The 69,580-nt window shown below is 54.3% G+C and overlaps 1 protein-coding gene across 5 annotated transcripts; it reads left to right on the forward strand.

Annotated features, from left to right (window-relative positions):
• Positions 1-395: 395 nt before the first annotated feature.
• On the forward strand, positions 396-51,195 carry LOC118672716 (vesicle transport protein SFT2B). 5 transcript variants are annotated; one of them, XM_036342377.1, is made up of 14 exons: positions 527-589; positions 5,763-5,849; positions 6,071-6,156; positions 9,246-9,327; positions 10,672-10,707; positions 10,793-10,851; positions 13,389-13,418; positions 37,532-37,796; positions 39,054-39,188; positions 41,636-41,697; positions 43,266-43,327; positions 44,646-44,834; positions 46,847-46,982; positions 49,865-51,195. In XM_036342377.1, exons 1-14 carry the CDS (start codon positions 527-529, stop codon positions 50,148-50,150), a joined length of 1,578 nt encoding a protein of 525 aa, XP_036198270.1. In that variant the 3' UTR covers positions 50,151-51,195. The 5 variants fall into 5 exon arrangements, with proteins under 5 accessions (XP_036198273.1, XP_036198272.1, XP_036198270.1 ...); XM_036342378.1 differs by lacking the exons at positions 527-589; positions 5,763-5,849 and adding an exon at positions 8,991-9,120 and having other exon boundaries at positions 6,072-6,156; positions 49,865-50,150; XM_036342379.1 differs by lacking the exons at positions 5,763-5,849; positions 6,071-6,156 and having other exon boundaries at positions 467-589; positions 49,865-50,150.
• The last annotated feature ends 18,385 nt before the right edge of the window (positions 51,196-69,580 follow it).

Below are 69,580 nucleotides of genomic sequence, written 5' to 3' on the forward strand. Positions count from 1 at the left end.
GGATTTTGAACAGATTGTAGGTGCAATCAGAACGTGGACTGGGCACAGCATGGTCACCAGTCCGAACCCACCGGCTTGGGAACGTGCGCAGGGGCCGGCTCGCCTGTGGGGTCCCGCAGCCCCGCCCCGGGGGCACTCGGCGTCTGCTCGCTGAACCCGCGAGGCGGGGAGGGCGGCGGGAAGGCGGGGACGGGGATTGACGTGTAGCAGGCTCGGTGGCCCTCGATTCCCACTCTCCCAGCCCCTCCCGACGCCCTGGACCAAAACACGCTCGTAACAGCGGGCGGGGCGCCGGCGGGCGGCGGACGGCGGACGGCGGGCGGCGGGCGGCGGGCGGCGGGCGGCGGGCGGCGGGCGGCGGGCGGCGGGCGGCGGGCGGCTGGAGGTGGGCGGTGGGCTCGCCGGGCGCCTGCGCCGGTGGCGGCCAGGTGGGCGGGCACCTGGGCGGGGCGCGCACCCGGAAGAGCCGAGGACCGAGCAGCGCAACAGGCGGCGGCCGAGGGGCTGCGGCGCGGAGCGGCCCGGGATGGACAAGCTGAAGAAGGTGCTGAGCGGGCAGGACGCCGAGGACCGGGGCGGCCTGGCCGAGGTGAGTGTGCCCCCGCCCGGCCGTGGCGCAGGCTCGCGGGCGCCTGGGGTGGGGGGCCGAGCGGGGGGGGCGGGCTGCTGGCGGTGGGAAGGAGCAGGACTTCCAGGATGTCCTGGAAAGCTGCTCTGCCCGTCCTCCCCCTCTCCGTGCAGACCCTGCGCCCCACTCCGCGCGCCCCAAGGCTGGCCCGGGCGCTGGGCTCTAGCCGCCCGCGTCTGTTTACTTGGGTCCTGCGCCCCCCAGGCCCCCGCCCCGCGCAGAGGGCGGCGCTGAGCTGAACCCAGAATCGTCTGCGGATGGAGGCGGCCTCTCGGGGATGGGTTTGCCCCAGCCCTGGAGACCCGGCCTGGGGCCATTGGGGTGCTGCTGGGCCGGGCACCTGCGGGGCGGGGCTCCCTGCTCCGCGCGGCGGGGCGGTGGCCGCACCTGGGGGCTCCTGGCCGCCTTCCTGCCCGGCTGAGGTTGTGGATGTGACACTCCCACCCGGCCCTGTGCACCTCCGCGTGTTGTGTAACTGCCTCCAGCGCGAAACCCGGGACTCCCGCGGGCCGGGACCAGCTAGCGTCTCTGCCCACGCAGTCTGCGCGCGGACCGCGGGCCCCTCGGGAGAGCTGAGCTGCGCACGAAGGCCCCGGCGCTAGAGCCTCACAGACTGTGTATTTCCTCTCTCGGGTGTTTCTGCTTTTGTTGTTTTCCTTTCTGGGTAACAGAATATCATGCCTTTACTTTTCGGCGTGTGTTGCATGGGCCTCAGTTTTCCCATCTCCTTCCAACGCCAAACGTGTATTCGCTGTCACTTTAATCGGCGTCTCCCGTGGTTTCCTCCCACGCTTCCTCCACCTGCTGATGGCACTGCGTTGTGTGCGATGCCAGTACCTCCGGCCTCCGTGAAATCTCAGGACTGCACACTTCACCTTGGAGTAACACCATAGGCATCGGGCGTTGTAGGAATTGAGATTTACCTCCCCCGCCCCCCTCATTTCAAAACAGCTCCCTCTTTCTTTTCAAGTTGTTGCCTTTATTAATTGGCCAAGGCTCAGGGGTAATTTCCTGAGTTCTTTGTTCCGGGTTTCTCTCTCCCGGAAACCTCAGAAGGGACAGGGCAGAAGAAAACTTCGTTGGCCGACAGTCCTGCTTATCCAGCTCTGTGCCCTGCGGACTGTCAACAGCTTTTGTGAGCAGTGGGCTTCTCCAGGGTGACCTTTGCTCTCCCGGAAGACTCTGGGGGAGGGAGTGTTGACAGTGGGATGATGCCAGTGTTATATATTTAGAAAGTCATCATGAAGCAATGGACGGACCCTCGAGAGTGAGTGATTGAAAACTAAATGCTGAATTTTACCTAAAATGGTGACTGCATGTTGGACACAGTGAAGGGTTTTAAGTTGGAAGCTCAGGCCTGTGTTAAATCTCGTTTAAAAAAGAGTAAGTGCTTCTCTCTTGTTCCAAAATACTGCTGTCGGTTTCCTCTTTTGGAACGAAGATTCCGGTTTATATCATTGAATGCCCCCGCCACCGTCCGAACTCCTGGGAAACGTTTCAGAACCGGCCGGATCATTTTCGGAGTTATTGTTGGCTCTATTTTTTTTTTTAAAATATATTTTATTGATTTTTTTACAGAGAGGAAGGGAGAGGGATAGAGAGTTAGAAACATCGATGGGAGAGGAACATCTATCAGCTGCCTCCTGCACACCCCCTACTGGGGATGTGCCCACAACCAAGGTACATGCCCTTGACCGGAATCAAACCTGGGACCCTTCAGGCCGCAGTCCGACGCTCTATCCACTGAGCCAAACGGGTTAGGGCAGGCTCTATTCTTTCTTGTTCGGTAAGGGTCTCCTTTAAAATGTCGCTCTCACATTTCCCAGGGCTCTAAGGCTCCACGGCTGCAGGGTTTTCTGTGGTGGAATGTCTGTCTTATGTGGTAAGTTGGACAGGTGGCCTTACAGTCTCTGCCAAGTCAGCATATAAGCTGTCAGAAGTCACCAGAAGCAAGTGCTTTTATTTTTAAAAATACGTTTTTATTGTTTTTAAAGAGAGATGAAGGGAGAGGGAGAGAAACATCCATGGGCTGCCTCTTGCACGCCCCCTACTGGGGATTCAACTGGCAACCCAGGCATGTGCCCTTGACCAGGAACACAACAAGCGACCTCTCGGTGCATGGGTCCATGCTCAATTAACTGAGCCACACTGGCTTCTAAAAACTTTTCTTCTTTTAATGCAGACCACAGAAGGATGACGAGTTCTGTTCTCCTAGGTAGGAAACTAGGGTTTTAAAAATTGCTTGGCCATGTCTCAACACAAGTGGTCTCACGATGAGTTTTCTGACGCTGCGTCATCCTAACTACACCTTCAGCGTTTCCTGTCAGTGGACTTATTTTAAAAGTATAGGTTTTATGTCCCTGCAAAGGATTCCAGGGACAAGGAAGGTCTGAATGGTCCTTGGCCGGACAGCGCAGGAACGAGGCAGTGTTCCTTTCTCACCTTCTCGTTACCAGCCCTGCTTCCCGAACACGTCTTAGTTTTACTTCTTTTTGGCAAGAGCTGCTCTTCTGTCCACATCCCGGAGTCAAAGGCACCTTTGTGCGTACCTGCCAGCCAGACCGTGCGTGACTGATTGCCTCCACATTCTATCCGGGTACTGTTTTAGCGGCTCTGATTTCCAGAAATGTCCGCCCAGTTCCCAGCAACCGTGAGTTCAGAGAGACATTTTACACCACCTGAGTCTATTTTCATAGAAGTGTTAAGCTTTCCCTGAGTCCAGTTAGAAGAAGTGGGCCGCGGCTTCCTCCTGCGCTTGACCAAGAACTTGCAACCACACAGAGTGGAAAACAGTGGTGAAAAGTCATGCCCCCTTTGGTAAGCAGGCTGGCATTTGGATGGAATTCAGCTTGAGAGACTTGGCGAACCAACGTATCACTTTCCTTCTGAAGGTGGAAAGCAGGCTGCCTCCTGTTGCCAGTGCTTTTGATTTCTACAAGGGCCGGAATCTCGCTGTCCGGCTGTTGAGACCATATCCTTCATGCCAGGGTCAGGTCAAGTTTGATACTTAACCTTATGGTTTATCCTCTTTAAAAAAAGAAAGAGCCCTAACCGGTTTGGCTCAGTGGATAGAGCGTCGGCCTTCGGACTGAAAGGTCCCAGGTTCGATTCCGGTCAAGGGCATGTACCTTGGTTGCGGGCACATCCCCAGTGGGGGGTGTGCAGGAGGCAGCTGATCAATGTTTCTCTCTCATTGAGGTTTCTGACTATCTCTCTCCCTTCCTTTCTGTAAAAAAAAATCAATAAAATATATTTAAAAAAAATAAAAAAAGAAAGAAAAGTTTGAATCTTTTAAAATATCCCTGTTGACCCGGCTGGTGTGGCTCAGTGGTTGAGCGTTGACCTATGAACCAGGAGGTCACGGTCCGATTCTCGCTCAGGCAGCCATCCCCAGTGGTGGGCGTGCAGGAGGCGGCTGATCAATGATTCTCTCTCATCACTGATGTTTCTATCTAGCTCTCCTTCTCCCTTCCTCTCTGAAATCAATAAAAATATAAAAAAATAAAGTAAAATATCCGTGTTGGTGCAAACAGTGTTCCGGTAACCGGTCCAGCCCAACCCTGTACCGCACTTCTCTCCACACGCAGCCCGATGTCATTTCCCACTTGGGCAAGGTGAGTTCTTTGGTGCCTGCATGAGTAGGAGGAATGTGGTTCTTGATTTTATTCTGTTCTTGGTGGGAGTTGGGCAGGTTAGTCAGAGGGGGTCTCGCCCGGTTGGGCGCCGGTGCACCCGGAGAGCAGAGCATCACCTGACTCATTTGGGAGGAGAGGTTTTCCTGTCATTGCACCGGGTGGCGTGTCTGTCCTAATGCCCCTTCTCCCACTGCACGCTACCAGCCCCGAGCGCGCCTCTCCGAGCAGGGTCCTGTGTCGCCACACACTCTTGCAGATGCTGTGTGTGTGTGTGTGTGTGTGTGTGTGTGTGTGTGTGGTATTGCAGTGTCATTAGCCCACTTTCAATGCGTGTGAACACATGGGGAAGCAGGACCCCTGTAATAACCTGCCCTAAATACCTGTGTCCTGGGCGGAGGGAAGCCGTTCCGGAGCAAGGCCTGCCACACCTGGCGGAGCCGCTGGTTCTCCTCCAGCGTCAGGCTGGACAGGAAGCTGGAGGCAGGGTTGAAAACAGGTCCTGAGCTGGGAACACCCAAGGCCGAGGGAGTTGCCAGTCCAGTGACCCTGGCAGCCTCTGCCACCACCTCCCTTCCTCCATCAGCTGGTGGCAACGTGGTCAGCAGCTTCCACCGCGTTGCCAGATGGAGACTGTGCGGCCACATGCGCGATCCTGGGTGCATAGACCCGGCCCGGCCGCCTGCCTTGGCTGTGCAGGCCAGGCCTTTGGTCTCAGTGGCAGCTGCCTGTGCCAGCTTGGAGCTGCCGGGGCCACTTGTCAGGTGGACAGACTAGGAAGATCACTTGGCTGACGCCTTTGGCACAGGGAGAAAACCCTGGGGAGCTTCTCCGGCTCCCTGTTGTGGCAGTTGTTCTGGAAACCGTGGCCTCCGCTGAACTTCGCCCTTGGGAGGGATTAATCTTGGTGGCAGAGAGTCAGGATGGGCCGCGGGTAACTAATTAACTAGGCTCTGCCTCCCACTTGAGGGACATGACTGGTGCCAGCCCTGGGCAACAACACTGACAGCATAAATGACTTAATGAGCGTCCTGAGGAGGGGAGCCTTACCCCCCAAGTCTCAGAGGTGCTGGCGGAGCAGCGACTGCTGAGCTTGAATGGACGCAGGAGACGATGCCCGGTGGACACAGCCGCTGGGTGCCGTCCCTGGCTTTTACCGTCTCCTGGGCCCCACCTGGCAGGGCGCATGCCTTTCCCGTGTGGGTCTGGGCCTGCCCGGGCTGCCGGGAGGCTTGGCTTCCTGAGGGTCTGCCGTCCTGCTTGCTGTTGGAAGTGGGTGGGGCTGGAGACAGAGCCCCCACTTGTGGAGGTGTCCGGCCTCTCACCGCCGCAGGACAGGAGGCTCGTGGACGGAGAAGGAGCTGGTCCCACGACTCGGGCTCTGCAGCTACGAGCGTGTGGGATTCTGTGCTCCCGCCGCCCTCCGTGCACATTCACACACTAACCTAATGCGGGCGTCCTTTGTCTCGGGTGCTGCATGTGACCTGTTTTTCAAACTGCAGGTGGCTGACACATCCTCATTGAGCTGGAATACCAGAATCAAAGGCTTCATTGCGTGTTTTGTTGCAGGAATTCTCTGCTCTCTGCTGGTGAGACTCCCCCCACACCCACACCCCTTGCCTTTGCCCCTGCCCTCCTAAGCTTGGTCTTTCTGGGTCACCCGCCTCCTTTTCTCTGCTGCTTTTCACAGAAATGCATGGGTAAGAGGAGCGGGAGGAGGGTGGGGCGGGAGGGGACTGGGGGGCAGGTTTCTCGGGGGCCCTGGTTGTGGCTGTGGCACAGATGCAGGCACCTCTGCTTGGTCTTGCAGGGCACGTTTCTGCTCTGGGTGCCGAGGAAGGGGCTGTACCTCTTCGCCGTGTTTTATACCTTTGGTAACATCGCTTCGATCGGGAGGTAAGTTTTTAATCTCCCTCCGCCAGTTACTAGATGGGAGAGGGCTGTGCCTGCGCGGGTGCTGAGGAGGTGCCTCCGTAGTTGCGAGGGTGGGGAAGGAAAGAGGCAGTCAAAGCACATCCTCCATGTCCTGTCCCTTCCAGATACGATTATATTTCAAAGTTTACCTTGGAAATACCCCTGGGGGAGACAGGAGCATGTGATCCTGGGATTTCACACGCGAGGGGACATGGTGTCTGTGAGGTTACGACACAGCCCTCTGCGCTGTTCTTGTCTTCCTGCCGCCAGCGCCGAGGCCGTGATTTCACTGCACGTGAAACTTGTTACTCAGAGCAAGACCCTGTCAGACCTGCTGGTGCGGGCAGGGCATCAGCCCGTGCCACGTGCTGTGGCTGCACAGACTGTCCAGGTCAAGTTTGTTCACTCTGACGTCTCAACCACACCCATGGGCTGACAACCCCAGTCCTGCCTCCCGCCAGGGGGAGCGCGGCCCGACTCTGTCCTCTTTCCTCGCCTTCCCCAGAATCCCGGGGGCCCACCCCTTCCCCATCGTTGAGGCTCCGTCCCCTTTGTCCCTGTGGCCATTGTCCCTCATACGAGGAGCCTTGATCCTACCCTGCTGGGCTGTGAGCATTCGCAGACCAGTGTGGCTCGGTTCCTGCCACGATGGAGCTCACGGCCGGCCAGGCAGACACAGAAACTGGTACAGAATCTGCTGTGGAGAGAGATGCTCGGGGAGGCGCTGACCTGGCCTGACCCGACCAGGGACCAGGGAGGGCTTCCTGGAGCAGGTGGCGTGCCAACTGCTCTCACTCTGCCCTTGGCTCACCTGACGCTGCAGGGGTCCGTTGTCCTGTCCTGTGCCTCCTCCATCGCCCCCTGCCGGCCACTCACTGCCCACTGAGCTTGCCGGTGGCTCCGGGTCCCTCTCTGCAGGTAGAGTCCAAGCCCATCAGCTGCGTGTGGGCCAGGCCCTCGAGGGCTGCCTTTACCCCTCCCCTCGCCCCCTGCACCCAGCCAGGCTGACCCTCAGCCTTTCCCGAACATCTCCAAGCCTCTTCTGCTCAGGCCGCCTCCTCTGCATGGGACGCCGCCCCCATGCAGCTCCTCTCCATGCCCTCCCCCCCCCACCTCTTCTAAGAGATGCCTCCTCCCCTCTAGATCAGCACCCCCCTTTCACTGGGCTCTGCATGCCTGCATGTATTTACATGGTGGCGCATACAGCGCTTCGTTAACTGCCTCAGCACAAGTCTGTAAGCCTCCTGGCTGCTTGTCCCTAATCATCCCTAAACCAGCTGTTTCCAGCTGGAACACTGACAAATGATTGTGCCTGCCTCTGGCCACCTCCTTAAAGCTTTGTTTATTGAATGCTGCTGCGCACGTGTCTCGTTGTGCCTCTAAAGCCCTCACATGCTCACTTCTGGGGAGTTGTGCTTTGGGCAGACAGCGTAGGTTACAATGTAGAGTCCAGACCAGTGATGGCGAACCTTTTGAGCTCGGCGTGTCAGCATTTTGAAAAACCCTAACTTAACTCTGGTGCCGTATCACATATAGAAATTTTTTGTTATTTGCAACCATAGTAAAACAAAGACTTATATTTTTGATATTTATTTTATATATTTAAATGCCATTTAACAAAGAAAAATCAACCAAAAAAATGAGTTCGCGTGTCACCTCTGACACACGTGTCATAGGTTCGCCATCACTGGTCTAGACTGAGCAAAAGGTACAGGCCTGTTGTTTCGTCCAGAAGAACTGTTAGTGAATCCCAGCGGGACCGGCCCTGCAGCATTGTGTAGGGAGACAGTCAGGGGAGCGAGTCCTTATTTCCAGGCTGTGTCTAGGAGTTTGTGGCTTTACATGTAGTCTTAGGTGTTTGTGTATTTGCTGCATTTAACTTTGAAGGCCAGCCTTGGCTATTGCTTCTTGTTCAATGTTGGCTAAATAATTGACCCACGAGCACAGCCTTGAATTCCACTGAAACTAAATGGCATTTCAAAGAGAGGTGGACTTATGCTTAAAATGTCTGTTTTTACTGAACACTCAGTGGTGAATGCTGTCTGCTGGCCGGCGTGTTAAAGCCTGGCTATAACAGGCTACCCCTCGGGCGGTGCCACATGGGCACTGCTGTGGAGTCAGGAAATGAGTTGAGGCTGGCTCTGGCCCTGGTGTGGTAGGCATGAGGCACGCTCTCCCTCGCCTGCCACCAGGCAGGCTCCATTCGCACACAAGGCACACGGGGTGCCTTTCGGCACTTGGGAACCTAGAAGATGTGGGTTTGAATGACAGCTCCTTGGGCTCCCAGCTGTGTGGCCTTGGGTAAGTCAGTTCACCTTTCTGAGCCTCATTTTCTCATCTCTGCAAAATTGTACTAACACCCGACTCCCAGAGCTGTTGAGGGGAGGCAACGAGGTCACGTATGTGGTAGCTGGTGTCTAGCGAACATTCAGCGATTCCGAGCTGTTCCCATCAGCAGCAGCAGCAGTATTCTCTGGAGAGTAGGAAGGAAAATGACCTGCTCTCCTTGTGAACACAGATAACCTAAGCCTGTAAGGTGTGGCTTTTCCTTCTTAACCGCCACAATATTGAACTGCCACAATATTTTGAATTTAATTAAAAAAGCATCTGTAGACGCTTATGGCGTACACATGGTTAAATTACTTGAGTGTTTCTGGTTGGTCGGTTCATTTCCATGGGTGGACTGTGACGGCGGCAAGGTGGCACCTCTCACAGAGGGTCCTGTCCCCCCGGAGAGCAATGTGGCCCCAGAGTCAGCCCTGCCTGCACCTACAGCCTCTCCGCCACTTACTAGCTGGGGGCGTGGATGGGCCCAGCCCTCCTGGGCTGCAGTTTCTTCATCTGTAGAATGTCTGGTACGTGTGTTCCTGTGATCGGCCCGTTCGTGTTGATGGATTAAATGAGGACAGTGCACACAAGGCCCTTGAGCGCAGTGCTGGGCACACAGTAAGAGCTTTCAGACGTTAGGCATCACTGCCGTCGTGGCCATGGTTGCGGCCGCCCGGGGGCGGTGGGGAGGCAGCGGTGCCGGTGTGGACTGCTCTGGGCTGATGGCTTGTGTGTGTCCGCAGCACTGTCTTCCTCATGGGGCCCATGAAACAGCTGAAGAGAATGGTGGAGCCGACGCGTTTGATCGCCACCATCATGGTGCTGGTGAGTCCGCCTTGCAGCTGGGCCTTCTGCTCTGGGGCATCTTTTTCTTAAACCCTTTCCTTTCCTCTTGACTCAGTTCCCGATGCCGGTGACCCTGTGGCAGAAGGGAGCACGCTCCACCTAATTATCACCCCCACTTTGTGTTTCTGTGGGTTAAGGTGCTGCCAGTTCTGTAAAGCACCTCCAGAGGGCGCTGCTTGTCAAATTAGCCAAAGTGATAGGGTGGTGAGTGAGCTCTGGTAGTGGGTGAAGCTGTACTGGGCCATACGGGGGGAATCACTCGGAGACCAGGTTCAGTCTCAGGGGTGGGGGTCAGTCTCGGGGGGTGGCTTTCATCGTCCTGTGACCCCCCGAGATGGCTTTCATCGTCCTGTGACTTTGGGGTCGTGTTCATTTCCACGGGTCGTCCTCGCGACCATCGCCCTGTTCCCTGCTCTGACGACAGTGCCTTTAGTCGTGTCCTATCTCCCTGTCCGTTAACCCAGAATGCCTGTCATTTCTTTGGCCCGTTCGCTTCCACGCGACCATCAGAATCACCCCAGACCACACTGTCTGTCCATTATCAGTCGTGTAACCTTGGGAGCTTGGCAGCATACTTTTATTGGATTTGTTTGTTACTTGCCTTTGTTCAGACACGTAAGTTTTCTAAGGCCACGCCCACGTTTGCTGTTCATTTCGTGTCCCTTCAGAGCACTGGGCCCAGTGCTGGACACAAAGGAAATACTTAGACGAATTCCTTTGGCAGTTTCTGTTACAGAAGGAGGCGGTGACAGGCGTGATGGCCGCTGTAGCACCTGTCGTCCTAGGCCTGTTGGATGGAGGTGGCCTGGGCAGGGGTCTTGTAGAAAGAACTTTCTAAGAAGGGACCTAGAGAAAGTGTTAGGGGACAAGGACACAGATACCCGACTCGTCGCCTGTGAGCGTGGCATCTCGTGTTAACCTCTGTCCTCGCGTGGCTCTTCCACTCTCAAGACTGACGTTTGGCAGGAGTTAGGGTACAGGGACATGTGAAGCCTGCTTTTCAGTTTGAGTGGAAAGACGGATGGGACTAGGAATGTGATTTTTGTTTGCTGGGCAGAGCTTTTGGGGAAATTAGAAAAGGAGCCTTCTCTTTTTAATCTGGGAACCTTATTGGCGATTTTAACTTTTCTGCTAAACGTGGGTGCTCAGGCGGCGAAATGCTGTGAAATGAAGGATGCATTTGCTGCCGTGCCCGTCACGGGGTCTGAATGCTGCAGCTTGGTCAGTATTGGTGTAAGTTCGCCAAGAATAAGTCTTTATGGTTTCCCCCCGTGTCGTCATTGTCATTGTAGTAACTCAACATTGTTTCCTTTCTCTCTCCAGTTGTGTTTCACGCTCACCCTGTGTTCTGCCTTTTGGGTAAGTTTGTATTTGCGTTCTCCTGAACCCCTCTGGTTTCTGCGCTCGGCACCCCTGATCACGGGACCTATCGTTTTCCTTTCAGTGGCACAACAAGGGGCTCGCCCTCATCTTCTGCATCTTGCAGTCTTTGGCCCTGACGTGGTGAGTAACCTTTTTGCTAAGGGTCCCTGCCCACGGCCTGGGATGAACGCGCAGAGCGACACACTCTGCGTGCTGCGGGAGGAGGGCCCCGGGAGCACAGAGCCTTCTCCGCGATGCGGTGCAGCCTGTGACGGCCCGCTGCCAGCAGGTGGCAGGAGTGGGCCGGGGAGGCTGTTGGCCCAGCGCGGCATGTTTGCTGGGCTCAGGCTTGATTTCGAGATGTTACTGTTACTAACACCTGGCGTCCAGTAAGAGCAGGGGTGATGAAGTCTGACAAGAGCTGGTAAAAATAGTCTGTGAGTCAAAAAGACATTAAAGAGGAAGGAAAGTGGTAAGAAAAATAATGAGCATTGCATTTGGGATGGGATGACTCATTTAACAGAAGGACGAAGAGGGAGCTGTCAGCAGGAGACGAGGCGCGCCACTGACAGGCAGCCACGTGGCTGTGGGCGGTTTCAGCATCCGCACCGGAGGCTGGGGCGCACGGCCCGGGACTGGGACTCGGGCCAAGCCCAGTGGAAGGTCTGCTGGAGATGCGGTTACCTGAATCCACCATGGGCTGTGGGTTCAGGGCCCGTTCGGTCTGGTCCAGCATCAGAGGGTGGGTGGGGTGGCACGTGTGGCGTCTGTAGCTTCTGACGTTGCTAAGATCCGCTCGAGGCTGACCAGGGGATGATATTTGCCGGACAGGTCAGTGCAGGGGTGACTGATCTACTTTGGGAGAAAAGTTTTGCTCTGATGCAAAGACTGGAGGACTGTGCAGTGTGTTTGAGTGTCCAGGGGTCAGCCACACTCCGGTTTGGTGGCGTGGACCTTGAGACTGCAAGCTTAGCACCATCCCCTGTGGGCAGTTTTGGACTTTTGGGTGAATGTATTTTCACGATCCTTTGGGGAGTCACAGGTAGACAGGCCTGGTGAGTGTAGGTGGGGAGGAGAATGCTGGCCCCATTTGGACGTGACGCGTGTTTTGTAGCAGGCGCCGAAAGGGCCTGGTGTGACCGCTTATGTTTATGTTTTCTGGGGGCAGAAATGTGTACCCACATACATATGTCTTTCTTATATGGTTGTCCCCCTTATCCGCGGCGGACATGTTTGTTCCAAGACCCCTGTGGATGCCTGAAACCAGGGATAGTACCAAACTCCATACAGTATAGGCTAGGCCTTTTTCTACACACACCCACCTGTGACAAAGTGTAACCGGTAAATCGGGCACAGCAAGTGGTTAACAACGTAACTAATAAAATAACACAACACACACAGTTTATTATAATAAAAGTGATGTGAATGTGGTCTCTCTCTGTGGCTACAAAATACCGCACTGCTGTGCCCAGCCTTCACGTGAAGCCCTGAGGTGGTCAGTGCCTTAAGTCGGGGACTGGCCCCTCCTCACCCACAGGAAGCACTGCCCGGCTTCCCTGGGGCAGACCCGACTCCGTCACTGCTCTGGCACCCCGGGCCCGGCACTAAGTGAAGTAAAGGGACCCGAACACCAGCCCTGCGGCTCCGACGGCTGAGCTGGTAACTAGTGGCTGTCGGGCGGAAGCGTGGAGGCGCTGACAGCGTGAAGAGTCACGTCCCGAGCCGGACAGCGTGAGATTTCATCACGGGACTCAACACACAATTTAAAATTCAGTTATTTCTGGAATTTTCCATTTAGTATTGTTGGACCACAGTTGACCATGGATAACTGAAACCATGGAAAGCGAAACTTTGGATGCGGGGGGGGGGGGGGGGGGGGTGGGGGGAGGGGAGGGACGGCTGTAGAGAGCTTCTAAAGCCAGTTTTCGGAGGTCCCGCGGCCCTGTGGGCTGAGGCGCCACCCCCGCTGCACTGACGTTCTCTGACGGTTTGCTTTTCCTAGGGCTGAGCAGTGTCTGCCCCGCCGTCTCCAGGCCTTCCTCGGGGCGGCGGGCACGGCTCCCTGCCGGGCAGGGGGTTGAGCTGCCTGGGGCCACCAAGTGTCTTTGGATTTGGGTTTGAAGAATCAGAGCTTGTTTATAGTTTCATCCATAGAGTAGTTGGTACTGGGCTTTATTTTTTTCTGTTCTTTCTTGTTTCAAAAGTAATTGGAGCAGAGCAGACAATTTCTCCCAATGGTGGAAGCGGTGTTCTGTTGAGCATTTATGAAATACGAGAGGACAGTGGGTCTGGGGCTTGTTTGGCGTTCTCTCCGGACGGCTCTGTGCCATCGGGATTTCTGGACCTGCCTGTTGGAGGTGACCCTGCCGGCTCAGCCGGTCAGATGGGTCACCCCGAGAGCCTGAGGTCACAGGGCTTGTCTCCGCCTGGGCCTGTTGCCCTCCTCCTTTGGACACAGATGACACTTCTCTCCCCAGTATACGGTGGCATAGCGTGTGTGCACGTGCACATGTGTGTGCATGCACAGTATGTGTGCGCGTGCGTGTGTGCGTGTGTGCACCCTTCACCCCGAGGGCCCCATAAGTCCCTGCAGAAGCTCTTACAGCCCAGAAGCCTGTGCCGCTGTAATCGTCTGTGCCCTTCCTTAAATTTGATCTTGTGTTTGTTTCTTCTTGTAGGTATAGCCTTTCCTACATACCATTCGCAAGGTAAGACGGGCTGTATGCGGATGTAACAGCTGTTGCTGGGGGATGTTGATGTGTGTGCATGGGACTGTTAGTATGGGGTGTTTTCAGAGATTGCTTGTTCTTTTATCTTTCCTAAGCCCTTTGAGACCAGCAGGCAGGTGTTACATACCTGTTTATAGATTAGGAAGCTAAGGTCACCCCTGCCCCCATACAGGCAGTGATGGGCATCGCCCCAGGCCGCCTGCAGGTTCTACTGTGATCGGTCGTGTCTGTGCACATGCCCACCATTAACTGGCAGCTTTGAGATTTTCTCAAAGGTGGGTACCACTTCCATGTCCCAGAGCCAGAGGTGGAGGGAGGGGAGCTCGTGCTGTCTTCCTGCAGCGCCTCCCGGGGCGATTCAGGGAGGAGCCTGTAACGGGAAGGCAGCAGGGCCGGGGCTCCCTCCTGTGAGCAGCGTGACCTTGGCAGCCTGCTGACCCTCCGGCCTCAGGGCTCATTGATGACTAGAGCGGGTCGGTCCTTCCAGCTCTAAGGTTCTGGCTCCAAACCTCTTTACATTGGCACCGTCCGTGGTCTTTGCCTCTGACCCTGTTCTCATGTCACCATTTAATTTCCGTTCCTCTCTTGTTAACCAACATGTGTTTCCCAAGCTGTGCTGAGAAAAAGAAAAACGGTGTGTGAACAGGGGGAGCAGGCTTACGTCTGACGCCCCCCAGGTCTGTTGCCGATGGTGATGTGGACGCTGGGAGTGATTGGACGAGGACTTAGAAGCCCTGGCGTTCACGGCAGCCGATGGCTTTGTGAAGGGCTCCCTCCTTCCAGACCCCTAATGGGACGTGCGGATGAGCTTCCGTGAGGGCCCTGTCTCACCCAGAGCACCTCCTGGGGCCACAGGCAGAGCAGAGCTTAAGAAACGTTCTTCTTATCATCTGGCTGTTCAAGCGCACGGGAGTGCACTCCCTCCCTGCCCTGCAGCGGGCTCCCAGGGCCGGGCACAGGTGCAGCCGGGAGCGGGCGGGCTGGGACGTGGCCGAGTAGGGCAGCGGTTGGTTGAGTGCTGTCTGCTGGCTCGCACTGCGTTCCCAGGAGAGTCGGTGAGCTCCGGCTTAGGGTGTCCCGTGCTAGGAGCTCCTGGCAGATGTCCATTGGTACGTGGGCTCCTTGCTGAGAATGGAGGACCCCCGAGCAGCTGTTTTGCTGAAGGTATTGACTGCATTCTGTGATTCTGGTTGCTAGAAAGTGCACCTTCCTGGTACGTCCCTTGGTTCCTGATGGTCTCTACCTCCTTCCTGTCTTTTCCTTTGATCGTCATGATCGCTGGCTGTCATTTAGCAAATTCCTACTCCATTCAACGCCCGTATTCCCACCGCTGGCCACCCCTTTTCACAGATGAGACATTTGCAACTCAAACAAGGCGAGCGACCTGCCTGGGGGCCTGACCCCACAGTCTGGGTGCTTGCTGCTCTGCAAGGTGCTACTCTGGGTGCCAGGAAATGGCAGGAGGCGGGTGACCGTCTCCCGTTGACCCCTGTGTTTTTCCTCCTAGGGACGCTGTGAAGAAGTGCTTTTCTGCGTGTCTGGAGTAACGGGCGGCCGGTTTCGCCAAGCTTTGGGCGGCGCTGCGGAAGGAAGCTGGCGGACGCTTTGTAAATACCTTCGAACCTCTCGCTCACGGAACCTGCCTTTGCTCCTGCGGCAGCGGGTTCCCGCGACCTGAACGTGTACGGACGCTCTGGGAGCAGCGCTGTGTCCCCAGCCCCAGTGTCCATAGCACCGCAGGAGGGGTGGGCATGTGCCTTCCGGAGAGGACGCTTCCTCACACCCCCCTGAACTCTGAATTCTCATAAACGAACACCGAGAGCAGCCGCGGGAGCCAGGATTGCCGGCTGGCGAGCAGCCCCCCCCACACCCCGCCACCCCGGGACACGGTGCGGCGGCCAGGGACAGCGTTGGGCCCACAGGGACTTTATAGATTTGTCCCTCAGCTCGGGGACCACACCCAGGCCCCACGCAGTGTGTGCATGCGTGTTCTCCGGGTCTGGGACCCCGTGACTGCCAGCCGCCGCCCTGGCCGCTGCGCCCGTGCAGAGCCTGCGTGGGAGGCGGGCGGAGGGGGGAGGGGGGAGGCTTGGGAGGAGCCCTCTGGTGACAGTGGTCTTTGTGAATCTGAGCGTCGGCCCTTGCACATTCCGCCGGCTGGGATGGGTCTGTAACATCAGCGCACACCCTTTCCTCTTGGGTTTTCCAGCTTATTTTCCTCATGACCTCCTGGGACTGGATTGAGAACAAAGTCCCCGAGAAAACACTGCTTTTCCTTTGGGACGAGAGCCGACAGGAGGGGAACGTGTTTGCTGTTCTCTGTATTTTTTCTTCATTCATTTCGGTTCTGGAGTGCAGCCAGGGGGGAGAGGGTGGGAAGACAGCCCCAGGGCCCCTGACCTCCAGGCATTCCCAGCGTTGGAGACGCTGGAGAGGGCGACCCGTGGGCTGCAGGCAGGCCCAGCTCAGCCGGATGTCCATCCTCATGTGCTCGCGTGTCCCTGGTCTTACCTGGTCCTCACAAGCCTCGTCGCTGAGCAGTTGAGGAAACCGAGGGTCAGAGAGGTTGCCAGTTCTCCCCAAAGCTCCGGCTGGTGGCAGAGCTGAGCCCGAGCGGGCGCCCAGCCTCAGCCCTTCTCTGGACCCTGTGTTTCCCCGGGTGGCCCTGGGGTTCCCCAGGGCCTGGGTCCCTGCTTCCCTCCACGCCTGTGACCTCTCGGTCCCGATCTCCGTCACTGCGGTGTCTCCGGCCCTGTCCCCTTTGGGAGGCGCCCTGACCAGTGGCCTCTCTGTTCTCTGTGTGTCCTTGAGCCCGTTGCTGCCTGACCATCCGAATGTCCTGTCGGGGCCGCCGGAATTCTTGCATTGAAGGACCTCCACTGGGCCTTTCTGTCCTTGCCCAGCTCCGGCCGCCCACTCGGGCTCGTGCTCGCACCTCCACACCGAGGTGGTCCCCTGGCTGTGGCTGTTGCTGGACCCTCTGCCGCTGCGACCCAGACCGGCCAGCCTTTCCTTTTGCGCTGGGAGGTCTGAGCGGGCCTGAGCGAGGCTGCGGTCCCTCACCCGCTTGCAGCCGGGAAGGGAGGTTGAACGTACCCTCTGGCTTTTATGTGTCCCGGGTGCCTCTTGGAGAGTCCAGGTCTTGACGGGCACAGCACTGCCTTTAAGATGCACCAGGGTGTGTTGATGGTGGTGAACTGGGCTTTGAGGTCAGACCCGTCTGGGTGTGAGTGCGGCTCTGCCCCATCCACACTGAACAAGTCACCTGACCCCTGGCCCTCAGATTGCTCGTGTTTAACCAACGGGAGTAAATAATCCGCACCGGTAGCGGCAGGAGAGGGCCCAGCATGGTGGAGGGGTCGCAGTAAACGAGGTAACGTTATTTAACCCCAGAAATCACCGATGGCCACGGACGGTGACAGGGTGCATGTCTCTGGCCATTAACTTTTCTAAAAGCAGTGCCCTGGGACAACATGTCTGCACGGTGGGTGTTGCCAGGCGTGATGTCATTTAATATCCACAGCAACTCGCCCCGTGGTGGTCTTGTCTCCATTGTTCAAGGGGAGCGGCCTCAGGGGTCTGTGCGGGTCCCACCAGGAGGGGGCGGCGGCTCTGTGGCCTGTGGCCAGTTTGCTCCGACTTCTCCAGTCAGGACACGTGGGCAGCGCGGGCGTGAGCCTGCCTTCCAGACCTTCCAGAACCTTTCAGAAGCCTAAGTTTCTCCTGCTGCTGCCTGTGCTTTGTTTGCTTCAGACTTGTTTTTGTGGGAGGAAGACATCCATTTCAAATCTGCTGAACACCGTTACCAAGCAGCTGCTGGTTTACAGCAGCCTAGTGGGTGGCAGAAGACGGGGAGTGGAGAATTGGGGTTTCAGACCCGGGGCTGTCGGGGTCGTCTTGCTCCCCTGCCTTGCATGCTCACCGCTGGGGGGAGAGACCATTGCATTTTGGGAGTGGAGGGAACCACTGAGGTGACACCTGCAGACGGGATGTGCTCACCTGAGGTCACAGGTCGGCTGTGGGCAGCAGGACCCCCCGCCCCTTCTTCCATGGCCCTGCTCCCTGCGGCTGCTGTGCTTGGAGGTTGAGAGCAGCTGGCCAGCAAGTTCCTGGCCTCTCCACGCCCCTCAGAGCCTGCCTCTCACCTCCTGTCTCCCTCTCAAAGACGGTTCCCTCTGCCTCTAGGCTCGGCTCCTCGGCGTGGCTGTGCGCCGGCCACGGCTGCCCAGGCCCGCTGGCTCCTCGGCCCCCTCTCCTGGGCAGGCCACCTCGTCTCTGGGAAGAGCAAACTGCCCCCAGCTGAGCATTGTCACGGTGCTTACCAGTGCGAGGAGCTTCTGTCACTGGTGGGGCGACTGTGGGCTCTTTACCCACCGACCCTCCCACCCCAGGCTGTGTGTGCTCTAAATACAATGGAGAAGTGGGGCGTACCTTAAAAAGGGGTGTGAGGGTGTGGGCATGCTGCTCTGGCTGCGTCTGGCTTGGGGAGCGCCACAGGTGACAGCTGTTGAGTGATGAGACCACGTGGAATGAGTTAGGAACGGCTGCAGTGCTGTGGCCGGGGACCCCTCAGTGGGGCAGCCTGGCCAGCCCTGTCCCCTCAGATCACTGCTGCACAGCGAGTCAGTGTGCAGGCTCATGGAGCCACGTGGCTAGATTGCTGATACAGTTTTGACTTTAAAACACAAGTATTTTTTGATGTACGATGTGCAGTAGTTTCTTCACAGATATTATTTTTTAAAAAGCTAACAGACCTTCCACTGAAGTTAAATGCAGATTTATATCCGTGTGTCTCTTGATAAGAGGTTAACAGAAGAATTTAGATTTAGAAGTCCAGATCTTTTTGGAAGTCCTTACGTAAAACATTGGGGGGCTAAATTATGTGTTTAAAGTACCTTCTAACACAAAGCTTGATGAAACTCTGAGATCTTGAGGGTTTTATTTGAGTAAAGAGGGAAGGTGCTGTGCAAGGTATTTAATCCTAGTTCACTCAAGATACAGGGTGTCTAGTTCCCCTTTCGGCAGCTTTCCAGTTCTACCCTGATGCACGGGTGACCTCCAGCGTGCACCGGCACCGCTCCCGGAGGGCCCGCAGGCTCCTCGCTCCAGGGCCGGAGAGGCCCGGGAGGCCAGTGGGGGTAGCAGAGCCTGAGTACATGGACAGAACAAGATTACCTGCCCCCTAGCAGGAGCTGGCCAGCTGATCATGGCTCAGAAACGCACGAAACATCCTGTAGCTCCGACGAGCTACGGGCAGGGAAGAGTGAGTCCACGGGACAGGAGGGATCGGCTCTTTGAAGCCAAAGGTCGGTCCATAGCATTGTGATCAGCGATTTCAGCCTTTTCATCGCGTGGCACAAACTAACTGCTAAAATTCTGCGGCACGCCAAAAAACATGTTTTTTGACAATTTGACAAGAAAAAGAATAGGTGTAATTTTGGTTCGTTCCCACTAGATGACTGTTGTTTTGGCTGTTGTCATTTTTATTTGGCGATCTAAGGGAGAAGAGGTCAGTGCCTGGACTAAACAGTCAGGTATTGCACGTTTTAAAGTTCTTTTGGCTCACTAGTTGAAAATCGGTGTAATAAACAATACTAGTGTGTGCATTCATAGCAAAGTAGTGTCACTACATCTAATAAACAAAACCAAGAAAATGTCACAGATAAAAGCTCCCTGATGTGAACGGGCTGCCACACTGAGCGTCTTGCCTGGCGTCCTGGGACCATGCGGACGAGCCTGGCAGGTGCGGCCGCGGCCGGACATCCGTGCTGGCAGGAGGCAGTGAGGCTTACCGACCGAAAGTCTGGACGAACTTTGCATTTGTGAAATGTCCTACAGGAGAATCAGCTTACAGTTCATCTTGCCTTTCTGCTATGACACATGTTTACTTTGCCTTCCGTATATTTGCTTGGCTTAGCCACTTTGAACAAGGAAAGGAAACACAAAAAAACCCCCTCTGAACTCATATTTTTGGCTGCGTTTGTAAATTGTGAAGGTGGGGGTGAGGATGTTCAGAAACCCATGGAAATTTCTGTGCCTTCAGAACATTGTGCCTGTTCAACATGATGAGCTTTTAAAACACTTTGTTAAAACGTGGTTCCGTTTTTGTAATTGTATAGTCAGCAGTTTTGAATGTTGCTGATGGCATCACTGAACTTTTTAATATCCAGAAATGTTGTGTGCTCCTTTTCCTACCTCGAGCTGTTTCATACAATAAAGACTCTGCTCTTTTACTCGCTCATTTCAGAGAGGAAGGATTTTGCTGGTATAAGCTATTTCACCCCCACCCCCAAAAAGAATCACAAAACAATTCTTTTTTTGTTGTGCTTTTCCCCCTTTAATAAATGATAACGTTATGATCTTTAATAAAGCTAGTGTCGCCTCTTATTCTTGTTCGTATTTCCAGGAGTCACTACACCAAATGATGATTGTATGACTATAGGAAAGACCACGCCTTTAATAGGAATCCTTAGTGGGTAGCATACGTTGTAGGCACTTCCAGATGTTTGTTAAGCTGAACTGGTATGTGGCCCTCTCTTTCGGAGGCCTGGGGATGGGTCTAAGGACAGGTTTGAAGGTGTTGGAAAAGTAAGGTGTTCTGGGGCTGTTCCTGCACACTTAGCTTGTTTAGTCACATTGACTAAACTAGGACTGTTAGATTCATTAGCATAAAGTTTATAATTTTTTAAAATTCTTTTTATGTCTATAGGATTTGTAGTGTCCCGTCTTTCATTGCAGAGACTGGTACTTTGCGTCTCTTCTCTTCGCCTGAGGTTTATGAATTTTATTGATTGTTTTAAAGAAACCTCAGTTAAAAAGATTTGAACAAGTATTTAACGAAGACGTGAATGGTTAACAAACATCTAATATTGTGTTATTGCATGAAGATGAAAAACCAGATAAAACTAAATTCTAGACTTTAAAGGTGCATTGTTAGGTGGTAAAATTAAAATGACAGGCAAAGAAGTTATTTGCATAAAGTTAGGATAGTGATGACTTCGGGAGGGATGGGGAGATTAATGATTGGGAAGGGACACGGTGTGCAGGCGGATCCTGGGTGCTGGTCATGTCCTATTAAGTGGAATTTACATTTACAAGATGTTTACTCTGATAAATCCTTGCACTGTATGTTTGTTTTTGAAATGTCCTACATGTGCACTTTCGTGATGTATCTACATTATAAAAGGCCAGTGGCCATAATACTGGAACGACCAAATGACCGGTCACCAGGAGGTGATTGATGGGTCTCGTGGCGCGGTGGGTCTGGGGTTCCGCGGCCGTGTGGCGGGTCTGAGTCTCATGTGATTTCGCGTGCTGGGCCTCTAGTTTTACAATAAAAAATACCCACTTTCATTTCATGATTGGTTATCTGTTTTTTATTTAATTGATTTATTTTCTTACCTTTATTATTTATTTTCTTATACTTTCTTTGGGTTTAACTGATTCTTCTAGCTTTTTAAGGTGGGAGCTTAAATAATTGATTTTAGATCTTTCATCTTTTCTAATATAATACTATAAATTTCCCTCTAAGCACTGCTTTAGCTGCACTTCACAAATTTTGATATGTTGTATTTCATTTTAATTCAGTTTGAAATATTTTCTCATTTCCCTGTGATTTCTTCTTTGACCTATTGATTATTTGTAAGTGTATTTAACTTTCAAACACTTGGAGATTTTCCAAATAGCTATTATTGATTTATAGTTTAATTCTTTTGTAGTCAGAGAGCATACTCCAAATGATTTTAATCTTTTAACATTTATTGGGCCTTGTTTTATTATTGCCCAGCATATAGTCTATCTTGGTGGGTGTTCCAGGTGTCTTTGAAAAGATTGTGTATGTGTTGTGTGGAGTATTCTATAAATACCAATTATGTCAAATTGTCTCATAGTGTTGTTCAGCTTCTAACCTTACTGATTTTGTCTACTTCTAGAAATTATAATTTGGGTTTAACTATTCATTCAATCAGTTGTTTACACTTTGCTTATTTTAAACCTTTTGAAAAATAAAACACACAAAGATAGAAAATACAAACCAATAAAGAATGTACGGCTCAGTGATGGTATAACCACCACCCACATCAAGAAATAGAATGTTGCCAACACCTCGAGGTTGCCTTGTGCGCTTGTGCGGTATTGCCTCCTGTGTCTCTCAGAGGTCACCGCCCTCCTGTGTGCAGCGTCCCTGCGCTAGTTTTCTTCAGAATGCCTTCCTTTCTCCGTTTTACTGAGCTTTAACTGATGTAGCCCTGTGTAAGTTTAAGGTGTACAGTGTAATGACTCACATCAGGGGTCCTCAAACTACGGCCCGCGGGCCACGTGCGGCCCGCCGAAAACATTTATCCGGCCCGCCGGGTGTTTTTGCGGCCGCCGCCTGTCCTGCTTAGCAGCCGACTCGTCCCGGGCCCGCAGTGTGGAATGTCTGAGGGACAGTGAGCTGGCCCCCTGTTTAAAAAGTTTGAGGACCTCTGACTTACATATACTGCAAAACGATTACCCCCATACCTTTTGTTACCCGATCATTTCATATAGATAGAAAAAATGTGTTTTTTCCTCTCCCTGTGATGAGCTGGAAACGGTTCACGGAACTCCTGGGCCTCTGAACAGGGTCAGGACGAAGAGATTGGAGCCTTTCGCATAGAAAAACCAGCCAGCGAAGGGCTAGCAGCGGCCCCTGTAGTGATGGAGGGCATGGGAGTCCGAAGAACGCACACCCAGGTTGGTGCCACCACACTGCTGAGTCCCAGAACCCAGCAGCTTCGTGAAGATGGAAGGAGGGCCCTTCAGCCTCACCTTGTAGAGCAGGGGCGTAACCAAGACGTTTCTGTGCCGAGCGAGCCCGTCGCTGGCTGGGGTGATGGCCGTGTCTGCTGATGCCTCCACACCTGTTCCGGCACCTTCCACCGCAGTCCCTTCATCGTAACAGCGTGGTCTTTTGCACGCGCCTTCCATTGCCTTCAGGATGAGGCCGTGTCTCATACTTAGACCTACAGGGCTGTGGGCCTGGTGTGGTCTGGCTTCTCCCTTTTCATCTTCACCCTGCCATTCCTGCCTCCGGTCGTGTTCTGTTGCCATGTGGTCTTCGCATGTGCTGTTTCACCTGCCTCTGTCCCCTCTGCCAGATTACTCCTCCTCACCTGCACATTTCAGCGTCAGCCTCGCTTCCTCGGGGGGCGTCCCCCACACCCCCCCACTCTGTGTTGTCCTTGGCAGACTGGAAGTCCCCTGCTGACTGCCCTGCCCCCCAGCACACCACCCAAAGGAGACTAGGCACCTCAGTTATTTGCTGAATGAATGAAAGTATAAAGGGGAGGCCACAGGCAGGCAGGCTGACGGGCCTGCGGATGTAGTTGGTCTGTCCCCACACAGTATTTAAAATGTCTTTGCTTTTGGTGCCTTGGGATGGGCGCGTGCCTTTTCATGTCTCCAGGCTGGGTGCCCAGCCTCGGGTCCTAGGCCAGCGTGTGTGTGTCCCTGGCTTAGCTGCATGAGGGTGGGTAGCTGCGGGGAAGTCAGGAGCCTTTTAACCTTGTCAACCTGGAGGACAGGGTATCCTCCCCGGGGCGGTTCCCTCCCATTATCATCGTCAGCGACTGAAGGGAGGTTTGGAACGACGTTCTCGTAGATCCCTGGAGACACGGGCAGAATTCATTCTGGGTGATGTTTCTGGTGAAAACGCAGCTGTGTGGGGTGTGACGAATAGTGGGTTGCCAGTGGCTTTATAGGTTAACCTTTCGGACACAGCGAGGGATGGGTTGTCAGCGTGGGAGGGTGTGTGACGAGTCTCCTATGACATTGGGTTGGAACTGCCTCCCCAGACACTAATGAAAGAGTAATCCTCCCTAAATTGCCCCAAAGCTAGTAATCCCCCGGCTGCAGGTTGGTGATTAGAAAAGAAAGGCAGAGCAGCTGTCTTTTTGTTCGGTTTAATTACGACCAGGTACCTGGGCGAGCGTTAATTTCCTGGGGGCACGGGCGGGGGAGCAGGTGTCAGGTCTCTGCCGGGACTGAATGTACAGACGCGGGCTCTGCGCGGTGTGTGCCGGCGGCATGGCCAGGCCGCTCCAGGCCTGGGCTCAGGTTGCGTGGCTTTCCACTTCTGCCCTTTGAGTCCGAGACATGGCACCGTGCGCCGAGGAGGGCAGGGCTATCGGGTGTCCGCCAGGTCGCACCCCTTAATTAATACCCTCCGCTCACCCCCGGAAAGCAGCAGGGCAGCTGCTGGACCTGGGAGACAAAACAGCATCCTCCTCAGGCAGAACACGGCGCTCCGCATCCCCCAAGGTCAGGGCCGGGGGTCAGAGCTGGCATGACCCCTAGTTCCCACATCCCAGTCGGTGTCCAGGGTGCTCACAGGTGGCCTGCGAGCTGTGACTGCTCTTGGGGGGGGGCGTGTTCCTGCTCGTGGTGAGCGTGGACGCCACCCTCCACTCCTCCGTGTCCTCTGTCCTGGGAAATGCCCGTCTCCTGCCCAGCCTTCCAGCTAGACCCCAGGGCATCCTCGCGTGTGCCCTCTTCCCAGCAGCGGCAGCCTGTGGACCCCACCTTCTAAAGAGCTGCCCCGGCTGCCATGCCCTCCGCGTCCCCCCGCACCTGCTGGCTCGCCCTTCCCCCTGCCCTCCCCCCACAATGCCACGCTTGTCTCCTTGCTGAACGAAGCGGCCGCTCTAATCGCCCAGGCGGCTTTTGGAAGCTGCAGTCATCTCGCACTGCCTTTGGGACGTGTGAGTCTCACCTTCACTCTTGCTGGGTTGGTATTCTAACTTCAATAGTTCTCTTATCTACTTTACCTTTTCCTTGCCCTGGAAGACACACGTTGCACCTGCTGGCTCTGTTTCTCTGGCAAACCTGTTCTAACCACACTGTCGGTCCTGTGCCACCAGCAGGGTTTGCCTGTGGGAAATACTGAAGGTCCAAACCCCTTTAAATTTCCTCTCGTCCACGTTCCACTGCTGAACCCCTCCAGGTTATTGCAACGCTCCGTGTTTTTGCACCTCCAGCCCCTTCATGGAATCTCTCTTCCTGGAGTGCAGTTCGTCCTGTGCCCAGCGAGGTTAGGCCCTTTCAGCACTCCAGTGTCCCCTGCTCCGCAGAGGTGTCCCGCTCCCCGGGTTCTGGGCCGCCGCTGGCAGCTTCCCTCCCAAACTTCACTGCAGCCATCTGGCCCTTTCCTCCCTCCTGGGCCCCGGGAGCCAGCACAGAGCGGCTCCGTGATGGGGTTGAATGAATGCTGGGGTTGGTGCCAGGGAAGCACACCCTCCTGTGGCCATAAAACCAGAGGATGTCGGGAGAACTCAGAGACTTCGGCCCCTCCTGGCACGGGAAGCAGGAGGAGTTGTGGTGTTGACTGCCCAGGACGCAGGGCTATGCGTGGCCTCCAACTTAGTGGCTCAGTGCCGTGGGCTCATTACTTAACCAACTTTTTAGCTCAGCTGTCTCACCTAAATGGTGGATATAATCATAGCATGAGCCCTATGAGATTCTTATAAGGATTAAGTGGGATCATCCCTATAAACTGCTTAGCATATTGTGTGCTTGGCAATTAGCACCACTTCTAAAGACACTGTAAGAAAACAATCATGGCCGTTCTCGAGTATTTACTGTACAGAATTTTTATCTAATTGTTAAAATAGTAAATATACAGGAAGGGAAGCTTGGGTAAATGAAACATGACCCATTCAGAAGATGGAATAATTTACAAACAGTAAAGTGATAACATTATTTGATAACATAATTATCTTTATATGTTGTTGAATTAAAAATTAGATATAAATCTTGTTAATGTTTCATTTACTCATATGGTTAAAAACTTATAGGAAAAAAGCCAGTATTCCTCTGTCCCTCTCCCCAGAAGCAGTTACTGTCCTCTCTTTCTTTAAACATTTTTAAAAATTGTATTGATTTTTTAGAGAGAGGTGGGGGAGGGGGAGAGAGAGAGAGATTGGTTGGTTGTCTCCCTAATGGGCCCCATGGGATTAAACCCACAACCTGGTTATGAGCCCGGACCGGGAATTGAACCCGCCACCTCTTGGTGTATGGGAGGACGTCCAACCAGCTGTGCGCCCGGCCAGGGGCGTCACTGTCCTCTCTTTATGCTGTTACATCTGCCGTTTCTCCCCTGACTGCTGGACCGTGTATGCTTGCGGCTAAGTTTGTTGATTTTCAATGTTAGACATGATTTACTCTCTTCCTACCATAGGAGACGTGAATTCAGCACCCCCTTTTCCCTGCCACACAAGCTTCCCCTTCTCTCATCATCCTAATACCATGAGTTTTTGTTAAGTCAATATTGACATTGTTACAATTGTATTTCTAGTCGAGGCCTAGTATACTGTGATTATATTTCCTTTCTTGGACGATTTGTTTTAACCCTTAGAGTTTGTAGTTGCCTTTGCTTTTTTCTTCTGTTTTCTGGCTTGTTTGTTCTTAATGTTCTCTGGTGGGCGGGATTCGAAGATGGCCCCCAAGATTCTGTCCCCTGGGGGAAAAGCCCGTGCCACCCCCTTCCTTGAGGGCCTCTGAATGTGATGGGGTGTCACTCCTGGATTATGGCAAGAAGGACTTTCCAGATGCAGTTAGGATTCCTAGTCAGTTTACTTAGTTAATAAAAGGGAGTCATTTTAGGTGGGTCTCACCTAATCGTATGATCCCTTAAAAGAGGAGAAGGTCCCTCCCGCTGCTCTGGAGGGAGAGAGCCAGCAGCGAGGCTCTGCGTGGATGGCGTGGAGCCCGCCGGCAGCCCGCCTGCTGCAAAGGCCTGACTGTGGTTACGGTTTCTCTTGTTCTCCTCTGCTGCCTGCATAGTCTGTTTCCTCAGAATTTCTTCTTTTTGCTTTGGTTTGACTTAAATGTTGGATGGTCCCTGACTGCGTGGTCCCTGACTGCGTGGTCATATCTAAGGTGGAGGCACAGATATGATGATGACCTGCTATGAGCAAGGGCAGGCGTGACAGAGGGCCTTCCCCGTTTGACGGGCGGGCGGTACTTGGGGACGGGTCATTTCACGGAGGAATCAAGTCTCTTACCTAAGGGCTGTGTCTTTCTCTTCTTGTGAAATCTCACTTGAGGAGAATACACACACACACACACACACACACACACACACACACACGCAGTGAGTGGCCAGATTATTATGACCACCCCATCAGTACTTTGTTGGGCCCCCTTTTGCCTTCAATACTGCGGCGATTCTTCTTGGCATTGACTCCACGAGATGTTGAAAGGTGATGCTTGGAATCTGACACCATGCCTGATGCATAGCACTGTCCAGTTCTGTGAGATTTGATGGCTGTGGAACCAGCTGTCTGATGGCTCTTTTAACTTCGTCCCACAAATGCTCAATTGGATTGAGATCTGGTGGTTGTGGGGGCCAGCTAAGCAAGGTAAAGTCTCCCTCATGTTCTTGAAACCACTCCTGCACAATATGAGCACCGTGGCATGGCGCATTGTCTTGTTGGAAGAAGCCATCTCCACTGGGATATGCCATCAACATGGTAGGATGAACCTGATCAGCAACGATACTTAGGTATGTTGTGCTATTCAGATGTTTATAATGATCTGGCCCTCTAGCAACTTCAGTGCGAAATTATAGTTAATTTGCCTACAAACGTCAGGTGGTCATAATAATCTGGCCAGTGTGTGTGTGTGTGTGTGTGTGTGTGTGTGTGTGTGTGTGTGTGTGTGTGTATTTTAAAAATTGATTTCAGAGGGGAAGGGAGAGGGAGAGAGAGAGAGATAGAAACATCAATGATTAGAGAGAATCATTGATTGGCTGCCTCCTGCATGCCCCCTACTGGGGATCAAACTGGCAATCTAGGCATGTGCTCTTGACCAGAATTGAAACTGGGGCCCTTCAGGCCGCAGGCAGACCTCTATGTACTGAACCACCCAAACCGGCCAGGGCTCACCCAAGGATATTTTTCCACTGATTTTTAGAGAGTGGAAAGGAGGGAGGGAAAGGGGAGAGAGAGAGAGAGAGGAGAGAGAGAGAGATGTGTGAGAGAGACAATGTGCCCTCACCAGGGCGGAGATCGAACCTACAACCTAGGTACTAGTCCTTACTGGTCATTGAACCCGAGACCCTTGGGTGCGCGGGTGGACGCTCTAACCATTTCGCTACCTGCCAGGGCAGGACTGTGCCTTAATCCTCTGTGTTCAGTGTGGCCCTTACACCTGCCCCATCAGTGACTCCTGACTCCGAGGACAAATGCTTCCAAGCCCCTCTCTTCTGAAAGTCAGGCTCTTGCTTTCCGAGGCAGCAGGGGAGGGACAGCTGCCTGGCTGGTGGCTGGGGGTCTCCAAAGGGAACTGTTTCTGATATAAACTTTCAAGACATCGTCCCATCACCTGGTCCCACCCAGACGCACCCACACCCTCCCTTTCAGAGGAAAGCGATGGTCCAGTCCCTAAGATGCTCAGACTTCCGTGCACACTGTCCTGCCTGTGGTTTCTCCCCGGAAGCTCAGCATTCTCTGAGCTGCTCCTTCGTGACCTTTCCCGACCCCTCTGACCCGTTCTCTCCGGGCCGGCCTTGCTTCTCACCGGGTCCTCCGCCCGCCCTCCTCCCCCTTCCCTGGCTGCCCAGCACCATGTTGGTCTCACCGGAGCGTCTCCTCCACAGAGAACCTTTCCCTCCAACCCTTCCCACCCCATCCTCCCACCCACCTGGCGCCCATGTCCCCCACCTCCCCTGTGCCACGGCCTGAGCCTGTCCCCACGTCGGTAGCTTGTTGTCTGCATGGCCACCTCTCTCTCGTTAAACCCGGGAAGGTGCAGCCACGCCTGCTCCATCCGCCCCAGGAGGCCCGGCACCTCGCAGGCACCGAGTGCGCTTTCGGCATGGTCCTCACCCTGACTTGGTCTTCCCTTTTGCTTTTATTCTCCTTCTGTTTTGACCCCCCGACTTCCTGTTGCAGCGAGAAGAGCCCACAGCCCCAGGGTCCACTGGGAGTTGAGGAGGAGGCGCTGCCCAGCCCTGGGTCCCAGTCTGCGCCTGGTGCGTGGGAGACAAAGGGACGCGTCTAGTATCTTCCCGGGAGGCGTGGGCACCTCCCCGAGTGCAAGTGCGTGGCTGTCGGAGGAGAACACGCCGCAGAGCTGTCTGGACCGAAGCTGCTCTGCACCCTGGTGTCTGTGCCGGTTCCCCTCGCTGTGGGCAGAGCAGCCCTAGGGAGACGCTAAGGGACTTTCTCCCTCCGGCCACCCTGGGATTAGGGCCACGGGCTTGGCTCGCAGGGGGCAGAGACCAGGCTCAGAGCTCTGCTGGTGGGAGGTGAGCAGTGGGTGTGTAGGATCTGCCAGGAGAGGGGGACCCTTCGGGGACGCCCTGGGAGAGAGGTCCTTCGTTCTTTGTCCTGACCTGTGACCTGGGGCGGTGGTCACGTTCCCTGGCGCGGCGCCCTCGGCCTCCGTACAGGCTCTGAGTCGGGGCTGGCGGGTGGCCCAGGGACGTGGGCTCTGGACGTGTCAGGAGAGCCTGCCTGGGCCTCACGTTTGCCCGTCCCCCCGGGCCCTCCTTCCTATAGGGGCCACACGCCACGCTTTATACACAAACACGATTGCCCAGTTGTGGCAGTCGGGGCCTGGAACGATTTTAATTAACCGGAAAATGGTCCTCCAACCGCTGATTAGGCCTCTTCGGGTACAACAAGATAAAAGCCGGATAATTTGGATGGAGTACTCTTCTTAAACGGTTCCTCTGTGCCAGCAGCCAATGGCAGGGAGGGCTCTCCCCCACCTGATCCAATGAGTGATTAAGAGAGGGCTTTTCTCCCCCCTCCCCTGTCTCCACCCCCCCCCCCCCAAAGCTTAACAGGTTGGTGTATAATTTGGAGGCTTGGAGGGTGTCATGCTAGGTAGGGGCTTAGGCGAGGGCCAGCGTCTTCTCTCCGCTCCGCACTGTCCTCGCAGCGAGTGACAGGAGGAGGCGGGAGCAGGCAGGTAGGGAGCGTCTCAGCCCAACGTCTCCCTCTGAGGGGCCGTGGCCATGAGTGAGCTGGGCGCGCAGAAGACCAGCGATGGCACCGTCTCCCGCCTGCTCAACGTGGTGGAGAGCGAGCTGCAGGCGGGGAGGGAGAAGGGCGACCCCACGGAGAAGCAGCTGCGCATCACCCTGGAGGACGCCCCTCTCTGGCAGAGGTTCAAGGAAGTCACTAACGAGATGATCGTGACCAAGAACGGCAGGTGACTTCCCTGCGGCCCTGGGCTGGGCTGGGCGAGGGAGGTGAGGCCCCTGGAACATGGAGGAGGCGGCGCTGAGGTCTGGTTAAGGACTGGAGAAGGCAGCCTCCCCCGCTTCTCCGGCCACCTGAGTGCCTGTCTCTGGGATGGGCAGAGAGGGGGGCAGGGGGCACCTGTCTTGCTTGCATTTTCATGGAGAAATTACTCTGAAGGAGGGCAGGCCCAGGGGTTTGGGAAAGGGTCTCACATGTCGGCAAATAATGGCAGTTTTGACTGACGGTGAGTCCTGGCGGAGACCTGAGTCCCCGCTGTGCAGATCAGGTGGACGGCAACTTTAGTTAGAAGCCGGGCGGTTTTTGCTTAAGTGTACGAACTTCCCGGAGATGTCCGACGAGTTGAAATTGGGAGCAAAAGGGCAAATTCGATCCTTGCCTATCAGTATATCTGCTTCCTGGTGTGTGTTTGGGGTGCATGTTCGGCTGAGGGTGTGTGTGTGTGTGTGTGTGTGTGTGTGTGTGTGTGTGTGTGAGTGTGTGTGAGTGTGTGTGTGTGTGTGTGTGTGTGTGAGTGTGTGTGAGTGTGTGTGTGTGTGTGTGTGTGTGTGAGTGTGTGTGAGTGTGTGTGTGTGTGTGTGTGTGTGAGTGTGTGTGTGTGTGTGTGAGTGTGTGTGTGTGTGTGTGAGTGTGTGTGTGTGTGTGTGTGTGTGTGTGTGAGTGTGTGTGTGTGTGAGTGTGTGTGAGTGTGTGTGTGTGTGTGTGTGTGTGTGTGTGTGTGTGAGTGTGTGTGAGTGTGTGTGAGTGTGTGTGTGTGTGTGTGTGTGTGTGAGTGTGTGTGTGTGTGAGTGTGTGTGAGTGTGTGTGAGTGTGTGTGAGTGTGTGTGAGTGTGTGTGAGTGTGTGTGTGTGTGTGTGAGTGTGTGTGTGTGTGTGAGTGTGTGTGAGTGTGTGTGAGTGTGTGTGTGTGTGTGAGTGTGTGTGAGTGTGTGTGTGTGTGTGAGTGTGTGTGTGTGTGTGTGAGTGTGTGTGTGTGTGAGTGTGTGTGAGTGTGTGTGAGTGTGTGTGTGAGTGTGTGTGAGTGTGAGTGTGTGTGTGTGTGTGTGTGTGTGTGTGTGTGTGTGTGTGTGTGTGTGTGTGTGTGTGTGTGTGTGGGATGTGAGCCGTTAGGGTCACAGGTAATGAAACTGGCATGAACCGCCTGAGTGGGGAGATCTCTTTTTTTCTCATTGCAACAAATTGGGGATTAACGGAACCTGATCTCCGTTGGCATTTCTCAGATTCTGTTAAACCTCGTCCGCTAAGGGGCTTGCAGGTAATTTTAGAAGCTTTCACTTAGTTAGTAGGACAGAGAAGTATTTTGAAAGAGAATTTTACTGCTCCTGCCTGGGCAGACCGGCTCCCGACACCCAGCTGGTGCTCACGCATCCTGCGGGTCACGTGGCCATGAAAGGACAGAGGCGGGAGGCGTTGTTGGTGGCAGGCTGGCAGGACCGTGACAGCCGCCCGGAGAGAAGCTCTGCTCCGGGAGAGGACGGCCAGGGCTGCCGCGCTGCGGGAGGCCTTTGTCCTGTGCGAAGCGCCTCCATCCCGAGGTCTCCCTTTCCCATTTTTTGAGAAAAATGCCCAGAGGAGAGAGGGAACCGTTCCTACGGCCCTGGGAGAACCGCGCAGCCGAGGGCTGTCCTGTGACATTGACATTCAAGTGCTTCGCAGGGACAGGTGTGCCGGGCAATACATGCGGTTGGTGCGAGTGCCAGGATGTCGAACTTGTTTGATATTTCTATTTTCCCTCTCTAATGGGTCCCCCTTTTATTTCATATGTAGGGCGTACGATGTATTTCTTTTAATATCTGTAATTGTTCCTACTCTTTATAGGTAGCTACACATTGTTTTTGGTAGAAAGAGATATAAAACATGTTTTTGTTTGTTTGTTTAATCCTCACCTGAGGCTATGTTTGGAGAGAGAAAGAGGAGAGAGAGAGAGAAAGAGAGAGAGAGAAACATCGATTGATTGCCTCCCTGACTGGGGATGGATCGAACCCACAATCCAGGTATGTGCCTGACGGGGAATCGAACCTGCAACTTTTCAGTGTATAGGATGCTGCTCCAACCCACTGAGCCACCTGGCCAGGGCTGGATTTACCTTCTGTTCAGAGACGAGTGGGGGCACAGTTGTAAGCATCTGATGATACCTGATAAGGGGCAGGACTCTGTTCCTTATTCTTTGTATTGCTGGGCGGTGGTTACGCTAATACCCAGCCTCACACTATCTAGCTGGCTGTCAGCGGGTCATTTATAAACATAAAACAAGTACCGCCACCAAGTGGGAAGATGTTTCATCCCTTTCAGTCAGGAATAAACAGAAGTCTGATGCCGTCATAACACTCAGTTCAATCACACGCCATGTTGGCATGCGCTCTCTCTTGCCGTTTTTACCCATCACGTGTTTTTTTTTCTCTCCATATTTAACATGTAAAATTCTTCACAAGGTTGAAGTCCTCTAACATGAACTTTCCTTATAGAAAAAGCGCGACGATGGTCAGCTTGGCTCCTCGCTGTGTCCCTCCTCCCGTGAACTGAGTCTTTCCGGGGGTCTCTTAGGGCTCTGACCCTCGGGGCGCAGGGGGACAGAGGCTGCTTCAGGCCTCGGGTGGAGACGGGGCGCATCTCTGCGAGGCGGACGTGGGTGAGGAGCCATTGGTCTGGGGCGACTGGGCCTCCGTTCCCCGGGTGGACGGTTAGCAACGCTTTCCTGTTCCTGCACAGACACGCTGTTCTTGTTTCGTCACCTTGTTCACTACCTTCTCCATCGTCTGCTTTTCTCCTAACCGCCTACTCCAATGTCTGCTTTCTACCCTTTCCCTGGGACGTAGCCGCTTGTCTCCTCCAAACCCTCACTCCCTGTCTCCCACACCAGCCCCTGAGCCTGAGGTGGGTGGACGGTGGCCCTTCTCCCTGGAGCAGAATATTCCTGGGGTTTCCTCCCAGCCCGAGCCCTTACCTGCACCGCAGGCAGGGGGCTTCCTGACTTTCCTAAGAGCCTCGGCGGGGGTCCTGGGCGCCTGTGCACTGGGCCTGGCTGTTCTGATGATAATAACCAGCTCGCGGAGATCAGAGCGCCTGCACTCGCTGGCGAGAGAAGGGAAAGGCTCGCTTCCCGATGGAGAGCGGTTTCCGTGCGTAAACCGGAGGCTCACCTCTGACATTGGTGAGAAGCAGCAAAGAGAGAGGCTTTTTCCCGAAAACCACTGAATTGTCCCCAGGACCTGGGATCCTGCCACCCACATTCCTCCCTCTCTTTGTCCGTTTTAATTCATCCTCTCCCTTTCCTTCGCTGCTTCTTTCCTTCTTTTTTATTTAGAACTTAGTGATTCATCGCCAGTCTTTCAGAGACAATGACAGTTCCTCCCAGAGCTCCTTGAATCATCGCTGGAGGTCAGCCCCAGCACTTCCTCCGAGCCTGTGAGCTCGGACTTCTATTTTAGGGGCAGAGAAGGCTGGCTTCAGGCTGCACAGGCAGATTAGTGGGATCCCTTGTCCCTCTTGATTTCATGACTGTAACATCCTTGGGGAAAGTGCTCCCGGTCATGTGTACTTCCACCAGCTAAATCATTTTGACTTAATGCTGACTGAATTTGCCTTCAGGCAGGCATGTCCATTTGCTGTCATAAAATAGGTGTTGGGGTCTGAAGTTGAATTTGCCAGCAATGATGGCTGTCAGCAGTGGCTGATGGTCATGGTTCCAGTGAGCCCGTGCAGAGCAGAAAATTCAGGTTGCACACCCGCAGGCAAATGGTTAGTGTCCTACCCCCCACCCAGACATTCTTCTCCGAGTTTACAGCTGCGATTTATGAGGAGCACGTGTATTTGTCTAATCTGCCCTAACACACACACACTCACACATGCACACTCACACACACATACACACACACTCACATTCACACACATGCACACTCACACACACATACACACACACTCACATTCACACATACACTCACACACACTCACACACACACTCACACTCACACACATGCACACTCACACACACATACACACACACTCACATTCACACATACACGCACACACACACACACACACTCACACTCACACACACTCACTCTCTTACACACACACTCACTCTCTTACACACACACTCACACACATTCACACACACACACACACGCACACACACACACACACACACTCCCAGAGCTCTGATGACTGTTCCACGAAATTCTAGTTCTGTGGGGAGCTGGAGGAGGGCGTTGAGGAGTTTGCCTTCACCACCTCTGCCGTCCCCCACCCACAGCATCATCTGCCTTGTGCCTGCCCCTTTCTCCCAGCAGACCCCACTCCTCACAGCCTCCTTCTGCCCTGCTGCCTCCAAGTCCCCTGTTAGGGAAACAACATGAAAACTAGCCTCACGGCAAAGCAATAGGGTTCATGGGCAGCCCAGCCACCCATGGTTCCTCACACGTGGCTTGTGGGGTCCTCATTCACCTGCCACACTGCCTCCCCACTCTCCCCGCCTCTCTCTCTCTCTCTCTCTCTCTCTCTCTCTCTCTCTCTCTCTCCTCTCTCTCTCTCCCTTCTCCTGCCCCCTCTCTCCAGCCTTCCCTCTCCCCCCTCCTCCTCTCTTAGTTGGGAGTGATCTACACATTTCTCAGCTCCCCCAAAACTCTTGGGCATCTCTGTGGTTACCAGCACCTTGGAAAGAAAAGGGGGGGTGGGAATCAGCTTGATGAGTAGAGCAGTTCACCCCTGAAAATGAGCCGGGCCCGGGCGCTGCCCACAGGTAAGCCCGCGATGCCTCCAGGCCCTTGTGAGGCCCGAGGCGCTGAACTTGGCTCCCAGGCAGGGGGCGCTCCAGACCCCTTACAAGACTTTTGGCAAATTGACTGACTTATATTTACTCCTTCCTGGCATAATGGAGACTTAGTTCTTTTGTTTGTTGATGAAAAATTATTGTAACGTTGTTGGCAAATGAAGTACTAAGGAGAATAATCCATCCCACACTTCCCAGTGTGGCCCCTGAGAGCAGGATGTGTGGACCCCTCCTGTTCCTCTTGTTAGTAGCTTTATTGTGGTAGTTCCCACGCCCTGCCATCACCTACTTAAAGCGGACAAATCAGGTGTTTGCTATATTCACAGAGTTGTGCATGTGGTCCCATAAATAATTTTAGAACATTTTCACTATCCCCCAAAGAAATCGTGCATCCTTAGCCGTCACCCCTCACCTCCCCACTCTCCCCAGTCCTGGCAACCTCTACTTTCCATCCCTCCGTATAGATGTGCCGGCTCTGGACACGTCATGCTAATGGAATCATACGATGCATGGCCCTCTGGCCGGCTCCTTTCACTGAGCACACGTCCTCCAGGTTCATCCACGTTGTGGCATTTTTATTGCCACCTGATACCCCGCTGTGTGCTTACCCCCCCACCCCACCTGCGTCAGCTGAGGGACAGGCGTGCTGTTGCCCTTTATGAAAGAGGCCGCTGGGAACATTGTGTTTTTGTGTGGATGCGTGTTTTCCTCTCTCTGGCACGTGCTCCTGGGAAAGGACTTGCGGGGCCCTGTGGTTGTTCTGCCTTTGACTGGTCAGGGAGCTGCCAGACTGTTTTCCCAAGTGGCTGACCTGTTTCCACTCCTGCCTGCAGGGTCTGAGGCTCGATTTCTCCGCGTCCTCCCCACACCGTCACATCACTGTCCCCCCTGGAGAACGGGAACGGTGCCCCCTGCACTTCCCTGCTGGCCAGGCAGGCCCAGACCTTCCCACATGGTCAGGTTTCCTGTGGGTCGTGACCATCGGAAAACACATATAGCATAACAGATATTTACATGACGATTCATAACAGGAGCAAACTCACAGTTATGAAGTAGCAACGAAAATAATTTTATGCTTGGGGGTCACCACAACATGAGGAACTGTATTAAAGGGTCGCAGCATTAGGAAGGTTGAGAACCGCTGCCTTAGAGCATCAGGAGAAGAAGCCGGCACCTGTCCTTGCTATCAAAGGCCGCGCTGCCTTCCTGGGGGCCTGGCATGAGGCAGTGCAGAGAGGAGAGGGCAGAGAGCCTGTTAGCGGCGGAAGTGGAAACTGGAATTGTTTCTTCCGTTTGCCGGAGCCTCACTGGTCTTCTCCCTCAATAGTCCAGGCTTATTTGGGCCTCAGGGCCGTGGGACTGCGACTCCTTTGTGTGCAGGTGATATGGCTGATGTCACCCATTTCTGGCATTCGGCGTCTCGTTATTTAGGTCTCAGCTTAGATGTCACCCCGAGCCACTGGGGTCCACCGAGAGCAATCCTTCCTCTCCAGCCCCCGCCTGGCCCCCCACGGCACTCCCCGTGGCGCTCTGGCAGCTAAAGTTATTCCATGGTGGACAGACGCCTGCTCACCTTTTGTGGCCTGACTGCTCCGCTCGGACCTGGCGGCGAACAGGACGCTGGCCTGCAGCTGTTGGCACTGATTCCCACCCTCAGCTCTCCTGGCCTCGGGCAGGCGCGTCACGCGTTAGTTAAATACATCTCCATCTCCATCTAGTTAGTAAATACATCTCCAACGAGGTGTTCACATTTAGGAAAATGTTTCGGGGACTTGCTCTCCTTGTGGACTCGGAAGGGGAGGGAGGGCAGGTGCGAGTGTGGTGGGAGAGGCAGGGGGTGAGCCAAGGAAAATGCCCCAGGAGCTCAGGGAGCCCCTGGAACAGTTCCCATCCTGCCTGTCTCGGAGCTGGCACCGCTGCACAGGGGACGGGCTCCGTGCCTTTGCAGACCCTCACCTGCGCCCGTCCCTGCCCGGCTTGGACCCCTTCTCCCAGCGGCAGGCCCATCCCACTTTCCCTTTAATTCTCCTCCCAGCTCTTCAGAAGCAGCAGTCCTTAGACACCCCCTCACGCCCTGCATGTCTCCTCAGTTATCATCTTAAGCGCCAACCAGACCTCTGAGGTTTAATGTGTATTCCCATGGCTCCCTGGGGGCTCTGGAAAAGCAGATTCCGGTGGAGTCGGGCAGGAGTGAGGTCTGAGGGCCTGCATTTCTGCAAACTTCCAGCTACACGGATACGCTGGTTCATGGACCAGCAAGTGTCTGTAGACTCTGGGTGGTCAGCGTCTCGATGTGGGGCTGCAGATTTTAAAAGCCGTATTGACGAATAAGACAGTACCTGGGCCGTCAGGTGTGTGTGTGTGTGTGTGTGTGGTGGGAGTCGGAAGCCAGGTGGTGAGGGGGATCTGCAAGTGTTGGTGAGAGCAAACGTGCTGCGTGTCCTAGCGGGCGAGGGAAGGGGGGCCTCGAGCCAGATCTGCGTGTCCCAGTACATCCCGTGGGCGCAGATGCCCTCAAGGTGCTCACGCAAAGATGGTGCTACTGTCTTTTGAGTCCAGAGTGTGCACCATGCCACGGTCCCTTCTCAGAGGTTGTGGAGCACGTCAGCGGAGTGGAGGCTCTGAGAAGCCCTGCAGGAGAGGAACTGGCCTCACTTTACCGTGAAGCCACGTCTTCGCGAGCAGTGCTCTCGCTGTTCCTCACGCTCGCATGCTTTGAGACTGGGAAGGGCTGCTGGGGGTGTGAGTGCCAAGTGCCCCGTGTGCGGGCGAAGACTGGAGATGCTCTCTGTGCGAACGTGCGTCTGACTGTGCACCGTGGGCTGCAGGCTCCCCTGTCAGAGGCCTGGGGGGTGGGTTTCAGACTCGCCGTGGAGTCCACGGGTTAGAGTGACCCCGATACAGAGTGACCCCGATACAGAGTGCATCTGTGGAAAGGGCTCTGTGTGACGGGGCCTGCTGCTCGGCTCCTCTTTATTTGTCCCCCCGCATTCTCTGCACCCCAAGGCACTCAGAGTGGACAGATGGCTGGACAGGGGGCAGTGTCCCTAACACTCCCACATCCCTGCTGTGGCTCAGTTTCTGCTTTTCTTTCAGACGGATGTTCCCTGTTCTAAAGATCAGTGTGACGGGGCTGGACCCCAATGCCATGTACTCCCTCCTGCTGGACTTTGTCCCCACGGACAGCCACCGCTGGAAGTACGTCAACGGGGAGTGGGTGCCGGCGGGCAAGCCCGAGGTCGCCAGCCACAGCTGCGTGTACATCCACCCAGACTCGCCCAACTTCGGGGCGCACTGGATGAAGGCACCCATCTCCTTCAGCAAGGTCAAGCTCACCAACAAGCTCAGCGGAGGCGGCCAGGTAGGAGCTCGGTGGCCTGGCCACCCGCCGCTCCGCGAACCCATGGAGAAGAAACAAGGGTGCATTTAGTCAATTAGAGGGGTCCTCACCGGCCTCTTCTCCCACAGAAGCCAATTACTCCCCCCACCCCACCCCCCAGTCCAAATGTAAACAGGAATAAACAGCTCTTAATTGGCGCTTTCAGTTTTTAATGGACTTCCTGATGTGAAGAGAGCGTTTACTTAATCACAGCCTCGCAGGGTGCCGGGAGGGGGAGCCGCGCGGCGCGTGGTTTTGTTATTCCCTCTCCCCTTTTGATTTTGGTGAGAGTGGCGTGTTGGCAGTGGACGAATGCCTTAATCGAAAGCCGCTCCTAATGAAATAATGGCTCCCTCCTCTTGGGCATTAGGATAATTGTCAGTAGAATATGGAATCAGCTTTGGGTTTGCAGGAAGGTCTTCAGGGCGAGTGAACAAGACGTGGGGGCTTCTTCCCCCCCCCCCCCCCGTTTTCTCTGGTCGGAGTCCGAATACCAGTGCTCCGTGTAGGGTTGTTGCTCACTTTATGAAATGTAGAATTTGGGGGGCATTAAAGGAAAGGCTTGTTACCCCCATATTTCGAGTGGCCAGCCTCTTAGCCTGCATTCTCTGCACCTCCACCATCTCTCCCTGCTCAGCCCCCGGGACGCAGGAGGTCATGTTTCAGCCCGGGGAGGGAGCTCCCCAAGTCTTGGCAGTTTCAGAGGTTCCCGTTCTTGTTAAAACAGGAAATGGGGAAGTAAACTGTTACCGCCTCCCACTTTCCAGCGCCTCTCAGTGGAGGCGTGGAGTGGGTGCTCCGTGACCGGCAGGTGTTGGCATCCCTACTCCTCAGGCACCTCCTGTGGGTGCAGCCACATCCGGGCACTGAATCCTGGGTCCTCCCATGAAGGAAACCAGTGCGGTTAAGGGCCACAGTCCACATCATTGCGCTGAAAATAGGGAGAGAAAAAGAAGGAAGGCAGGATTTGGGCAGAAAATGGAATAATCTTTAGAACAACTCCCTGGAAACCCACACCCAGCCTCCTCTAAGCTCCAACATCCTGGTCCCTGGGAGCTCCTGGGAGAATCCCCCTTCTTGCTCAGAGAGGTGTGGTGCGTCTCAAGGGGCCGGGGATGCCCCGTGTGTGGCCCTAAGTGGGTGGTGCTGAGCTTGGGGCGAACCATGGGACCCCCGGTCCATTACCCGCGAGAGCCCAGGCTCTGCATGGCTCGTCTTCCTCTTCTTGCATCTCAACAGATAATGCTGAATTCCCTGCACAAATACGAGCCCCAGGTTCACATAGTGCGCGTGGGAGGTGCCCATCGGATGGTCATGAACTGCTCCTTCCCTGAAACCCAGTTCATCGCTGTGACTGCCTACCAGAACGAGGAGGTCAGGGCGTGTGTGTGTGTGTGTGTGTGTGTGTGTGTGTGTGTGTGTGAGACCCGGAGGGCGTGGTGGGACAGGGAGGGGGTGCTTTTATTGCCATCACCCAGCTGGGGTGACAGGTAGGTTTTTCAGGGTTCAGACACTCGGCGGAGGCGAAGTTAAGCGGCCAGGTGGCTGCTTGCTGCTCCCTCTCGCCGGCTCCCGTCCATGAACCAACATGGACCAGGGCTGTCCCAGGGCTGGCCGTGGCCTGCAGGGAGCTGGGTGTCTGGAGAAAGGATCGTCGGGCGGGAGGGAAGAACGCGTTTTTGCCTGTTAGCGTTCATTCCACTGTGCACTGTGCGATTCGTTTACTGTGTGGGCTTTTAAAAGCAGGAAGCATGAGAAGGACAGGGCGCGCGCACGTGACTCCGCAGCCGCCTCCCTTTCTCCTGAGCTCCCCTCTCCTGCGCCAGGAAGAGCCGCGCGTCTTGGGCCTTTGCTGACGCACATGTTCTTTTCAATATTCGTTCAGTCAGCAGCTGTTTGTTGAGTGTTACTACCTGCTGGATGCTTTACGTGCTGGGAAACTGCAGTGAATAAAATACGTGTTCTGTGTCCTCAGGCACATATCCCAGTAGGGAGAGAGGAGGACCAAACATACACTGAGTGGCCAGATTATGACCACCTGACGTTTGTAGGCAAATTAGCTATAATTTCACGCTGAAGTTGCTAGAGGGCCAGACCATTACAAATAGGGAAGCAGGTTGTTTACCATGACAGTAGAAGTGATTTTTTTCTGAAGATATGGGTAAACGCGATTTGACAGCCTTTGAACATGGGATATATTTGAATGTGAGTGGCCAGATTATTATGACCACCCCATCAATACTTCGTTGGGCCACCTTTTGCCTTCAACACTGTGGCGATTCTTCTTGGCTTTGACTCCACGAGATGTTGAAAGGTGATGCGAGGAATCTGACACCATGCCTGATGAATAGCACTGTCCAGTTCTGTGAGATTTGATGGCTGTGGAACCAGCTGCCTGATGGCTCTTTTAACTTCGTCCCACAAATGCTCAATTGGATTGAGATCTGGTGATTGTGGGGGCCAGCTAAGCAAGGTAAAGTCTCCCTCATGTTCTTGAAACCACTCCGGCACAGTACGAGCACCGTGGCATGGCGCACTGTCTTGTTGGAAGAAGCCATCTCCATTGGGATACGCCATCAACGTGATAGGATGAACCTGATCAGCAACGATGCTTAGGTATGTGGTGCTATTCAGATGTTGTTCCACACGAATTAAAGGGCCCAAATCATGCCAGGAAAACATGCCCCAAACCATAACACTGCCCCCACCAGCTTGAAGGGTTGTATGCATGCATGTGGGGTGCATGCTTTCATGCTGTTTCTGCCAAATTCTCACTCTGTCATCTGCATGATGCAACTGGAAACGTGATTCATCGGACCACATGACTTTCTTCCAATGCTCAACTGTCCAATCCTTGTGTTCCTGTGTGAGTTGGAGACGTTTTATCTTGGTAACTGCAGACAGCAAAAGTGTTGAACAGGCCTTCGGCTTCCATATCCCATACGATGCAGTGTACGGCTAATTTGCCTACAAACGTCAGGTGGTCATAATAATCTGGCCACTCAGTGTGTTTGTGTATATATATATATATATATATATATATATATATATATATCCATCCCATGTTCAAAGGCTGTTAAATCGCATTGTTTATCCATATCTTCAGAAGAAAATCACTTCTACTGTCGTGGTAAACAACCTGGCCCTCTAGCAACTTCAGCGCGAAATTATAGCTAATTTGCCTACAAACATCAGGTGGTCATAATAATGTGGCCACTCAGTGCATATCACATGTGTATCGTATGTCTGATACGCGATGTATATATAGTATGTCAGGGGGCCCTGAAAAAAAATGAAGCAGGCTAAGGCCAGGGGGCATCGGATGACCGTGGATGGGAGTGAGAGCTTGTATCCCGTGCTAACCCGCCCCGTGGGTGGGCGACTGTTGAAGAATTAGGAGGTGATGCCGGACTCCTCTTGGCAAGGCTGGACTGCACGGCCTTACTTTCCACTTGGTTCCCAGGCTAGAAACCTAACTGGCATGCGGGAGCTGTTCAGTAATGGTTGAAAACAATGAATGACTAAGTCCAGGAAAGGTGCGGGCTCAGCACACGAGGCTTGCTCGTTTCCAGGGCTTTGGCCTGTCTTTGCTCACGTTCATGGCATCTGTTGTGTTCACCACAGGCCACGATAAAGCGCTCTGGCTAGAGACAGTGCGGTCGATCGTGGCTTTGTGCAGACATTAGCAAAGAAACGTGGAGGGGGGAGAGGAAGAGGCGGGGATGGGCCTGGTTTTACAGAAATTCCCAGGTGAAGAGGGAGGGTTCTGTCTGCCTGCCTGTCCTGCTTTCACTAACACTTCTTATCTTTGTGAACGTAAGATAACGGCTCTCAAAATCAAGTACAACCCCTTTGCCAAAGCCTTCCTGGATGCCAAGGAAAGGTGAGTAGAGACATTTCAGTAAAACCTGGTGCACTGATTTCTGCAAAGGTGGGACTCATGCTCCTCCAGAACGAGCTAGTAAAGCACTTGCTTTACTTTTTTTTTTAAAAAAAATATGTTTCTATTTATTTCAGAGAGAGTGAGAGGGAGAGAAACATCAGTGATGAGAGGGAATCCTTGATCGGCTGCCTCCTATATGCCCCACCTTGGGGGATCAAGCCTGCAACCTGGGCATATGCTCTGACTGGGAATCGAACCGTGACCTCCTGGTTCATGGTCGACACGCAACAACTGAGCCACTCTGGCTGGGCTGCACTTGCTTTATCTTTAATAGAAATGTTTTTAATAATCAATTTAATTTTTAACAAGATCCGTAAAACTCAACCAACTTATAATTATCTGTCCCTTATAATAGAAGTCTGGGAGAACCTCTAACTGGCAATACTTTGTCACCTGCCTTACTACAGATTCCGGAAGCTAGCACAACCACATTTAAAAAATAATTAAGTGGTTTAGAATTATACAGTTCACTCTGCCCTCCCCAAGTATCCCTGAGGACTGTGGATTCAGTAGGTTGGATTTTTCCAAAAACGACATTTAGCCTGGGAAGGTGAGTCATTCCTCTGAGCAGCTCGTACAGGTGAGCGGTTCACACCGTTCAGGTCTGAGAGAAGGAAGACTTCCGGGTGTGAGTGGTGCTTCTACCACGCTGGGCCAGGGACTTCCGTCCCCGTATCTTTCCTTCCGTTCCAGGAAAACATGAACAAGTAATGGTACTTGTTATAGACTTCTGTCAGCAAGGCCTGAGCACTGACATGATGCCGTTGGAAGTGGTCAGATTTTGTTGCCTGAGTCCAAGTCTTTTTTGATGCCTCCTACAACTGTCTGCTCCTTCTCATCACAAAGGCTCTGGGTCAATGGACAGCTGTTTGTAATGATGCCACAGGGTCTGTCCTGTCAATATTTGACTTAATTTTGAGGATGTAGAGGACATACTTATAACCCATTCAGATAAGCAAAGGCCTAAAGAAAACCTGCCTGGTGAGATGACAGAACCTGGATTCAGAATGCTGGTTGTGTGGTACAATCAGGAGAATGCAGGGCTTGGAGTGAGAGTCCTGTCTTGAGTCTGAGCTGCGCCATGGCCCACGTTGATCTGGCCGCCTTCCCCTTACCTCCCTGAGGTTCCTTTTTAAACCTTGTTTCCCTCACAGGATCGTGGGTGGGTCTAGCTCGGCACAGGTGAGGTTGTGCCTTGAAGTCCCCCGCATATCTTAGCTGTTCTGAGGGCTTGAATTTTACCAGGCCGGACCCACGGCCAGAAGTCAATAGGGTCAAACCAGGCAGAGAGAGTTATAAATACGAGAGTAACCCTGTAAAGCTGCGATTCGGAGAGCAGCGGCCCAGGTGGATGCAGTGCCTGGAGGGAGTGGGGGGGGGGGAGACAGCGGCTTCGGGGACAGGGGGTTCAATTTTCAAGAATGGCGGTCCTCTCTGAGATTCGGGGCGACTTGGCGCGGACGTGTGTGCCGGCTGGACAGCCATGGTGCGCTTCGTTCCTCTTCCAGGAACCACCTGAAAGATATCCCGGAAGCGATCTCCGAGAGCCAGCACGTGGCCTGTCCCCACCGTGAGTTGGGTGAACTCGGCGTGGGAGGCGCCTGGGGCGACACCAGGAGCCAACACCGCCACAGCAGGCTCTCCACCAAACCTCCCATCACCACCCAGCGGGTTATTTCTTTCTCTCAAGACAAGTCTGTGCCCTGGCGGGAGTTCCCAGAGAGGCAGAGACAGAGAGACGGAGATGGAGACAGAGAGACAGAGACGGAAATGGAAACAGAGACAGAGATAGAGAGACAGAGACAGAGACAGAGAGACAGAGAAAGACAGACAGAGAGAGACAGAGACAGAGACAGAGAGACAGAGACGGTCACAGATGGAGACAAAGTAGAGACAGACGTTGTCAGTATATAGAAATGCAACTGATTTTTTGCGTTGATTTTATGTCCTGTAAGTTTGCTGAATTTGTTTATTAGTTCTAACATCTGTGTGTGTGTGTGTGTGTGTGTGTGTGTGTGTGTGTGTGTGTAATCTTTAGGGTTTTCTCCCTATAAGATCATGTCATCTGTGAACAGAGATAACTTTATTTCTTCCTTTCCAATTTTGGTGCCTTTTCTTTGTTTTTTCTTTATTTTTTAATTTTGATGTTTTTGCCTAATTGCTCCGGGTGGGACCTCCAGTATCACGGTGAATAGAAGTGGCAAGAATGGGTGTCTCTGTCGTCTGACCTCAGAGGAAACGCTCTCAGTTTTGGACTGAGCTTGTTGTAAGCTGTGGGCTTGTCAGATGTGGCCTTCATGATGTTGCCCAATTTCCTTTTATTCCTAGTTCGCTGAGTGTTGTTTTTTTAATCATGAAAGCATGCAGATGCATTTTTTGCATCAATTGAGGTGATTATTCACAAACAAATTTCTATGAACTATTCTGCAGCCTCCCACAATATTCTGCAAGATTCTTGCTGCCCAGGCATGCTAGTGGCTCCCCATCTTTTTGCTTTTCGGATCCTCTTTGTGGGGGTGGGGGCACAGAGAGGCCGTCACCCCTCCTGTGTAACCACAACAAACAGTCCCAGTGGCTGCAGCTGACACCTCCTTCTTAGACAGACTTTTGATTTCACTCAGTGAAGTCAGAGCACCTTACGCGTTGAGCTTCCATTAGTGTATGCATCCCAACAGTCTTCTATATTGCTATGGTTCCAGTGCCACAAACCTGGCTAGGACCTGCTGTCCATCTCCAGAGAAGCCGGCGAGCTGTGCCATGCGTGGAAGGGGGCAGGGGTGGTCTCTGTTCCACGGCGGACGTTCAGTGTGGTCCACACAGAAGCAGAGCTGTGCACGGTGGCGGGGAACCCGACTGGCGGTGTCAGTGTGTCTTCCTCTCTGTCCTAGTGGGCGGCTGGATCTTCTCCAACCCGGATGGAGTGTGCTCGGCCGGGAACGCCAATTTCCAGTATGCGCCTCCTCTGCCTCTGTCTGCCCCTCACACCCACCACGGCTGTGAGCGCTACGCTGGCCTCCGCGGGCACCGGCCGGCCCCTTACCCATCCGCGTACATGCACAGGACCCATTCTCCCTCAGGTGTGTGGCTTTGCTCACTGAACCCCAGGCACGGGGGTGGGGTGGGATGGGGGGGTGGGGGAGAGAGATGGATAAACCGTAAAAGAAGTGTCTGAAGATGAAAGAACCCCTTTCATGGAACACAGGTAATATCATTGCATGTTGCTATTTTAATGTTTTCTTTTGTATACTAATAGTTGGATTTAGATAGGACATTGCTAGCGTTTTGTAATTTTCGTAAGACACCGAGTCTCCTGGTTTGTGATGGGTGTGATGGCGCAGGGCATGGTGCCCGGAGCAATTCCAGGCTTCGCCTCAAAAACCAGGTTGGAGGTGCGTCTGAGACAGCCGCTTGCTGCCTTCACGGGGCTTTTCTGCAGTTACAGGGCTCAGTCCTGGGAGCTCGGGCCCGCCCTGAGGCGCTGCCCGGAAGGCCTCGGGGGCGGTCACTCTGCACCAGGCTTGCGTAGGATTAGTTGAAGGCACACAGAGCCAACCTTGATAATTTTCGGTCTGATTACTTTTTACGTTGACGCTGATGTGTGCTTTTACCCTCACTGACTGCTGCCTTGCCCGCGCTGGCCTGTGTCAACCCCTTGCCTGGCTATTTTTATGAAGAAGGGGGCAAGGGAACCAAGGATGGGTTTCTCATTCAGTTATTTATGCAAAAAATATTTATCAGAGGCCAATGGGATTCCTGGTTCTGCCCACGAACAAGTCAGACCCTCAAGGAGCTTCCATCCTCAGATGGGGAGACTGACATGAAACCAGACCAACAAGTCAAGTCCGTGGCTGGGAGGAGGAGGAGGTGTTAAGCCTGCAGTGCCGGGACATGTGAGCCCGTGTCTGCAGAGGACTTTCCTGGTCACCAGCACCCGTCCCCGTGCCCCTGCCTGCGTCCTGGCGACCTTGACAGCTGCCGCAGGAGGGAGAGTGGAGCTTAATGCCTGACACTGAGCAGTGTTCTCACTCACTTCCTGGTTCTTTCCGTGGTCAGCACACGAAACGCGCCCTCAGAGAATAGCCCCAGGCTCTTCCAGGCCATTGGGGTGTAGGTCTTCCCTGGAGGGGCTCAGGGCTGCATGAATCCACACGTCACTCATCACACTACACGGTGGCAGCACTAAGGTGGTCCTGGCCTGAGCGTCCCCCGGAACCTCTTAGAAGGTGGGCTCTCAGGTTCTCCTTGTGAAAGAGGCTGTGTTTTAACCAGGTTCCGGGTGACTTTGACGCACAGGAGAGTTCGAGAAGCATTCTGTAAAACACACAGGCCAAGGTGCTGAGGGGAAAGGGGCAGATCTGCCCAGAGGGGTTAATGCTGGAGATCTGGAGGCTGCGTGGAAAACGAGGGGTGGGTGGGCGGGGTGAAGGATGGGCGACATGGGACACACGCAGAGGTGAAGGGCATCGTGGATGATCGTGGTGTGAGCGAAGACCCAGGAGGGCGAGGGCCGGGAGTCCGGGGAATGGATGAGGAACAGGGTAGAGAGAGGGGAAGGAGAAGACGCAGAGCGGAGGCTGAAGAAGTTGTACGTGCCAATCAGGTGAGGAGTGACTTGGCCAGGTGGATAGGTCGGAAACCTCTCTCTCCTCTTTCGCCCTCCTTCCTCTCTCTTGTACTGACAGTATGTACGCAGGTGGAGATTCAGAGACACAGACGACACTGCTTCTGAGAGGTTAAGTCCACCTGAGGCTGCTGAGAGGAGTAGGTCCTGGACCTCAGACAGCTCAGCTGAGGCCCTGGGGGCCCTGAGCTTGGCCTGAGGGGAATGACATCGTAAGTGCGACGTGAGTTAGCCGGGCTGCACCTCAGCGGGCACTCAGCCTCAGCCTCGCCCGTATGGCGGAGATGAGCGTGTGGCGTATGGCTGACGTGAAAAATCCAAGCCTCCCCTCCTTTCTGTTTCCCTCAGAAATGCTAACAGCTACTGGCACCTGTAGGCAAGCCATGGCTGTGATGGCCCCGGGATAGGGTCACTGGTCACCATTTCGTAGGTGTGCATGCTCCCTCAACTGTTGTTATTTCTCCAAAGTGAACTTGCTAGAAAGCTCCGGCAACAACCTGCAAGTTTTCTCCGGAGCTGACAGCTGGACTTCCATCTCCTCCACGCCCCACGCCAGCATCCTGTCCGTCCCACACACCAGCGGCCCCATCAACCCTGGGCCCAGGTAAGACAACGCCGGCAGCTGCTCCCTGACTGGGGGGTGAACGTCATCACGAGGACCCCAGTGCCTTCTCTCCCGAGGGGCCTGGTCTAAGCCATTCCCAACTTCTCAGCAATGGGGCAGCAAGGGTCAGTAACAGGCGGACCTTTCACTCCCGCAAGAAACTGGTGGGAAAGGACTGCTCAGTGTTTTTTTTAAGGTTAAAGATTTTGGCTGGGTCATGTGTCTCACACCAGGGAGACGCACTGAACTGTGGTGGTCGCAGGTAGGCGATGGACACAGGGGAGTTGAAGGGGGAAGGTGAATGCACACTGAGGATGCAAGGCCTTTGATGGTCCATGTTCTTATCAGCCGCTGTCCTCACGGGGCAGGGAGTGGGTGCTTGGCCCAGAGTGTAGGTGACAGGCCGCGTGCAGGCAGGACCCAGCGCCTGACGCTCACAGAGACCTGGTTAGTTCTGACTCTGGAAATCAGTGCGGGCGGTGAAGGCAAGGGCGCCTGAAGTTGGATGGACGTGGGCTGGAGTCCCGGCTCTCTCTCTATTGTCTCTGTGACCCTGGGCGGGCTTTCTTGGCCTTACTGAGCTTCGGCTGTCCTACCTGTAATAATGTGAGCTGCTGTAGAGTTAGAGTCAGATCAAGATAGAAAATGCAGTAAAATGCTTTGGAAGCAGCAAGTTCTATCTCCGTGTCAGCTGCTACGTTCAACAGAGGTGTGCAGGGTGTGAAGAAGGTCCATAAAGGGGTTCAAATGACAGGAGCGGGTTGGGGGGATCAGAGGGCCTGTGATTTTGCAGGTGGAGAGCAGGCTAGATGCAGGGCCTTGGTCTACAGCAGCACTTCTCACTCTCCATGCGCGTCAGACTCGCCTGGGATGTTGTCACAATGCACCGCGGGGCCCGAGACCTGCGTTTGCCACAGGCTTCCAGGTGTTGCCGTGTTGCTGTAAATGGTGATCTTGGTGTTGCTGTGGCCACAGGGTCTCGTGTCATGCTGTCCCGGCAGCTGCCACCTGTCGCCGGCGGCTCCTGACTGTGACACGTGGCTCGCCCCTATTGAGACCCTCAGCAGGGGCTGGCACACACAGAAGTTAGAAGACGGAGAACGAAGCAAAGAACAAAAAACTCAATGATTGTTTACCCCCACTGCAGAATGTGAAGTAATACCGTAAATATTTTCAGTTACATAGAATATGATTAGCAATAAGATCTTTTTGTTTTTCCTTCTTGAAAGAGTGGCCACGAGGAAGTGTGCCTGGATCATGGCTCACGTTTTAGTCCAAGCAGGTAGTGCCCGACTGAGGGTCTCAGGGAAACGCCCTGGCCTGGGCCGAGGCAGGAGTGAGAGAGAATGTCCTTGAAGATGTGGAGCCGTCCCGGCCTCGTTCTCTACTCGGTGCTGTGGGCGTCAGGGACAGCGCTCAGAGGTGTCCACAGGCCGGCATTATGCTCTGTTTCACTGACCGAGGAAAACCAAAGCTGAGCCGCATTAAAAGCTCCCAAAGGCCACACAGCCAGAGCTGGGCTTCCCTGCACAGGAGCCACCAGGAAGGGCTGCTGTTGCAGGAGAAACCGGGGCGCAATCAGGCCAGCTGAGCCGGGGGAGAGAGTCCGGGCCTGGGCTGCAGGCTGTGTGTGGCCCAGCGGCGAGGGAAATCGGGCTGAGTGCGCTGTGGCTGCTGCCTCTGCTTCCCCTCGGGGTGGGGTTCCAGGGGTGGGCAAACTTTTTGACTCGAGGGCCACAATGGGTTCTTAAACTGGACCGGAGGGCCGGAACAAAAGCATGGATGGAGTGTTTGTGTGAACTAATATAAATTCAAAGTGAACATCATTACATAAAAGGGTACAGTCTTTTTTTTTTTTTTAGTTTTATTCATTTCAAACGGGCCAGATCCGGCCCGCGGGCCGTAGTTTGCCCACGGCTGGGTTAGCCCCTTCCGCCTCCATAAAGACTGTGGGGGTCAGAGCATCACTGGGGGCAGGCACCTGTAACCAGGCAGCACTTTAACGGGATGCAGACTCCACGTCCGAACGCTGGCTAAGGCGCGGAGCACTGGGGTCCTGCTGCCGGCCCCCTTGCTGCCACTTCCATCTGGTTGTAAGTTAAGGTGACAATCAGCTGGAATGCTTTGGAAAGTCCTGACCCCCAGGCATGGCCAGACTAGGCACGCCAGGGTCTCGGAGGGTGGGACCCAGGCGGCAGGGTATACAGACCTCGCTGGGTGACTCAGTGCAGCCAGGTGAGAGAAAAGGCGCTGTCAATAAGAGGATCAGGAAGGGCCCGTCCGCCTCTGTGCCAGGGCAGAGCTGGACTAAGGGCCCCAGGGGGAAGACTCATTGTAACAGCTGCCATCTACTGGGAGCCATGCGCCAGGCGCCACGGAATCCTCCAACAACATCGGAAGGTCTGCATAATTATCCCCAATCTCGAAGACCGGGCTCAGAGATATTACATAATTTGGCCAAGGTCACGAGCTAACAGTGGTTGAGGTGGCCTTCAGTGCCAGGCTTTCTGACCCCAGCGTGTCCTGGTTACTGCACCACATCGCCCCGCCTGGCCAGGGAGACCTCTTTCTTCCTGCCCTTCGCACAGGCTGGGCCAGGAAGGCCCAGAGACGGAAATTGCTGTGTTGGAAAGTGAACAGCTTGTTTGTGGCAGGGCCAGCTTCAAACTTCAGGTCTCAGCACACCTAATCCTGTCCTTCCCCGCTCATCTCGCCGCTCCCCTCGGCTTCTCTGCAGAATCAGGGTCAGTGTGTCAGAGCCACAGTAAAGCCACGGCCAGGTGCCCCTTCCAGCCCCACGGCCTCTCAGTATCATATGTGCTTGTCGGGCGATCGTTTTGGGAATGTCATCACACATCCTGCCTCTCGTTCTGTCTCTGCAGCCCCTACCCGTGCCTGTGGACCATCAGCAACGGTGGCGGGGGCCCTGCCGGGCCGGGCCCCGATGTGCATGCCGGGTCTCCGGGAGCATTTCTCCTGGGCAACCCTGCTGTGACTTCGCCCCTCTCCACCCAGGCGCCCACTTCGGCGGCGGTGGAGGTTCTGGGGGAGCCCTCGCTGACCAGCATCGCCGTGTCCACTTGGACAGCGGTGGCCTCGCATCCGTTTGCAGGCTGGGGTGGCTCGGGTGGGGGTGGGCGCCATTCTCCCTCCACGCTGGACAGCTAGGCAGGGTCCGAGGGCAGGGGTCCACAGAGAACCTTCCATGTGTGCAGCACCTAGAAACCCCGATCCCAGTGAGTGAGGCTGCAGGGGGTGGGCTCCTCCAGAAGCTGACTGGCAGGTTGTTCAGCGAGGGTGAGGCTAATGATGTACTGGGTCTTTCTACCACTTTCTGTTTGCGATCTCATTTTCTCCGCAGCGGATTTCTCTATGCTCGGGCAACAGCGGTTCGCCGAATACCCTCCTGTGCCTTGCCCCTACTCCCAAGTGATTGTAGACGGTGACACTTCTTCTAAGTGAAGAAGAAGTACATGACACTAACTTCTGTTAAAGTGAGCTCCAAGTTTGCCTGCCATGGCCACCGCTTTGTGGGTTTGTGCAGCCCTGGAGGGTGTGTGGCCACCAGGCTTCTACTCTGAGAGCAAGAGAGGCTGTAACTCAGCGTGAAGGTAGCAGAGATAGAGCCAATCACACAATCCCGCAGGGAGCCTGGCATCGAGGTCAGATCACGCACTCCCTTGCTCAGTAACCTTCGATGGCTCACCAGTGCCTGCAGAGCGGAGTCACACGTAACCACCAGGAGACCCTCTACGGCCCGGGCTCGCCGCTTCTGCAGCTGAGCTCCCTGCTACCTGGCAGCACCCGCGTGTCAATCGAGGGAGACACTGCCTCGGTGCTCTGTGCGTTCAGTGGACTTTCCCACCGCTGTGCCTCTGACCCGAGCTGCCCTCTGTCTAGTCCCACTGTGCATCCTATCCCTCTCCCCGCCTTGCCCAAGTGCCACGCCCTGCACCAGCCCTGCCCTGCCCTGCCCGGGGCATTGCTATAGCCAATGCCCCACCCAGGCACACTCCACTGTGCCCTGCCCCGGCTCGCCCCTGCTTTGCCTCTGGCGTGGAGCTCACCTCTTTCAGCCTGTGCTTTTCTTATCTGTGAGTGTGTCTCTCCCAGAGACTGTGAGCCCCTTGGGGGCGAGGCCTAGCCTTGACTTTGTGCCCCACAGCTCCTGGATCTGTGCCTTGCCTACCGTAGGTGCCCAATAAACCTTGGTTCAGCTGAACTGGTGTGAAGTATGTTTGCTAAAGGACAGAGCTCAGAGACAATTGGCCGGGACAGGGTAGCCTGTCAGTGTGGGAGCCTGGGTCACGCTGGACAGCCAGGTCTCAGTGCCTGCTGACACACGGCGATGGTGTGGGCTAGCACTGGTCCGTGGCTCCCTGCACCTGGGTCACCTGGAGCACCTGCTAGGATACAGATTCCCGGGCACACTCCACACCTATGGGTCAGAACCACGGGGCTGGAATCCAGGAATGTGCATTTCAAACAAGGGCTCCAGACAATGGACACGGAGTTGTTTGAAAAGACTTGCCTAGAATAGAGAAATAAAACGATAAATACTCTAGGAACCTCATTACAGATAAAAATCCCAACCTCTGTCTCAGCCAAGCTCATTGCTGTAGCCCATGCCCCAACCAAGGTCATTGCTATAGCCCATGCCCCAGCCAAGGTCATTGCTGTAGCCAATCGCAAAATCACTGTTTCATTGGTTCTCCCTTGCCTCTCCTACCCACTACCGGATGTGATGATAACCCAGGGGCGAGGTGTCCAGACGCGGTGGTGAGTGGCTCTCCCGGCATTGATGTCACACTGCCCTGACAGAGTGGCCACTGAGGGAGCCCAAGGTTCTGCTTGGAGCCCGGCAGTGGTCAGCTGCTCCCACCACTGTTCCACCGGCTGAGCCCATACAAACCTGTCCATGCCAAGCCTTGGTCTGGGCGTGCCAACATGGCCCTCTTGCGTCCTTGGTTCTTTCTACAGAAAAGGGCCCTTTAACACATGCCATTCCATTTTGGAAATAATGCCACTCCTACCACACGGTGACCTGGAAAGCCACCTGACCGCACTCAGGTTGCGGGGCCAGAGCTCCGGGTCCCTTGAGTGTGGGTGATGAGGCACGATGTACCCACACACTGCCCTTTGCAAAGCTGCCTGGTTGGCACACCCACAGACAGGACTCTTTCCTTCCCCAGGCCCTCTGCCCTGCCATCAGAGGCCACTGAGATACTGATATATCGGCATCTCGGCAAGATGGTACGTTGTAAGTTGTAAGAAGTGGCCCTTTCTCGTTCTGCTAGAAGCTGAGGCTGTCGTAGCCTCCTGTTGCCCCTGCGGGTTCTGCGCCAGTCCCTACAGCAGGGGCCACGCACCAAAGGGCTGGCAAATGCTAACGGCTCTATGGAAACCTATCTGTAGTCTCACCCGTTCTGCCCCTGCCCCAGCCTGGAGCAGACAGGAGAGGCCAGGGGCCCAGGGCAGCGAGAGCCTGCAGCCTTCATTCCCTGTCCACTTCCCCGGCTCAGATGAATGGGGTCCTCCTGGTGAATGACGTAAGCATGGGCTGGGCTGGGGGTGCGTGCGCCTCATTGGCCTGGGAGCCTGCGATGATGCTGAAACGCAGTGCAGCAGCTGCGTGCAGGCCCATGGGTGTCAGCCCTGCAGCGGGAGCCGTGAGCTTTCTGGTGTTTTCTCCATAGTCCGGCCCATTTCTGACTGGGAGGAACAACCCTTGATTGCTTGTCAGTTTTAAAAAATGACAGTCTCTGAAGTTTTAGAGAAACTTTGGAGCATCTTCGTCACCCAGCTCATTGTAGAGGGAAACAGCGCCATGTCGGGTTTCTGGCGGGTCGCATGACATTGAAGAGGAGCTTAAGTCCCACCTGCACAGAAGAGTCCATGCAGCTCCTTTAGGGGGTGGTGTACATTCTCACTCTCCCTAAGGCCTGGCCTATTTGAAGGGTCTCCCTTGAGGGGCCTTGTAGGCCTGCGTGGCCTCACCAGCCCTCTCCCCGTGAGTGAGGCAGCTTCAGCTCCAAACACCTCTGCCTACTGGGCAGAAGCCAGGCGCTGGCAGGACTGCTGACTCCCTAGTGCCCCTCAGTGGGCACCTCCTGGGATGGGTAAGGGTGGGAGGTGGTAACTGAGGAGAGTGAAAATGTTACCCTGTCGCTCGCGGGAGCGAGGTGGAAGTCCTGGGGGTACCACCGAAATAAGCATCTTCAGGGGCCCCCACGGGAGGATGGGATGTGGAAGAAGGCCCCACTGGAGGGACTTACATTCCTCAGGCCCAATGTCCCACTTCCCCCAGGCCGGTCCTGCAAGGGGCCTCTGGGGCTCAGCAGAGCCGGGAGGAGGGCCAGTGACCAGAGCTTCCGTTCCATGTTGCAGCCGGATGCGGTTCGGCATCCAAGCTAATTGCAGCCTATTCGTCCGTGTGTGGGGTCCACCATGGCCGTGTGCCACGTGGGCGCAGGGAGCGATCCGCCTACCACAGGAGTCACAGAAGACAGCGCCTTGGAGCCAAGAGAGTCTGGAAGTTTCGTGGGCTTGCAGTGGCCATGCCCATCCAGGCCATTAATTTGTTTTCAGGTATGACTGGAAGACAGGTAGGCGCCTTCCCAGGTCACTCCGACCTTTACTGGGCATGCGTCTAAATTGCCTTTGTCTGGTTTCTTCCCCCATCAGCCAGTGGGGGACAGACGTGGAGAGTGTTAAATGCAGCGTTTTGGCAAAGCTGTAGAAATGGCCTGCCTATATCCAGTTTTCCCTTGTTCCCTTCCCTGTTAAATAATAGCCAGGTTATTACAACGGCATCAAAACACTTTCGTTATTAAGACGAAAATCTCAATAAAAGCTGTTTGCAGCCTGGCAGCTACTGGCCTCTTCCCCCATTACTTCTCATCCCTGGGAAGCCAGGGGGTCCTTGGGAAACAGGATGGCAAGCGGGGACGGTGACCTCGGTGGCTTCTGGGACCCAGGGTCTCCCCGGAACGTGGGGTTTCCAACATGAAACCAGCCACCTGGGTGTGCCGGGATGGGTTGGCCAACCTCCACCAGGAACGCACGGCGTGGGCTGACGAGGGGGCGCAGAGCCCCGCTGCTTTGCCACATGGGGAGTGACTACGTTCCCGACAAGATGAGCAGAAGGACAAAGCTTCGAGGAGACGCACCGGCCTGGCTGGGACTCCACTGCTGCGCTCTTCCCAGCATCCTGTAGGTGGGGCTGGTGTATAGCTCAACTGCCTGCAGGAGGACACTGCTGCTTAGCATGGCAATAAAAGCACAGACAGCCCTGTCCATCTGTCCAGCTCTACCCAGCGCCTCCCTGTCAAGAGCTTGATATGGTCTGAGACCTAGAGACATTGTCTACGATCTTAGGGTTTTCTTCTCTCAAAGTTGTTACAAAACTCCAGGTTTTAGGCATCATGTGCTATTAAGCCAAGTTTGTACATTCTATATTTATATGGTCAACTTAAAAAAACTATTTGGCCCTAACTGGTTTGGTTCAGTGGACAGAGCGTCAGCCTGCGAAGCCAAGGGTCCTGGGTTCAGGCTCCTCCCCCGCCTGGGCCCTAGTCGGGGCTCCTATGGGAGGCAAGCAATCAATGTGTTTCTCTCACATTGATGTTTCTCTCTGTCTTTCCCTCTCTCTTCTATTCTCTCTAAAAATCAATGGAAAAATATCCTTGGGTGACAACAACAAAAAAATAAATATTAAACAAAAACAAACAAACAAAAAAACTATTTTCAGGACTTTAGTCTTCTCATAAGAGAAATCTGCTGAAGTTTAGCCTGTTGATTTATTTTTGAATGACATTCTGCCATATAATAAACACATTCTCCATCCTCCCCAACCCATCCTATATAATAAAAGAGAAACATGTAAATTGACTGTCCCTTCACTATGCTCACCAGCCAATCAGGAGTGAATATGCAAGTTAACCTGGCAAAGATGGCAGATTAATTTGCATACACAGGCACCAGGCAGAGAGCAGAGCAGGAGAGCCGGAGGCTTGGGGGATGTGGCAGAGTGGGAGGCCATGGGATGGAGACAGAGCAGGAAGGGGAAACCTAGAGAGCGGGGAGCACCAGGAATTCTGGGAATAGTAGTTCTGGTGGCAGATGGATCTCCTACACTAGAGCAAAGTGAGCCTGGAGCAAGTTACTGTTGTGGTTGGGATGGAGGGAAAGCAAAGGTGAGAGACATAAGTAAAATCAGAGTGTCGAGGAAAAATTAAAGGGAAGATTTCCTAAAACTTCCAGGAAATCTCCACCAACGGAGCAAAGAAAAAATAAATGCCTCTATTATTCTGTGAGCAGCAAACCAAACTGGGTTGGGGTCTCAGACAATTCGCTCATATGATTGCAAAGACAGACAGAAACTCCCAGATTGGAGAGGGTGCAGGTCAGGCTGAAGGACCCACCCCCAGTGCACGAATCTCTGTGCACCGGGCCCCTAGTGTCATATAACATTTGATCAGCATGTCTCCAAGTCTCCTTCCTATGTATTTTTTTTTTTTAATTAAATCTTTATTGTTCAGATTATTACATTTGTTCCTCTTTTTTTCCCCCCCATAACTCCCCTCCTCCCAGTTCCCGCCCCACCCTCCGCCCTCACTCCCCACCCACTGTCCTCATCCATAGGTGCACGATTTTTGTCCAGTCTCTTCCCGCATCTCCCACACCCCTTTCCCCCCCAGGAATAGTCAGTCCATTCCCTTTCTATGTCCCTGATTCTATTATAATCAACAGTTCATTCTGTTCATCAGATTATTTATTCACTTGATTCTTAGATTCACTTGTTGATAGATGCATATTTGTTGTTCATAATTTGTATCTTTACCTTTTTCTTCCTCTTCCTCTTCTTAAAGGATACCTTTCAGCATTTCATATAATCCTGGTTTGGTGGTGATGAACTCCTTTAGCTTTTCCTTATCTGTGAAGCTCTTTATCTGACCTTCAATTCTGAATGATAGCTTTGCTGGATAAAGTAATCTTGGTTGTAGGTTCTTGGTATTCATCACTTTGAATATTTCTTGCCACTTCCTTCTGGCCTGCAAAGTTTCTGTTGAGAAATCAGCTGACAGTCGTATGGGTATTCCCTTGTAGGTAACTGAGTTTCTTTCTCTTGCTGTTTTTAAGATTCTCTCTTTATCTTTTGCTCTTGGCATTTTAATGATGATGTGTCTTGGTGTGGTCCTCTTTGGATTCCTTTTGTTTGGGGTTCTCCGCGCTTCTTGGACCTGTAAGTCCATTTCTTTCACCAGGTGGGGGAAGTTTTCTGTCATTATTTCTTCAAATAGGTTTTCAATATCTTGCTCTCTCTCATCTTCTGGCACCCCTATAATTCTGATGTTGGTACGCTTGAAGCTGTCCCAGAGGCTCCTTACACTATCCTCGCATTTTTGGATTCTTTTTTCATTTTGCTTTTCCGGTTGGGTGTTTTTTGCTTCCTCGCATTTCAAATCATTGACTTGATTCTTGCGCTCCTCTGGTCTGCTGTCGGGAGTCTGTATAATATTCGTTATTTCAGTCCGTGTATGCTTAATTTCTAGTTGGTTCCCCAATATAAGATCGAGGGTCTTATTAGTTTTCTTGTAGATCTCATTAAGTTTATCGGCGGCTTCTAAACAGTTCTTGAGAGACCTTAAAAGTGTGGTTCTGAACTCTATATCTTCCATTGACAATTTTGTCCTGTTTCTTTGTCTCCGCATTTTGTTATGCTTCCTTGGTGCACCCCCTAGTGGTCTTTGTTCGCAGTCTTATAGTTAAATCTTGATTGTTGTAGCTAATTCCAGGGAGGGTTTGACCTCCAGGCCAAGTGGCTATGAGAATCAGCTGTATCAGCAGTGAGAGAACTTCTGTCCTCTAGGGAGGTGCTAATCTAGCCTTTGCCTGAGGCTATCCGGCAAATGCCTGTGTGCAGGGCTTGGGCGGGGCGGGTCGCACAGGATCAACAGGGTAGGCCGGAGAGAGCAGTTATGGCGGCTCTCAGTCCTGTCCCCAGGGGCTCTGCCTCTCTGAGTCCCAGCACCCGCTGCAAAGCTCAGAGAGAAAGCTGCACTCGCTCTGACCGAAGCCAGACAGTCCCGCTTCTCCCGTTTGAGTCTGGGTCCCTAAAGACTCTCCCGGATCTGGAGCTCAGATTCTGCGACTCCCTCCCGATTGAAAACGCCAACCGCGCCCTCCGCCGCCAGCCCGCTCGCGCACTCCGCACCTCAGAATTTGACTTCAGCACTGCGCCTCCTCTGAGTGTCCGTATGCGTTTCTCTTTCCTCCTAGTTGTAGGACTTCCACTCAGCCAGCGTTCCGGTGGTTCTGGGTGATGTCCCTTCCGTTTTTTGGTTTCACTTTTGAAGTAGTTGTTCAAAGCAGCAAACTCCGGCGTTAACCTATGCCGCCATCTTGGTTCTCCCTGAATTTCTTCTCCTTCCTATGTATTAACAGAAATATTCAGTAGGTCAGACGTGCACTGAAAGTTGTAACTACCAAAATCCTCGTCCCTGGATAAGAAAGACAATTTCCTCCATGAACTCTCAGTTATGTAGAAAAATCAAAAGAAACCTTGCAGGCCCTGACCCTGCTGATGAACGTTATTTTGAAAAGTTTGAAGCAGTCTCGTGGGGGCGTTCCCACACCGACACACCAGCTGCTGTTGGGGCTTTAAACTGGCGGATGGGCCACAAACAACCCTCAGACCTCATCTGAGTTAAATGAGCTTTAGCTTTTCCCCTGAGACTGCGTGTGTAGTTGCTTTGCAGGGTCCTCTCTAGCCCTTCCTTGTGGAAGGCCATGCACACAGCTCCTGGGTGGCTTGTACCTCCTGGAGGTTTCTGTGATGGGTTTAAGATCGCCTTTTCTCTCTCAAAGGTTGAGGCATTTGTTCTGGGGGTGGGGGGTGGAGGGACAAGGGGGTAGGGGGGTGGGGGTGGGGGTGTTGAAGAGCTTAGAGAAAATCACTTTGCCTATGCTTCCCTTCCTCTTCCTCCCTCTGTCCACTTTTCTCACCAGGGGATATGGGGGGACAGGAGGAGGATTCAGGCGGGAGGAGAAAATGACTGAGAGCTACTGGGAAGGTCTGGAGGTGGAGAGTGCTGGGCACACGGACTTAGCCCTGGTGATGGGTGTGACGGGGTGGGGGTGGGGGATGGTGCCAGCCTCGGGTTTTCTGTCTGTGGGTATGTCTGCTCTGCCGCTTTAAATCAGAGCCTGGCAGCTGAAGTTCAGAGCCCACCCTGTGCCCCGGATCAGGCCCAGGGCCTGCCAGGCATTCTCCCTGGGCCACCTACTGGGAAAGTTTGCCTCTTCTCGGCCTCAACCTCACAGGCTGACACCAGGGTGCAGCAACGCGCCAGTTCACCCTCAGCCCCACTGCATCCCGGCTGGCTGGCTTCTGACGCAGAACTTTTAAAAAAGAAGCAATTCTGCAGTTTTCTTTTACAGAAAGAGCTGCCCACACAAGACTGGCAGCTCTAAAGAGAGCCATGGAGATAACGGAGACGTCACCTGGATGAAAGCTGCCTTCTGGATAGAACAGGCAAACAAAACACCCCCCCCCCCACCCCCCCTCCAATGCAAGCATCCTTTCTGAAGCACATGGGAGAATACAGTGCTATTTGGTCCTGGTTCTTCGGAGCTGACAATTCCACGTCGAGGGGGTGTGTGCAAGCTGCATCCCAGAGGCAGGAAAAGGATGAGGGGCCCTGGAAAGGAGCATTTAGCCAGGGTCCACCATCTGAGCCCTGTCTCCCAAAGGCCAGCCGACTGGGTCCTCAGGATTTAGTGAGCCCACCCACCACCCTGCCCTCCGCGCCTGCCCACATGCCTGCTCCTCCCTTAGGGTTTCTGTTCCCGAGTGCTGTCCGCGTCCTGTAGGAGGCCGCCTGTTCCCGCTGAGGCTGCTGCGCTTGCAAAAGCGACCATCTTGCCCAGGACCGCTTCCCCACCTGCCTGAAGGCTGTGCGTGTGGCTCTAGAGGCAGCAGGAGAGACAAAGGCCAGGAGAGGAGGCGAATCAGAGCTGGGGGTGGGTGGGTAGGGGAGCCCTGACAGACACCTCTTTTTCTTTCTCCATCATCTGTGAGCCCTGAATTGAAGGGCTGTTGAGAGCTGTATGCTCACAGAGAATAAGAACCCGGGATTGCCAGGTGTGTGGCTGCTGACTTCCTCACCTCTCAAGGTCTCCTGTGACCTCAGTGAGGTGGGGACATGCACATGTGCCCTGTGCCCTCTCTCGGGAGCCGGGGCGATGGGTGAGGTGCATCTCTTTGCCGTCTGGGTCCACTTAACCCACAGAGTGTATTCCAGGCTCATCTTTCTGATATTTGCATGTTGCCCGAATTCCCTCCTTTTCCAGAAAGCCTTCCTGGGCTGATGAGTGAGAGTGGGCTGGTCACGAGTCGCCTGCATTCAAATTCTGCCATTCTATGTTCACATGTGACCTCAGCCAGACTCATGCCTTTGCTGACAGTGAGAAGGGTTTCCTGGTAAGTGTGTGCACCGATGCCAGCTTTGCTCATAGTTTGCATTTTCTCTGTGCTCCCAGATTTCTATCCGCCAGAGGGCGTGCACCTGAGGAGGGTGGGAGCGAGCCCCCTGCACACTGGACACCATGCAGGTGGGTGCCAGGGCCCAGGCTTCCCAGGCCTGGAGCCTCAGCTGCCCACGGCCCACTGATGGTTTCAGCACAGATTAGGGCGCCAGGACCTGAACCCCACAAGGGGTCATGAGAGTCTTGGCCACAGTTTCGGGCTCTTGGGGCAACAAGGGATCTGCTTACTCCCAAGCCCTAACCTCCCCCAAGGCACCTACTCTCACTGAGGCCGGATGCTGGGCGGGCTGGCCCTCCCTACAGGCTCCGAGGGCCCTGGTTGCCAGAGAAGCCCGGGTCCCATCGTGTCTCAAGTCCGTGTGGGGCTGATCGCGGCCATTCAGAGTTGCAGCTGGAGTGATTTGAGGGGGACAGGCTCCCTCCACTGTGCAGGCCCCGCAGGTTGTGGATGGGCTGGGCTGCACTGGAGGTCCAGTGGCCCAAGGTCACTGACTGTGCGTAGGTCACAGCAGCGGGCTCTCAGGGGATGGCACCCCCTAAGGCCCAGTCGTAAACCACCCTGTGCCCATGCCCGCAGAAGGACAGCAGGAGAGAACCCATGGCCTTGCAGCCGGACAGGGACACCGGCAGGTGTCCTCTGCTCTAGGCACCTGGGAACCCCAAGGCTGCACGTCCGCGTGGGGACCCACTGTTCCCATTTGCAGCTGCCACCTGGGAGCCAGTTGCAGGCAGGGGGCTCCTCGGTCCCAGGGACCAGGGAGGTTTTGGGACCAGGCTCCTGCCCCACAGGCCTGTGGGCAGTGAGCGCTGTGGGGCACGGGCAGCCAAGTTGGGGCTCTGGGAGCCTGGGTGGAGCTGACCTAGGTCAGCAGAGGCTGGCCTCAGGGGCAGTCTCTTCAGTGAACACGGCATCTCCAAATTGCAACCCTCACCTGCTCAGGGGTGCTCACTTCCCCTGCGGGTCGGTGCGGAGGGCTTGGTGGGCTGGCAGGGGGACCTGCACAGAGAGATGCCTGGAGAAGCATCAACTCCAGATGGGGTCCTGCTGGGGCCAGTTTGCAGCTGCTGCCCCGCGATGTGGGGTAGGCGGGCTCCCTCCTCCCTGGAGGCCATGCAGGTGGTTTCTGATGGACCCAGCGCTGAGGCCGGCTGAAGGGGTGTACAGCGCAGGTGCCTGCAGCCCAGTTGGTGGGAGCCAGGATCTGGAACTGGGAAAGGGCCGCAGAAAACCCTGGCATAGGAGCGGGTCTGGGATGAACAATTGCCTCATTCCAGTTCCTTGGGCACTGAGGTCCAGGTTGGCTTAAACGATTCAAGGTTAACACACTTGGGTCCTGGATACTCACTCATGATGTGAAAAGGTGGAGATGCTGTGAGCTATGATAGGATAGAAACCAAGTTCAGAATTGAGCTGCATGTTGGTGCATTGCCCTCACGGTTCCCCTCACTGTCTCCTCTGGGTCCTGGTTTTGGGCTGCAGCTTTAGTAGCTCCCCGTCCTACCAGGCCTCGCAGGCTCACTGTGCAAGCAAAGGGGTCTGAGCCACGAAAAGCTGCACAAACGGCCGCACCGTGAAGGCGCCGGGAAGGCTGGGAGCGATGAGACTGGAGCACAAAGCCACGGGGCATGCTGTTCATTGCTGGGCCTCTGAGCAAACTGCTGGTGCTGTCAGGGATCTAAGTCTTCTCCCAGCCAGATTCTGCGTCTGCTGGGTCTGGTGGTAAGTGGGGTAGGGTGTGTGTGAAAGGCGGACCTCGTTTGAAACTCTGGCCCTGGGTTGCTGTGATGAGCACCGGCATCATCAGTAAAGCTGGCTGGGGGGGTGGGGGGGGGGTGGGTGGGGGTGGAGAGGAGTTGAGGGGGATAATAATGCCTCATTTGCAGGGCTGTTGTGAGATGAAAGGAGATGGAGCCTGTCAGGCGCCTGACACTCTGCAGGTAGCCTCGCAGACGGAAGCAGGTGGCCCCAGTCTCCCGTCTGACTTCAGAGCAGTTGCTAGGATGTTACCCAGTTACCCGGCCCTAAGGGCATTTTGGAAGAATCAGGCCCTTCTGCATGCAGAGCTCCTAGGGCTTGGGCAGAGAAGGGTGGCTCTCCCCCAGCCGAGGCTCCCACACAGGCATCACCTCCTCACCTGTCCTCCCTCGGCACGGGGCCCAGCCGGGAAGAATTCCCTCCTCCCGTCCACACTCTCCAGGGCTCCTAGATCTGCACTCACTTTCCCCTCTGGACCCGGCAGTCTCCCTGTTTCACGGAGCCTGGTTGTTGCCTGCTTAACAGGTGGTTTTGGCGTGTATTTTGGGGGAAAGAAGAAGGCATCTCAGAGCCCCGATTCACCCAGCTCCACAATCCCAAGGGCTACCCGCTCTCGGCCTCCTGGCCCCCGGGCTCGGCCTTGGGTAGGGTCAATCATGGCCACTCCTTCCTGTGACTGGAAGGAGGAGGAGGCCTGCCTGGCACTTGCAGAACTAGCCCAGGAGGCAGGGGACACGTTAGGGAAAGAGAGCGGCTGTATTTTTTTTAATTATTTAAAAATTTATTGGGGTGATATTAGTCAACAGGAACATATAGGTTACATGTGTGGGTTATTAATTTACAAAATCTGCATACAGGACCGTGTGCCCACCACCCGAAGTCACGCCTCCTCCTGTCACCTCATATTAGGATCCCCTTCCTTCCCCCAGCCCCCTCCCTCTGGCAGCACCTCACTGCTGTGTGAGTGCATGAGTTTCAGTTTTAAATGCCACCCATGAGGTTGTATTTGTAGAAACAGCATGACAACCAGGGGCAAAGCAGATACGCAGCATCCCTTTTATGGGCAGGGTCAGCCCCCGCAGGTGTGGCTCCGTGTTTGAGCGTTGACCTATGAACCAAGAGGTCAAGGTTCGATTCCTGGTCAGGGCACATGCTGGGGGCGTGCTAGAAGGAGGCCCATCAGTGGTTCTTTCTCATCGTTGATGTTTCTATCTCTCTCTCCCTTCCTCTCTGAAGTCAATAAAAATATGTTAGAAAAGAACAGAAGGGGTTAATATTAAAAAAAAGAAGAAGCAGGAGGAAGCTAGTTGGGCAGTTCTAAGTGACGCTTGCCTGTCTCCCCTAGGGCAGCCCCACCTTTGCCAGGCAGTTTAACCTTCCGAGTCACAGGAAATGGCTTTTAAACCGATCACTTACAGGGAATCCCACAGGCCTTTACAGTCTCTTGCCTTAATAGGCAGCGTGTTTTTCTTCTGAAATGGCAAAGGAAATGCCACAGGATTAGAGAGAATTTAATAAGATGATCAATATTGCTTTCAGCCCGCTCATTTTGCATAACTTTTTATTTTAGCATTTTATTTTCCTTATGTCTACATGAATCTATTGCAATCAATTTGACCATTTTGAAATGTAGTATATTTACTTCATTTTATCCTGTGCCCTCTCTCCCATATTTTTTATAGACTTTCTATTATCATTTTAACTTCTGTAATATTTCATCTTGCTCATGTACCAAATTTATGAAATTATTACCGGACCGTTGGGTTTATTTAGCTTCCAACAGATAGTTTTGAACGCATACTATATGCCTGGGACTGGGCAAGGCTGTTACGGTTATGCTGCAATGAACAACTTTCTGCCCGTATGTATTTTTTTTTCTTCTCTTTGTTCCGTCAGGGTAACTTCCTTGGAGTGGACAATTGGGCCAAACGTTATGAGTTTCTTATTGATCCTTGAAAATGATTGTTTCAGCTCATTTGTGACAGGCAGCAAATGAGTATGCTAATTTTGCCATATGCCCACCAGCACTGTCTTATCATTTTTATTGTTTTTTCAAAGGCATTTCATTTCCCACAAAACTCTAACGTGGCTGGGAGAAAGCGGGCTTCCCCCTGGGTCACCTGCTCTCAGGCTGTGCTCACAGAATGGCCGGGGTCTTCCTCAGAACACTGCGGGCCTTTGTTACTTTACTGCGCGATGCATCCTCCCCCTTAAGTTTGGGGAAATGTGCAGCCTCTGACTCAGATTCGTGTCATCCCTTGGCTTTAACACCTCCAACAAGTTCCTTGAAGACGGACCATGTGAAGGGAGGGTGGGCTGGGGCGGGTTGCGGTGGTGGCGTGAAGTTACAGAGTGACTCAGGACAGCCCAGAACCAGGTCAGGGCGAGGCCAGGTCTGGCACCTGGTGTGTGGCTCCCCCACGGGCTCTCCCACTCGGGGTGCTGCCTGCAGGAGGAGCTTTGGAAAAGGAAAGGACATTAGAATGAGACCCAGGGGAAGGCAGGGCAGGAGAAGGTCTTGGGCAGGGAGGGCTTCTAAAACCTGCGGGGCATCACAGAAAAAGCCTTCGAAATCTCCTTTGGATCCAGAAATCCTCACTCTATAGAGAAGTTGACTCAAGACGAACAAATTCGTCTTCTCATGTGATTCTCTTATGTTTACTCATGCTTACTTGTTCCCCAGTGTGTTTCAGAAAGGGTCTGGGGCAAATTCCCTTTTCCTCAGAGGGGAGAGGGGAGTGGGGAGGGAGGCAGAAGGAAGAGGGGAGAGGGGGGAGCGGGGGAGAAGAAGGGAGAGGTGGGGGGAGAAGAGGGGAGAGGTATTGAGAGGCTAGCCTCCCGGGCTGGGCCAGGCTGCAGCCAGCTCTGCTGGAGAAACACATGGACCGAGCTCAGAGCTGCTGCAGAGACTCAGAGGAGATAGAGCTGCAGGCGCAGAGCCCCTTCGAGCTTCTGAGCATTTTGAAATGGATGCAGTGATCACTTCCTAAATATAAGAAAGGGCAGCCCTGGCCGGTTTGGCTCAGTGGATAGAGCGTCTGCCTGGAGACTGAAGGGTCCTGGGTTCCATTCCGGTCAAGGGCACATGCCAGGGTGGCGGGCTTGATCCCCAGTAGGGGGTGTGCAGGAGGCAGCCGATCAAAGATTCTCTCTCATCATTGGTGTTTCTATCTCTCTCTCCCTCTCCCTTCCTCTCTGAAACCAATAAAAATATATTAGAAAAAAAAGAAAAAGAAAAAGAAAAGAAAGGGCAATTACATTGCAAGCTCAGGGGTTGCTGTGGACCCAGCGTCTTGCCATTTCGGCCCGGCGTTTGGGAGCCTGTGTTCAGTGCCCTCTCGGTGGCGAGTGTATAATATTTGTCTGGACCCTGTTGTCAGACGTACGCAGCCCCGTTGGAACAAGCAGGGCCCTTGCTCAGCCTGTGGGTGGTCTCTGGTTGAGGCGGAGGACGCCGTCCTTGACCTTGGTTTTGTCCTGTGCAGGACTCTTACCCGGACTCCACTGAAGAAGGAAGCCTGTTACACTCCAGCAGAGGAGACAGGCTCAGGGGACCCTAGCGACAATGCTGGCGGGACTGCGGCCTGGAATAACAGGCTGGAAGGGACACAGTGAAGTTAAATGTCCCAGGTCTGTCCAAGCACAGCACGGGGACTGTGCCTGGGACAGATCTGGGGCCATAAAACACAGCAGCTCTGGGGGTGAGGAGGGCTCAGAGTTACGCAGGGTCTGGGGGCGTGCGACAACATTCGTGTGTGTGGACGGCGGGTGCGTCGCATCCGAGCCCGGGGACTCGCCATCTGAGGACACCACGGAGCCCCAGCAGGGTGCTCAGAGCAGGCCTCCCGCAAACAAACAGAAAACGGGGCGTTTCAAGGAAGAGCGGAAAGCAGTGAGAGGACACGCGAGTGACTTTTGAGTCGTGTAAGAGACTTTACACGGAAGTGGACTGACTCGTCGGGCATCGTTCTGGACACCTGCCCTTCCTGTCTTCCCTGAGTGGGACAAAAGGGCCGGCCATACCGTTACCCTCGGTGCTCCCGCCCGGAGCTCGTGGAGGCTGGAGCGAGGCCTGCGGGCAGGCACGCGGCTGAAGAAGGAAAGCTCACGCCCAAGCTCACGTCCCAAGGAGCTCCCCGGCTATTTCTGCTTGTTACTGGGAGTCATTTCCTTGTGTTCACTCCTTGCAGCTCCTCATTGGCCCTCAATGAAATGGCTTTTCTTTTTTAAAATACATTTCATTGATTTTTTTTACAGAGAGGAAGGGAGAGGGAGAGGGATAGTGAGTTAGAAACATCGATGAGAGAGAAACATCGATTCAGCTGCCTCCTGCATGCCCCCCACTGGGGATGTGCCCACAACCTAGGCACATGCCCTTGACCCGAATCGAACCTGGAACCCCTGAGTCCGCAGGCCGATGCTCTATCCACTGAGCCAAACCAGCCAGGGTGAAATGGCTTTTCTTGTTGCAAAGGTGCACTGTTTCCGCTGCGTTTGGGTGGAAACCAGGTTTTGCACGTGGTTTGGTAACTAGGCACCTTTTATAAAAGCGGTTCTGTGGGGAAAGCCCGCGAGCGCCCGGAGGACATCGCAGCGCAGCCCTCCGGGCGAAGGGGGTCTGATCTGGCACCATCTCACGTTCAGGGGGAGGAAGTGCCGGCTCAGCGCTCATTCCAGCCTTGGCCTCATCATGACACAAAGCAAACCCTGACCTGGAAATGACACCCCGGGAGGTAGCGACAGGTTTCGAAATGGCTCCTGTTAGCCTCACCGACCATTCACCCTGGTCTTTGGGGTTCAGTTTTCTGCCTGTCCCTCTGTCATGGCCCTTCCCTGCCACCTTCCTGACTCCTGCCACCATTTGTCTGTCTGGGACACTTTCCTTTACCTCTCTGTCCACAGAAGTCAGGTGTGATCCCAGAATGGGTGTGGCCGGGGTGACTTTGGGGAGCAGGGCCCTGGGATTGGGTGTGGCCCTGCAGCACTGGGAGCAGGCCCTGGGCGTGTTGACTCTCCTGTGACAGGGAAGTGCGGTGAGGGCTGTGGATGGGCTTGTGTGACGGTGTTGAGCGTGGCTCTGATGATGGTGTCACACAAGCCAGAAAGCTGTGCAGGAGAAGGAGGGAGGGAGGTACATGCTTAGTCCTTCTGTTCTTGGAATGCACAGGAGTGGACAGCAGCCCTGGGGACTTCAGAATAGATGCCTTTGGGTGGGGCAGCGTGATTCCTGACCTTGGAGAAAGAAAGAAAAGAAGGAAGGAAGGAAGGAAGGAAGGAAGGAAGGAAGGAAGGAAGGGAGGGAAAGCAGTCCTGAGAGTCCATTTCAGGTAACAATTAATCACGAGAAGTGACGTGTCCACGAAGCCCGAGGGGAGTGGCCGGCGTCATGGCTTCTTCTGTTTGCATTTCCTTTCAGCTTTGATTCGTTCTCCGTGACGTCAGTGGAGGGCAAGGGCGCATGGGGGCGAGGTGGGGAGACAGGGGCGGAGAGTTCCGACTGTGGATCTTGTGTGGCTCTTTGTGGGAAGAGGGTCCTGGTTTTGGGAGCTCCTCTGTGGTTGATAAACCAGCGCCCCTAAATGTGACCACTGCACCTGGCATTGCTCTCTGAGCGCCACGAGCACTCGGAAGATGCGTGACCCGGTCAGTGAGTTACATATTCAGCCTGAGTTCACCAAATACCATCCTTTGGTAACAGCACGAGGTGGGGTGAGAAGAAAGTGGGAGAGGAAGAGACGGGGTGCACATTCCTAATGAGGCGGAGATACTAAGATGTAGGAGTCAGTGAGGCAGGGTCTGAGGCAGTAAGTCATGCAGGGATGCCACCCATACTGCCCGTCCACGTAGGCAACCAGGAGGTCCGGGCCCCTCGTGTGGCTGGAAAAGCTGTGGGAAGCAGTTGGGACTTGAGTTGGTTTTGGGAAGGGGGAGGGCGTCAGGTTTGCAGAGAGGAGGGTGGATGCAGAGCCATCGGAAGGGAGTGGAGCTGTGTACGGGTGAAGGGGAGAGTTTCCACGGAGCGAGAAGACGGGAGGTGGTAGGAGCAGCAGGAGCAGAGCACACAGTCCCGTTGGCTGGTGCGACATTGACTTTTGATCCTAACGGCGCTGGGGAGCCACGGGGACGTTGGCCTGGAGGAATGCCGCGGCTGCACTCCAGTCACAGTCAGTATTTGAATAGATTCACATAGTTTTAGCCAGAAGATTCCATAGAGAGAATGGTGGTCAGACCCTCGTTTTATAGGGGCAAGAAGGCTGTGCAGCGACCCGGGGACGGCCTGGTCTCTGACCCCATGTCCCTCAGTGATTCGGGGCCCGTGTTCTTTGGGAAAACATTGCAGTTTTGAAGATGAGGGTCAAGCCCGCCCTTGGCCACCTCCTCGTGGTGAACAAGGCCTGTCCATCTGGGATTGGAATTTCCTTGGAGCAGAGCCTTCCTCTTCCCACCGAGAGCTGAGTCCAAACAAAGATTGTATCTGGGAGTTGGAATGATGAATGGCCGATGACTAATTCATCAAGAAGCTATATGGATATTTTTTAAAAAATATATATATATATATTTTATTGATTTTTTACAGAGAGGAAGGGAGAGGGATAGAGAGTTAGAAACATCGATGAGAGAGAAACATCGATCAGCTGCCCCCTCCTACTGGGGGTGTGCCCGCAAGCAAGGTACATGCCCTTGACCGGAATCGAACCTGGGACCCTTGAGTCTGTAGGCCGGCACTCTATCCACTGAGCCAAACCGGTCAGGGCTACATGGATCTTTCATCAGCTATTTATCGAGCACCTACTGGGGAGTGAGCACCATGCGGCATCCTGAGAAGACACTGGGCTCTTCCGGCTGGAGGGAAACAAGCAATGAGAATGTAGCTTAGGAAGTGCCTTGAGGGAGGTGGAAGCTGGGAGCCATGGGGCCCGAGAGGCCACTGATCGCAGTGTGGGCTGGGAGAGCAGGGTCACGGGCAGTTCAGCCAAGAGCTCATGGGGAAGAACCTCCCAGTCAGGAGAAAAGCCCAATAGAGGCAGAGGTGGGAGGGAGAGAGAGGGAGATGGGGATGGAGGTCTGCCCTGGCTCAGGGTGTCTGAGGCCCTGCCTGCTGGCTGGGGTGGGGGTGGTGAGGGATGAAACTGGAAGGTCAGCGGAGTCGGTAGTGAGGACAGTGTTAGGCCATTTAGGGAACTTGGATCGAAAGGGGTAGGTAGTCGGGAGCATTGCTTCCTTCAACAAGACCTTACAGAACACGTCCCCTGTGCCAGGTATTGTTCTAAGCCCAATATTAACCGCAATCCGTCCTTGAAGCATCTCTCAACAGATAGATACTGCAATTGTCCCCATTTCACAGATGAGGAGACCAAGGGCCAGGGAAGTGAAATCATTCCTTAGGGTCACCCAGGCAGTACTGGGCGAGGCCGGAGCTGAGTCCATCTTTAGGGTCCACGATCTTAGCTGCTGTCTGGTGTGGTGCTGGCAGGGCCAGGGAAGGAGCAGCCCTGCTGTGCCCTATGGGCTCTGTGCTGTGCACACCAGGCCGTCCAATGCGGTCAGCAGACAGCTTGGCTGGTCTAAGGCTGGATGCAGACAGCTGGGCTGGTCTAAGGCTGGATGCAGACAGCTGGGCTGGTCTAAGGCTGGATGCAGACAGCTCGCCTGGCCTAAGGCTGGTCAGCAGCGCGGATCAGCTGGCCCCTCTCACAGCTGGGCCCCTGGGGCAGGGTTTCTTGGAGAGCTGCTCAGGCCTGAGAAGGTGACACTTCTCCAGCCAGGCTGTCATGCGTGGCCAGCCCTGCCTTGCCACCGGCGGGCTCCCCTTGGTGTGGCTGGGGGGGTGGGGGGGAAGATAGAGAACAGTGGCCGAGTGGGCCCGACCCAGGAGGATGCTGTGTTCAGACTTCAGGCCTAATTCCAGCACCTGACGGTGCTCAGTAAGCACTGGTGAACAATGAGGGAATGCATGCCTGCACGCCTGCCTGCACCCCTCATCGGAAGTCCTGTGAAGCTGGGGATATCGGAGACAGGAGCACCTGGCAGACACGGGGTCAAAGGTTCCCACAGAGTTGTGCATTTTGTAAATAGACGGAGAAGAGCTGGTGGGCATCCCTGCTGCCCTGGACGGGCAGTTGCCTCTGAGACAGACCACACGCCTTGTGATTCAGAAGCCTCTGAGCTCCACTTCCTCCTGAGAGAGAGAGACGTGAACTGTATTTTGGGTTAAAATCTCATCTTGCAAGAAACCCCCACTGAGCTGGTGGCTGCCGGCCCCCTCCCCCTGCTGCGGACTCGCCGTGACACA

This window comes from Myotis myotis, unplaced genomic scaffold, assembly GCF_014108235.1.
Source record: "Myotis myotis isolate mMyoMyo1 unplaced genomic scaffold, mMyoMyo1.p scaffold_m19_p_18, whole genome shotgun sequence".
NCBI classification, from domain to species: Eukaryota; Metazoa; Chordata; class Mammalia; order Chiroptera; family Vespertilionidae; genus Myotis; species Myotis myotis.

Bases quoted from the DNA above. Each gene is read 5' to 3' on its own strand.
- LOC118672716 (XM_036342377.1), top strand. From the start codon at position 527: ATGGACAAGCTGAAGAAGGTGCTGAGCGGGCAGGACGCCGAGGACCGG. The intron at 13,419-37,531 runs GTAAGACGGGCT...CTTTTCTTTCAG, and splicing joins TCCTACATACCATTCGCAAG to ACGGATGTTCCCTGTTCTAA. The intron at 44,835-46,846 runs GTGTGTGGCTTT...ATTTCTCCAAAG, and splicing joins CAGGACCCATTCTCCCTCAG to TGAACTTGCTAGAAAGCTCC.